The 64,949-nt window shown below is 36.2% G+C and overlaps 5 protein-coding genes and 4 long non-coding RNA genes across 33 annotated transcripts in view; 5 read left to right on the forward strand and 4 right to left on the reverse strand.

Moving 5' to 3' along the window:
* The first annotated feature begins 10,571 nt into the window (after positions 1-10,571).
* LOC110688589 lies at positions 10,572-12,386 on the forward strand. The gene is made up of 3 exons (XM_021865356.1): positions 10,572-10,886; positions 10,996-11,139; positions 11,235-12,386. Exons 1-3 carry the CDS (start codon positions 10,572-10,574, stop codon positions 12,384-12,386), a joined length of 1,611 nt encoding a protein of 536 aa, XP_021721048.1.
* A 1,932-nt stretch (positions 12,387-14,318) lies between these two features.
* Positions 14,319-18,983, forward strand: LOC110688309 (AT-rich interactive domain-containing protein 2-like). Of its 2 annotated transcripts, XM_021865046.1 has the most exons (3): positions 14,319-14,819; positions 17,634-17,767; positions 17,921-18,983. In XM_021865046.1, exon 3 carries the CDS (start codon positions 17,943-17,945, stop codon positions 18,657-18,659), a length of 717 nt encoding a protein of 238 aa, XP_021720738.1. In that variant the 5' UTR covers positions 14,319-14,819; positions 17,634-17,767; positions 17,921-17,942; the 3' UTR covers positions 18,660-18,983. The 2 variants fall into 2 exon arrangements, with proteins under 2 accessions (XP_021720738.1, XP_021720737.1); XM_021865045.1 differs by having other exon boundaries at positions 14,320-14,833; positions 17,634-18,983.
* A 1,358-nt stretch (positions 18,984-20,341) lies between these two features.
* LOC110688310 (UPF0503 protein At3g09070, chloroplastic-like) lies at positions 20,342-22,518 on the reverse strand. The gene has a single exon (XM_021865047.1). It carries the CDS (start codon positions 22,303-22,305, stop codon positions 20,476-20,478), a length of 1,830 nt encoding a protein of 609 aa, XP_021720739.1. The 5' UTR covers positions 22,306-22,518; the 3' UTR covers positions 20,342-20,475.
* Positions 22,519-23,297: 779 nt separating this feature from the next.
* LOC110688311 (acyl-coenzyme A thioesterase 13-like) lies at positions 23,298-25,280 on the forward strand. Its single transcript, XM_021865049.1, has 3 exons — positions 23,298-23,584; positions 23,920-24,060; positions 24,935-25,280. Exons 1-3 carry the CDS (start codon positions 23,393-23,395, stop codon positions 25,076-25,078), a joined length of 477 nt encoding a protein of 158 aa, XP_021720741.1. The 5' UTR covers positions 23,298-23,392; the 3' UTR covers positions 25,079-25,280.
* A 310-nt stretch (positions 25,281-25,590) lies between these two features.
* Positions 25,591-28,675, reverse strand: LOC110688312. The gene is made up of 3 exons (XM_021865050.1): positions 28,505-28,675; positions 26,786-27,949; positions 25,591-26,601 (listed from the first exon to the last, which is right to left on the reverse strand). Exons 2-3 carry the CDS (start codon positions 27,925-27,927, stop codon positions 25,767-25,769), a joined length of 1,977 nt encoding a protein of 658 aa, XP_021720742.1. The 5' UTR covers positions 27,928-27,949; positions 28,505-28,675; the 3' UTR covers positions 25,591-25,766.
* A 12,577-nt stretch (positions 28,676-41,252) lies between these two features.
* Positions 41,253-45,301, reverse strand: LOC110688313. The gene is made up of 3 exons (XR_002504546.1): positions 43,711-45,301; positions 42,330-42,444; positions 41,253-42,208 (listed from the first exon to the last, which is right to left on the reverse strand). It is a non-coding gene; the product is annotated as an uncharacterized LOC110688313 (long non-coding RNA).
* Positions 45,302-46,255: 954 nt separating this feature from the next.
* LOC110688314 lies at positions 46,256-56,033 on the forward strand. Of its 17 annotated transcripts, none has more exons than XR_002504564.1 (12): positions 46,256-46,539; positions 46,732-46,861; positions 46,945-47,057; positions 47,467-47,699; positions 50,098-50,234; positions 50,362-50,448; positions 50,971-51,075; positions 51,918-52,369; positions 53,700-53,857; positions 53,944-54,139; positions 54,901-55,018; positions 55,386-56,033. It is a non-coding gene; the product is annotated as an uncharacterized LOC110688314 (long non-coding RNA). The 17 variants fall into 17 exon arrangements; XR_002504550.1 differs by having other exon boundaries at positions 46,257-46,539; positions 46,945-47,061; positions 54,835-55,018; XR_002504549.1 differs by having other exon boundaries at positions 46,257-46,539; positions 51,915-52,369; positions 54,835-55,018.
* Positions 56,034-58,859: 2,826 nt separating this feature from the next.
* LOC110687636 lies at positions 58,860-60,443 on the forward strand. Its single transcript, XR_002504458.1, has 2 exons — positions 58,860-59,254; positions 60,219-60,443. It is a non-coding gene; the product is annotated as an uncharacterized LOC110687636 (long non-coding RNA).
* Positions 60,444-64,275: 3,832 nt separating this feature from the next.
* The window catches only part of LOC110688316, an 8,147-nt gene continuing 7,473 nt past the window's right edge, over positions 64,276-64,949 (reverse strand). For 7 of the 8 annotated variants that reach the window (XR_002504568.1, XR_002504567.1, XR_002504566.1 and 4 more), the window contains one exon: positions 64,276-64,949. This exon is cut by the window's right edge and continues 323 nt beyond it. This is a non-coding gene — a long non-coding RNA (uncharacterized LOC110688316). The other variant, XR_002504569.1, reaches the window with a different exon arrangement.

The following is a 64,949-nucleotide window of genomic DNA, read 5'->3' on the forward strand; positions in this document are numbered from 1 at the left end:
CTCCCTTAGATTCGGGAGTTCTCTGATCCACCTCCATCTCAGGAGGTGGCGGAGGGGTCTTTTGAGGTGATTGGGGTGGTGGCCGGGGAACCCTCGGCGATCCATTGCCTTCCTCGGGTTCCCTTATTGCAACGCCGATGGTCATCGGCCTCCTCTGAAAGTCATGAGGGCCGATGATGGCCATCCTTCGGCGCCTTTTCAGAAGGGGCTGCTCGTCCATATCTGAGTCTGAGGACTCTCCTTGTATTTGATCTTCGGGACGAGCAGGAGCTTTCCCTTCTCTGTGTCTGTTACTCTCTTCAGACTGTAACAGACAGGGGGGAAGGAAGAATGTGAGTAAAAAAAAAAAAAAAAAAGAAGAAAAGAAAAAAGAAAAAGTTAAGTCTGAAAGCTCACCGAGGTCTTCAGCAAAGCCTCGTCTTCTTCAGCTGCTCTAGCTGCAGCTTCTGCTTCAGCAGCTCTGGAGGACCCTTCTCCTCCTTCGCAAGCTTCGAGAACCCGTGCAACCTCTTCGGCTGTGCGGGCAGCTTCAGCTTCTTCGTCCAGCAGCTGAAACCAGGGGTCTCTCTTCTTCCACCAAGGCTTCTGCCTCTGATACAGAGCAACAGCCTCAATTTGGAAGTGGGAAGAGTCTAGATGAACTTCCCTATTCCTCGGCTCAGTGATAGACGGGGCCCGTTCAGTTACAACTCGTTCTCGGTTGACACCAAGACGAGCGTAGTTAATGCCAACGTTGGTCTCGTCCCGCTCTGAAAAAAGGAAAGGGGAAAGGTTAGCTCAGATAGGTTGGCACAGCATAAAAAAGCGAAGCGAGAGAAGAAAAATAGATAGTTAAAAAGCCTCGGCCCCAGCCGAAGAAGCTTACCATCCTTAAACTTTCGGCTGAGGCCAACAGCTGCTAGCATGTTCTCTTGGAAAACGTAATGCGTATCGGGGAGCCAAGTCTCCGGGATATGCTGCATTCGGCCACTGCCCCCCCGGTTCGGCAGCTTGCCGAAGATATGTTGCTGATCCAGGTTCGGATCCGCCCCGTTATCTGCGGGGGGACCTAGACTTCCCATTTCGGGATCAGGCTCAGCGAGGTACCGGGGAGCGCTGAAGACGCAAGGGTGGCCCGGATCTGTGGGTGCCCTAACCCAAATCCATTGACCTCTCCAGTCCTTGTCTGAAGAGTCGTTTGGCCACATGGTTAGGTATTGGGGCCGGGACTCAATCCGGTACCACCCAGAACCATGGCTTCCGTGCCCACTTTGAATATTTGGCACTAGCCGATGGAGCTTTTTGAAGCAGTGCAGGTTCGGCACGTACTTGAAGAACTTGCAGACCCATAAGTATGTCATCACCCTTCGGATGCTGGTGGGAGTTAACTGACATAGAGAGATGTTGTAATGGATCAGCAAGTCTCGGACGAATACGTCCAAAGGGAACCTCAGCCCGTACTGAAGCTGTCTTATGTACACCCCCACATACCCCGGGGGTGGACGATGGATTCTATCGGATGCCGAGGGCATTCGGCACCAATACCCATCAGCTTCAAAAATTCCGTAATGCAACTCAATTTGCTCGGCAAATCGATATTGATCGGCATTCTCCACCCACCATGGGTAGGGGCGGTTCTTTATCATGGCCGAAGCAACTTCGGCATTCTCCCATTCTGAAAACCCGGGGAGGATATCCCAAAGGACAGCGGGAACTTCATCATCCCGTCCAGAAGCGCTCGGCTCCTCCGTTCTCTGAGGAGGAGCCGAGGAAAGGGGAGTCGCCCTAATCCCTTCAGCAGGATCAGACTCTGGCCTTTGTCCATTCCAGGTCCCAATCCTGTTCCTAGGATCGGGAATCGGCCTTGCTCTTCTTGGAGCACGGGCTCTACCTCTAACTCCTCTTGCCATTGATTATTTCGAAGAAAAAAGTCGAAAGAAAAGGGGAAGGAGTTCGAATTCGAAGAAAAATAAACTGAAATCAAAGGAATTTACCTTAATCTGAAGCGAAAGTTGCCGATTTACGAGTTCGTAGTGGCAAGTCTCAGTTTCTAAGCTTAATGCTCGGGGAATTTGCGAAGTTTTGATGCGGGTTCTTGGTTTCTCTCTCGAGAATTCTGGGTTTGTGTTGGTGAATAAGTGAGGAGAGATGACGCGCCTCTGTTTATATCTCCAGGTACGGGATACGAGGAGTCTGCGTTTTAATTTCTCTTAAGTACTCCACTAAGTAACCGTTAAACACATGATCTTGTGATTAAACTGCCCATTATCCGTCCAACTTCCACAATCATTAATCGTTGTTATCTCATTAATTACGGTTTAAATTCAAATTTTTGGATTAATTAAATCATTTACTTCCCTCCTTTTCTGAATTAAATCAAACCCGACCCGTCATCCTTCCAAATCGGGTCTGGGGGGCAAGTTGTTTGGGTCCAATTTAGTCCAATTGGGCCTAAGCACTAAATGATCCAATTAAAAGCCCAAGGTCAAGGTTCAACTCTCCAATTGTGCTAAAGTCAAAGGTCAACCCACAAAGCAAGCCAATTGGGCTAAGGCCCAACCTCTCCATGTATGATGAGGTATAAAAGCCATCATATTGATACATTCAAGAGGGGGATTCGGATTCATTCATAGATTCATATGTTCATTCATATATTCTGAGATATTCCAAAAAAGCCTCAAGCAACAAACTCTCTTGCATAGTGTCTTCTTCTTACACATTGTACTGACTTTAGCATCGGAGGGACCTTCCTCGGCAACACCCCCGAGGCTAGTTTACGTGTGTTTACTGTGCAGGAAATCTTCGGCCCAACATAACTTGGACCGAATCCAGCCTTCTCCATTTCAGCGGACCTTCGGCAAGGTCCCATTGTTTTCACCCGAAACAGAGGGAATGGTGGCTGGCTGGCTGCCATTAATGGAGGTAGAGGGGGAGGGGTTGTTAAAGGGAAGGGGGAAATACAAAATAAAAAAAATTAATTTTCTGTTTTTTTCTTTTTTTAAAATAAAAAATTTGGTTCAGTCAAAAAAAAAAAAAAAAATAAACATGGCGACACGTATCTAGCAACCTACAATAGAAGGTTGTTGACTTTGGTTGACCGGTTTGGGTATAAAGAATGATAACCCAACTTAAAATTGGGATTATTGAGGAATAATCCAAAGTTGGGATTAATAAAAACAAATTGGTGAGAGTTGGGATTAAAAAACAGTATTAATCCTTAACTATATCAATGTATCACAAAATTCACGAATGTTTCGCTTTTGAACGATTTTTTCCCCATAGATAGACGTAATGGTGTAGGACTAATCAATAACATGTTCATTGTACTCTACACATCCAGATAAACCATACACAGGGTAAATCATCTACACCTGATTTTAAATGAGGCACTGGAGAAAAGCCTTGGGTCAAAGTATCAATGTTGTAAGCTTGGGATAGCTTTGAAAATTTCTTTTAATACTTCACATGATGAAATGCTATTTATTTTTCTTTCATCGAGCCAAATGAATTAGCTATATGGATTTTCCATCACCTCATCTGAATCCCCTTCTTCTTAATTACTTTAAAGATATAAGTAAAATTCAACAACGTGTTTAATAATAAAACTAGTGTGTGATAAGGGCGTTGCACTAGGTTGTTACTTTGAAATATAACGTTAATAAAATAGAAAATTAAAGAGAATAATCCTCCATTGTCTTGGAATTGTTCAGGCTATTTTGATTTATTCATTTTTTGTAGACTACATAATTATTCTTTATCTTTTTTTGTATTTAACTAAAGATAATTGAATTTATGTGTAAATAAAGTACATACCTTACAATTGGCTAAGATGGAAAGAAATGTTATCTTACATCTATGAGTACTAATGCAGAACTACGTGGCATATAAACAATTGTAGGAACGCTTTTTAATAGATAAGTATAGACGTCACATTATCATGTTGGATTTGATATATTCAAATAACGTGTTTTTCACTCATAATCTAACTGTAACGTATGGATTATATACTTTTCATGTACTCCCTCCGTGTTTTTTTTTTCTTCTCTTTTTTTTTTAAAAATAAAAAACTCACTTTTCAGTTTATGTCTTTTTTTTTTTTTTTTAACTTCTATTCACTATTATCCCTTCAATCTCACAATAATTACACCTTTTATATTATTTCTCTTACTTTATTTACCTTTTTCTAATACAAACCAACATTTTTACATTCTTTTTCTTACTTTATCTTATACTCACTCACATGATTTAACAATTTCTTAAATTGCATATTTTATAGAAAGTGAGCAGAACATAAAATAACATGTGGTACTTATTTAACTAACATACCTTTAATTTGACCAACACAATGTTTAATAAGATAAATAATTGTACTGAGTTCATATTTTATTTTATAATAATGGAATAGTTAGTGGTTAGTGGGTAAAAAGTGATGTGAGAAAAATAATAAATTACTAGTTCCATACCATTTAGTGTAAAAAACTAAAGCGTTCCAATTAAGGCTATGTTCACTACTTCCGATTTGATATGAACTTTTCCAATTTAATTTGATATAAATTCCATATTTGACTAAACTTTAAACTTATATCTACACTAACGAGATGGTGCAATTAGCTTTGTATTAATGTATACTTTTCAAATAAGTTAATGATAAATAAAAGAATATGATTTGATTTTATTTAATCTGATAAAATCATTTGTGAAATAAGCATATATTTGATTGAATAAGCTGGATTAAACATAAATAAAGACGATTTTATAAGAAAAGTACATCAACAAAATAAGGGCGAATGGAGTAAGTACACACACGTAGCAAGAGGAACTTTTGAAGAGCATATACAATCGGAGTTATTTATTTACGAATTATTTATTCTCACATGCTTGTGCCTCAAATCACACAAGCCAAATAAAAACATTATACATTACTCTCCCCGTCTCGTAAATTTTGCCCCACATACCAAAAATTGATGTTCCAAAAGACTGCTTCATACCTCATTTGATAGTTTTCCCACTTGCTATTCCACTAACAATGCCACTCACTTTTTTTTATTTTTTTTTTTATTTTTTTTTTATCTTTCTCCTCATCAACAATTGTGCCTATCCATGTGCACATATATGCTTTGTTTCATTTAAAAAAGGTAAAGTTAAGGGTTTTGTACAATCTTTTAAAGATAAAAAGATAATTTCTATTGTTTAAAAAATAAGTGATGTGTCAACTCAAAACTTTGATCAATAATTATATATTCAAATTGACCAATAATATATATGTCAAACCGCCATAGCTAACGGCTAATATAATGGCCAAACCAGGTTTATACTTTAATTTAAATTGTTTATGCCGATAGTCTCTTTGTTTGTGAGTAAGTGTAATTATTTGACTTTTGCACTATCACATAGTAACTTTGATTTGTTGTTTTAGATATATAAAAACCAAATGTTATTGTGTGAACTTCCTCCGTATTTGTTTAAGTGAAACTGTTAGGAAATAGATGAGGATCGATTGAATTAAGTTATGTGTTTGATATGCGCGGAACATAGACAACAATATATAAAACATAAATTTGAGAAATAAAGTAGAAAAATAGATGAGATGAACACACAGATATACGTGGGTCGGTCAACAAGACCTAAGTCCACAGGGTAAGGGATAATATGTTTCTTATTAGCTTTCGTGGAGGACAAACAAGAGAGATAACAAAAAAGGGAGATACAACAACACTCTCCATCTCACAAAATCTCTTAAAAGTGGAGTTACATATTGACTTTAATTGGCTAGGCTAATTAATCAATATTTAGCATTTCCAATTGTCCACCCAACGACTTCTTATATGACATAAAGAAACCCTAAAGAAACCCTAAATTATTCCCTAAGGGATACTCAAATGGTTGTCAAAGAAAAGATATAATTTTAGGAAATATCTCATAAATTATCCTAGAAGAACAAAACTACCGAGCAATAGCTCGGCAGCTAGCTCAAGCCTACCGCAATTCTTCATAGGGCCGAGCTATAGCTCACTCGCCTAGAGCTATAGCTCGCCCGCCTCGTCGCAAATTTCCAGCTTCGTCAGGTTTTCGTAAAATAGCCATAACTTTCTCGTCTTATTGGAATTGGGAATATGACCTATTGTTGGAAAGTTCTTGAAACAAGCTATCACCTCCAACTTGAATCATCTCAAGATCACTTCTGGATTGAGAGATATGTGCGTTTGAAGTTGACCCTTTGCCACTATACTAGATTTCAAGTCATATTTAACAGAAACGTTTTGACTCCTTGCATTATTCACCTGATCCATTTTGACTAACGCTTGTGATATATACATAAGAAAAAATATAGTCTTGTGAGTACTTGTTGGAATTGTCTCAATGAATAGATTATTAATATTCAATTGTTATAATTTTTACTTATTGATTATTAAAGATATTGTTGGTAAAAGTTTTTCATTGGCTTACGTGCAAGAGAAATGTTTCACTTTAAAAAATACGGAGATAGTACAAATTTAAAAATATACATGGTCAAAATTCTGTGTTGACATCTATGGTAGTCAAATTGGGAAAACGATTTTGGCACACCATATGTTGATTTTGGTCCACCCTATGTGAGAGCACAGTTTTTTTATGGTTTTCTCACATGGAGGTGTACCAAACTACCAATATCAGTTAAGGGTGTGCCAAAATCAATTTCCGTCAAATTGATGCACTTACTTAGATACAATGGAAGTATTTGTTTATTCAAAAATAATTAGACCAAACCATAGCGAGCAAATTTTATATTTTGTTTGGGGAAATTTTGTTAATTGCTACCTCAAAAACAGAGGCTTTGTGAATTACTACCCCTAAAAAATTTTTTTTTAATTACTACCCCTAATTCACCTAAATAGGACCGATTACTACCCAATTGCACTTTCCGGTGACTTAACTCACCTTATGACGTCATTACTCCGATTTAACCACAATTCACACTAACTCTAATCTAATTAACCTAAGGATATTTTTAATTTTAACATCTGACAAAAACCCGAAAGTGGGTTTTAACACCCCAAAAAAAAATATGTATTTTAACACCAGACAAATGTTACAAAAATGGTTTTTACTACCACTTAACGGTCTCCGTCCAAAAATTCCGTTAAGTGGGGTCCACAGTGACACGTGTCACCATTTTACTTGTTTTCAAAAAATAAAAAGAAAAAAAAAGAAAAAATTTAAAAAAAATAAAAAGAAAAAAAAGTTTTTTTTTTACTCAAACAACAAGCAGGCAACCACCAATGGTGGCCCTTCTCCCCAGCCAACTCCCGAACCACCCCCTCCCAGCCCCCCGCCACCGGGTTTCGCCCCTGAACCAGCCCTAACACCGGAAATCGGCGTACCCTCGCTTCCCAAAAAACCAAAACCGGTTCCTCCTCCCTTCCCGCAGCCTAGAAATCGGGAACCGCCACCAACGTTGAATCATTCCCCCACCTTCGAAATCGGTCCCGACAACTACGGTTTTGGAGCTAGGTTGGGGTGGGTTTCGGGATCCGGTGAAGTTTGGGTGTTCGAAGGTGAGGTTGGGTATCGGGTTAGTGGTTAGGTGGGGTTGGCCGTTTCTGATTCAGGGGTGGTGGGGTTGGCTGTTTCCACAACATTCCTTCCCCAAAAACAGCGACGAATATGGCCATTAATGGCTGAAATCGGCTAGTTTTAGGGCTGAGTGGCCTTAACTGGTCGATTTCGGCCATCAATGGCTAAATTCGTGCCCGTTCTTGAAGCAACAACCATAAAATCAGAGCACATTGAAAATCAGAGCAAATCGAAATTCGTGGCTGGTGATGGCGGTGGTGGGGCTAGGGTGGTTTAGGGATGCGGGAAAAGGGTGGAGATGGGTTTAGGTCGGTCGGTGAGGGAGGGGGAGCTGGTGCGCCGGTAGTTGCGTCGGCGACTGTGGGTTATGGTGAAGAAGAAGGTGGCAGTGGTGGGGCTAGGGTGGCTGGGTAGTTTTAAGTTTTTTTTTTTTTTTTTTTTGGCCAATAAAAAAGCGACATGTGGCTCATGACCCCATTTAACGGATTCCTAAATGGAATCAATTAAGTGGTGGTAAAAACCATTTTTATAGTTTTTGTCTGGTGTTAAAATACATTTTTTTGGGGGTGTTAAAAACCATTTTCGGGTTTTTGTCAGGTGTTAAAATCAAAAATATCCTTAACCTAACTAACCCAAAAAAAAAAAATACCCCAACCAATCTTACCCCACATTAATTACCTTACCTAAAAATCAGGAAAAAAAAAAAGAAGTAAATTCCCTCATCTCTCTCTCTCTCTCTCTCTCTCTCTCTCTCTCTCTCTATATCTCCCGTACTCTTCTTCTCCCCTAACCAAACCCATCTAAAACCCATAATTGATGTTTGTGTTCGCAATAATGCAATTGCATGCTTAAAATTTTCCCTAATTAATAAAGTTACTTGCCTGTAAACAACATTCGTCGTGTATTGAGCCAAAAATGGGGAAGAACAAAGGAATTGGCATTGGAGGAGAAACGAGAAAGGCCCCTGTAATAGTTGGTTCCAAGTAAGTAAATTTATTGTCTTTATGCGCTTAACACTATTTAAATCGTTTTGCATAATTGAAATTGATGAGTAATTGGAATGCGTGCTTAAACCTAGGTTTGAATTGATCTTCAATTGTATAATAGATGTAGTTTTTGTTTATGGTGGTACTGTGAAATTACTTGTTTGAAGCAATAGATAGTTAAAATGGATTCCTTCTTATAACTTGTTGAATGCTTTTAAAATTGTACAGGATTGTTCAGAAAAAAATTCCACCTTATATTGGTATTCGAATGTTTTATGGGGGAATTTTAAGACCAGTAAGAGTGTGGTGTTTTGTAGTGGGGGTGAAATGTTGTTAGAGGGTCAGGTGTCTACAAGGACCATGAGCATTGGGTCTTTAAATAGGCTTGTAGTAGATAGGTTCAAAGTCAAATTTGGGGAGTACAAAATTTGGTACAGAAAATTTGGCAAGTGTTTGAACACTGGGAGAAAGGTGTTGCTTGACCAGTGGGACATTGATAATCTGTTGAAAGGTGTTGGGCAATTAGATGTAATTATTACTTTGTATGTTGTGTTTGAGTGTGATGAATGGAAAAAGTTGAATGTGGGCCCATATAAAGTAATTCAATAATGGTAGGTGGTGCACAAAAGGATGATGTTTGCATTGAAAAACCAGCTCAAAAGATACCCTCACCTCAGAAAAACCCTTCCTCAAAACACCCTCCTCTACTAATAGCTAAAATAGAAAGGGGTACCACTTCTTCAAACCCTCACCCAAACCCTTCTATAAAGCCTACCTCTTCTCAATCCCACCAGTTCACAAGATCTAAACTACCTGTGAGGGGAAAAACATCCCAAAAAACACCAATTGCATCTCCTGTCAAAACATATGCACTTAGATCTAGCCAAGAAGCTCAGGTCATTAGTGAGAGTGAGTTTAGGAGGTACATAGACAACTTGAAGACAAAGAATGATGTTGTGGCTGCAGAGAATAAAGGGAGTAAGAAGAAGGAGGATGTGGCTGTAGAGAAGACAGGAAGTAAGAAAAAGGTATCCAGAAAGAGGAAGGAGGTGGCTAACTCTGTTCTAGAACCTAGGTCAACAGGTAAGAGAGTTTGGCTGGATGGGGAAGAAGATAATGAAAGTGGTAAGGATGGGGATGAGTTAGAGGAGGCAGAAGATGTGTTTTAGAATGGAGATGAATTAAGAGAACAGTTTGAGGATAAAGATGAGTTTAACTATGAACTTAATGTCCTTCCATATTTAGATGACTATGATTTTGATGACAAGGAAGAAGAAGATTTGTTTGCTGATGGTTTGGGGGCAAATATTCTACACACTGTAGTAAGCAGCATTGGAGGAGTTACTTTGCCTGCTAGAGAAGTGAAGGAAGTCCCTAGTAGAGTCACTAGGTCTCAAGCTAGGCTACAAGTTGACTTGGCAGAACAGTCAAACTTAGGTGAGGAAATTGATTATGATTCTGAAGAGCCAGGAAGCATAGATGGGTCAGATGAGGAGGCTGACAGGACACAAATTAAACATTCAACCCAGAAGTTAATTTTGAGCATCCAATTAAGCTCACACCTAAGTTAAGGTTTCCTTCAGTGAATGTGTTTAGAAAAGCACTGAGACAACATGCAATAGAGAACAAATATGACTACTACTTGCTGCACAATGGGAAGAAGAAGGTGACTGCTTATTGCAAAGATAGATGTGCTTGCCTATGGGACCCAAAAAGGTCTAAGAGAAACTATTCTTGTCTTTAGCCTTTGTGCAAGTTCAAGGTTATTGCAAGAACACTGAAGCTAGAAGAAACAATGTTCATTAGGGCAATGAAGTTGAAGCACACATGTAGGGCTGCAGAAAAGAACAGAAAAGTGACCTCAGAGTACTTGGCAGAGAAGTACTTGGAAGATTGGAGGTCTGATCCAGAGTGGTTTGGTCAAAGGGTTTTGAGAGATACAGGTGTTTATTGTGGTTATTACAAGTTATGGTTTGCAAGAGCAAGAGCAAAGATGATGTTGTATGGAGATAGGTCAGAGCAATACAAAGGGTGTGGGATTATGCATATGCTATGAAGAAGTACAATGAGGGTAGCAGTGCTTTCTGCATGTGTGAGAACATAGAGAGACCCCTTCCCATTTTCCAGAGGATGTTTATATCACTAAAGCCAGGGATGGATGGCTTCAAGGCAGGGTGTAGGCCTCTTATTGGGTTAGATGGTTGCCATCTAACAGGTCCATATCCAGGGATCTGTCTTGTGGCAATGGCAAGTGATGGGAATAACAACATTTATCCCCTAGCTTGGGGTGTTAGACACTTGGTCATGGTTATTGGACCTGTTAGCTTCAGCATTGGGAATAGTGGATGGACATGGATACACTTTCATGTCAGATAGACAAAAAGTGAGTTTGCTCTCTCTAGTGACTTTGCTTTGATTCATTTTGATTAAGTTTTGGGAATGGGACATATAACTAACTGTGTGGAATGTTTTGCAGGGACTGTTAGAAGCTTTCCAAAATGTTGTACCCAAGGCTGGAATCAGATTCTGTTGGAGGCACATATGGTCAAATTTCAAGCTGAAGTGGAATGGTTTGGCTTACAAGGAGTTGTTGTGGAAAGCAGCAAAGGCTACAACTGTGGTATGCACCTCATTTTCCTAAATGTATGCTTAAAGCCAGTGTTTGTTGTTGTAATTAGATTAGCTTTGGTTGTTTGGTTTATTGTGATTGTGCAGTTAGAATTCAATGAGCATATGCAAAAATTGAAAACCATGTCTGAGAAAGCATATGAATACATGTCTGTTATCCCCTCCCATTGCTGGAATAGGCATGCATTTTCTTCTACCCCTAAATCAAAAATGCTTTTGAATAACACGTGTGAGAGCTTTAACAATGTCTTAAAACAAGCAAGAGACAAACCAATTTTAACACACGTGGAATGGATGAGAAGATATGTTATGCAAAGAAATTGTCAGAAATTGTCAGAAAAGTTAGAATTCAATGAGCATATGCAAAAATTGAAAACCATGTCTGAGAAAGCATATGAATACATGTCTGTTATCCCCTCCCATTGCTGGAATAGGCATGCATTTTCTTCTACCCCTAAATCAAAAATGCTTTTGAATAACACGTGTGAGAGCTTTAACAATGTCTTAAAACAAGCAAGAGACAAACCAATTTTAACACACGTGGAATGGATGAGAAGATATGTTATGCAAAGAAATTGTCAGAAAAGGGAGGGAGCTCAAAAAATGCAATGGAGGTTCATGCCTTATGTTAATAAACAATTTGATTGGGCTGAGAGAACTAGGAAGTACAAAATACTGACTGGGATTACAGAAGTGTTGTTTGAGGTTGAAAACAATGGAGATAGGCATCTAGTTGATTTGAATGCATGGAAATGCAGTTGCTATTCTTGGCAGTTGATAGGGATACCATGCCATTATGCATATGCTTGTATTTTGTACATGAGAGGGGATCCAGATGAGGATTATGTGGATGCAGCTTATTCAAGGGACAAGTACCTAGCTGCCTATACCGCTGTATTGATGCCTATGCCAGGGCTTAAGCAATGGGAAAAGACTTCTTTCCCTGAGCCACTTCCACCCCCATTTAAGGTCATGCCAAGCAGGCCATCAAAGAAGAAAAGGAAGAAGGAAGTTGGAGAGGATGCTGAGAGGGCTGCTGACCTTGCAAAGAAGGCTGCAAGAATGGGTGGGAAGCCATACAAGTGTTCCAATTGCATGCAATATGGACATAACATCAAGAGATGCAAGAACCCAACCCTTGAAACCTCATCTAAACCCAAGAATAAGGGCGGGAAACCATTCTCTGATGACCCATGGATGGTGCATAGCAGAGCAATGAGGGTTGCAGAAGGAAAATAGGTCTAAAAACAAGGTACTTGTATTTCTCTTTTGGTGTTTTTGGCATCCCTTACAAAATTTTCTTTCTTAATTTGGTGGTGGATTGTGCAGGGTATAACCAGCAGGAAACATAAGCTAAGGTTGGAGAGAGCTCATCCCAAGCATCAACTGTCAGAAGAGCAGGGCAGTCATAGCAGCTTAGTAGTCCAACTGATGAAATGAGAGAGTAGTTGTTTGTTTAGGTTCAAAGTACAACTGTTATGTAATGTGTTTGGTGTAAGACTTCAACATTTAGGTAGTTTAAGTCCTATTTTGTAGTACAATTATGGCATGCATGCCTATTTTGCCAAGTTATGTTCTATTTTGACTATTTATGTTGGTCTTGGCAATTATAGTCAAGCTTTTGTTATTGTGTATGCTGACTTTGCTTATCAAAATGAATGTATTTACTTTGCTTCTCCTGTTTTGAGCTTGATTGATTTGGTTCAATTACCTTGATTTGCAAACAATAATATGAAAGTCAAATTCAAACCATCTTATTGATAAAGTTAAAGCACTTCCAAGTTACACTACACATAACAACCAAATACTACTATCTTACAATTTCACTACCAAAATCCAACCTATTCATACATTGCATTAAACCCCCCTAAACCAAAACAAACCAACTACAACAACATCAATGAGACCTATAGCCCAGTTGCTTAGTTTGACATCTCCATAGTTGTGCTTCATCTTCAACATCACATACTTAGTCTTAATTTTCCTAGATTCCTGATTCAATGATGCCAATTGCTTCTTCATAATCTCATTCTCTTCTCTCAGTTCCTGTCTTTCTTCCAAAAGCCTTAGTATGGTGTCCCTTTGCCATTGAGTCATTTCTTCATCATGCCAGTAAAAATTATTGCAACCCCTTGTGTTTGTTTCTGCATCAAAATCTGGTAGGCAACAAATCGTCTTCCCGGATTCTCTTTTGTCTAAGAGGTCATGATTGAAGTAGGTAATCCACACCTACAAAGCCTTCTATTGGCTCGAGCAATTTGCAAACTCATCTGCAACCAAAAACAAATGCTAAATTAGGTTTGAATTGAAGGATTTATGTTGCTTAATTGTTCAATTATGAAATTACAGTAAACCCTAAAAATTAGACAACTTTACACTAACATTGAAGCAAATTAATGAATTATCTCTTAAGATGTCTTCCTCTGGCAAGCTAAACTGTGCGATGTGACAGAAAATTGAAGATTTGGAGATTTGCAATGGATAAGATGAGAGGATTTGAGTTGGATATGGTGAAAGAGCTGTTATAGGGGTTGAATTGGGGATACTGATTTATATAGAAGAATTAGTTGCGGTAATTTTTTGTTTAATGTTTATTGTGTTAATTTGGGTTAGTTAGGTTAATTAGATTGGAGTTAGTGTGAACTGTGGTTAAATCGGAGTAATGACGTCATAAGGTGAGTTAAGTCATTGGAAAGTGCAATTGGGTAGTAATCGGTCCTATTTAGGTGAATTAGGGGTAGTAATGAAGAACTTTTTTTAGGGGTAGTAATTCACAAAGCCTCTGTTTTTGAGGTAGTAATTAACAAAAATTCCTTTATTTGGACTTATTTATGGTTAGATATCTTTAGTTTCGCAGTTTAAAAAACTACAAAAATTTCATATTTGAAATTGTATATTAATACGAATATAATGACATCTCATTTGATCATTTTTCATCATATGAATTAGTGCACAAATAATGTCAAAATCTGGTCAAATTAAAATACCACATAATTCAATAAAATTAGCTCAGATCTTTATATCCGATCAGGTGATTTGAACCTAGCCTTAATCTGTAGAAAAATTATATAGGAGAACTTATTTTGAAATAGAGAGAGTATAAGGTACAATCGCTTTTGTAGTACAAATTTTCCACACATAGCACACAATATTGACTGTGGTTATACTATACTCTCTCCAAATCTTTTCTATGGTTACATATTTACTTGAATATTATATAGTGGTTAAAGTTGTGCACCTGATACCGTAAAAGTCAAACTGTAACCATAAAAAAGAAACAGATACGGTAGAGTATTATACACGGAATATACTAAGTATATTATAAATAAATGCATTGACAAACGTGAAAATTAAAGTATTACAATTCTAAAAATAAACCCAACAAATAGTTGAGAAACATTAAAAGTAAAAAAGAAAAAAAGACAATTTAGAAAAAAAAAAACCAAGGAAAGAATGAGTTCTTTCTCCTACCTTTCCCCTCCCCAACCTTCTTAGGTTGCCGCCGCCACCACCACCACCTCCTCCGCCGCCACCACCACCGTCATCTCCGCCGCAACACCCCCTTCCTTTTCTTTTCAATCAAAAAATTTTCTCTTTCTTCCATCTTTGTTTGATCCAGTGAGGCAAATCCGACGAAAATTGGAGCTCCGTTTTAGTGAGGAAGAAAGCAAGGTTTGTTTTCACAGGTTTTTTTTTTTTCTCTTCTCTATGAATTTGAACTGGGTTTTTCATTTTTTCCATTTTTAAATCATTAATGGGGTGGCTTAGATTTGACCCGGAAAGATTAGTTTATTGTACTAATTTAAATCATTTTATCTGATTTGGGAATTTTTTTTGGGGTTCTGACGGTGTGGGAATCTTGGGTGGATTCAATTCAATTGATTGCGGGTTCGTCGGAAGCGGGATGCTATTTCTTAGATTTACTTTTTTTTGCAAATATTTTTCTCTTCGATTTTTTTTTTTTTTTTTTGGGTTATTTTAGTTTTTTCAATTAGTAATGTGAACCAATTTACATGTATTTTTTGCCTACATTCATGCCTCAGAATAAAATGGAAACTAGAATTTATCAATTAGTTCATTTTCGGGTACTAAAACCCTCGAGAATTGTTATTGGGTAGCTGCAGAAATTTAGTGCAAAGTAAATGTTACATTTAAGTTCATTTTTAGATCCTTAAAATGTCTAAGAATTGTTATTGGGTAGTTCAAGAAATAAAATGTAAAGAAAATTAACAATGTAGTTCATATGTGTGATGGTTCTATTCCAATTACTACGCATTAGCATGCTAGGGAAGAGTTGTTAATTCGGAACATTCGCACAGCTTCCGAGATTTGTTGTCAAGAACCCATCTAAATGATGTGATGGACTTGGATTTACTGGTAGAATGTGGCTAACAAATTGGCGATAAGGTTATGTAAATTAAATAATATTGCTATGTATGCTTTAATATACCTTTTTTTTTTCCATGGTTCTAATTGGTTTTTGAATCGAATAAGTGTATAGCATTGCTATTATTTGCTTCAACTTCATAAGAATAAGAGGACTTGTTTATGACCATTATGAGAAGTTCTGATAAAATATGCTTTCATGTTTTGGAATTGCCCAAGGAAGGGGTATAATAAATGTCACAAATATAGTTAAATAGGTAGGCTTGGCTGGTTCTATGTTCTTGTCTTTCTCTACATGTTTAGATGTGTAATTGCTTATGTTCTTTGTATGTAGTGCTCTTTTCCTATTTTTTTCCCCTCTATGTACCTTGTTTGCTAGTTGAGGGAGCCGGGGAGGAAGTACAGGCTACTGCATAACTTTTTCTCATGTGGATTCCAATTGCTGTCTTAGTATCATGCACAGAATGTTTAGTTGAGATTAATCAGAAGTGGAGGTTTCTGTGTTACATGAAATTGGTGATAACATGCGGCCTTTATACAAGATTAATCTACTCTAATGCATATAGCGTATATATGCAAGATGTTAGTCAAAACAGATCGTCCTCAACAACGTCATTACCATACCCCACTTGCAGCATTGAGTAATTGTGTTTATGTCATGTTCATAGATGAAGCTTGCTAAGTGTATTCAAGATAGTTTTTGATGTGGTATTTACTCACAAATGAAGTCATTTAGTAGACAGGTATCAATTGTTGAAGGGAGTTATTGTGGAAAAGCTATTTTATGTAGGTACGAAGTGCAGTTTTACGGAAAAAATCGATGATGTTTATGCAAAACCCACCATGTTTTATGTTAGAACGATGTGGCGAATCTTGTTGGGTCCTTTTTTAAAAAAATAATTTTCCGTTTTCTTATAGCTTTGCTTTCAAATGTGAAATTTTCATATTGGTTAACATGAATTTTGTGTTGGCAAGTGCAAAAATTGTCATATACAGTAAGAATATAAATGGAGTATAACCTTGACATCTCATATAGATGGAAGTAAAATCCTCAACTAACTTGTTAGATAATGTACTTTTGGAATCTCATAAATATGTAAAGGTACTTGTATGCATGTATTATTATTATTATTTTTTTCCAATAATGGGAAGAAGTGTAGTCACATAAATCTACAAGAAACACATAAGGTATTGTTTATGAAATAGTGTGAGAAGGATGGGAAATTGGTTCAACTTGTTGCGTACTTTGGTCTGGTGGTGGATCTATTTGTACATTAGGGATACATGTAATGCGATTGGAGTGGTAAAATAGTATTGTGGTATTTTGCCTTAGTGGGCTGTGACAAATAGCTATATGTGCTTAGCTGAGATAGTTGATCTTGTTTCTTAGATTATACTCGGATGGATTTTTTCTTTACTTAATGCATTGCTGATAAAATGATGTAAGAGTGAGAATATATAGTTCCTGCGATGTTATTTGAAACAGCAAATATGCTGTTCTGTCCTTCTATGGGAACCAAGTGGTGATAGAGCTGTTTAAAGTGGTGTACCTCTAATTCATGGCTGTCTGAGTAGTATTGTCAATATTGTGTGAAAAGGGGCCCTTTGGGTCCTTGTTCCCCTTGTTGCATTAAGTGTGTAGGATGATTTCCTCGTCAGCTAGCTCATCAATTGTACTCGATAACAGAACAGCTGTGCTCTTTTCACCTTAAAAAAAAGTTTCAGTGGATATTAGTTCAAAAAGGCTCCGATAAGCTGCAATTATTTCTGATGAGGGCTTCCCTAGTTCAATTCACTAATAATTTCAAGTAAGTTCTGATAAGTTTAGAGAAAGGTCTTTAGGTGAATTAAAGGAAGTCAAATTAAAATGGTATACCAGAATGGTCTCTCCTGGATGGAGGGTATATGGAAACAAAAATTTCTCTGCTTCTGCAGGGGTAAGCTGTATATTTTTTCGTATCCGACCCTTGCATAATTGGATTCTTGTTTGCTGGTGGTTTTATTGTAGTGGCATATGAAAGTTTGACTACTTTGTTGCTTTAGCTACTATTCGATCACTTTTGTTTAATGTGCTAAATCAATTCTTCTTTTCATTAATAGGTTATTGGACTGGTTGGATCAGCTGATTCTAAGGAGTTAGTTAAGGACTGGTTAATTTGGACTACAGCTGAAGGCTTTGAGCAGCATATTGTGCGGAATCAGAAATATTCTCCAGCATTACAGATTTGAATCTGGTACTTTTTAGTTGAACTCAACAAGATTTTCCATTTGATTTGACAACATGCACATGTACAGACATCTTGATTCTTGTGAATATTGGGAACCAGCAAGTTACTCCAACTTACTAAATATTAATCATCTGGGTATCAATGTTTAAATATAACTAGGCTGCAGTTTGATACATTCGCCATGCACAAGCCAAAGAAAAGAAATCTGCAATCACCTCAGAAGTCAGCGGACTGGTTAGAATATATTAATGATTGCCTGCCTGCACTAGTAATACCTGTTGGTCCTCGATTTCAAGCTGATGTGCCAGAATGGACAAGTGCTTCTAATCATATGCACGAAAATGGTGATTTAGATACTTCAAGGTGGTTAGGTACCAGAATTTGGGCCTTTCAAAATGACAGTACTGATTCAGGAGGTAAAATAGGAAAGGGAAGGCCTGATTCCTGCTCTTGTTCTTCTCCTGGTTCTTCACAGTGTGCAAAACAACATATTTCGGAAGCAAGAGCAAGGTTGCAATCTGACCTGGGCCCTGCATTTAAGAGTTGGAAATTTGACGAGATGGGTGAAGATGTTGGCAAGTCCTGGACATCAAAACAGAAAAAGAAGTTCGATAGCCTTGTCTGTGCAAATCCATTGTCACAGGGTAAGAGTTTTCTGCAGCCAGCTGAATCATCCTTCCCATCTAAGACCAGGAAAGATATTGTCAGTTATTATCTGAATGTATATGTTCCTAAGCGCATTAGCATGATAACTCGGTTGGGATATAAATTGCTTGATAGTGATGATGATGAGGTGGAGGAAGCTCCAAATACCAAGAGCTCTCAGAAAAGACCGCGACCCAATAGTGATGATAGTACAAAACTTGCCAAGTCCCACTACTTGACTGGGAGAAGATGACACACTGGAACCGGTATCTTACTGAACAACTCTTTTCAGGTTTCCTTTTAGTTCAGACTTCAGAGGATTCCCCTTTTTTGGGTTTTTGCCTGTAATGGTTGCACATTACAGTGCAAAAGTAGCAAAATTTAGGCCTGAACTTTGTGATTATACACCCTAACGGGGATTTTCTTGCGGCAAACTTGACTCAATGTTGAGAAGGCTGTGTGTATCTAGGAAAGTCAAGCTGCACAGTTTTGTGACACTATTTTTTTCTGCTCATATTGTGCTTTAGATGAGAAGGTAATAGAAACATTCCTTGTTCGAATGCAAATTTATCGTCTACCACCTGGTCTCACCCCCTTTTTCCCCCCTTTTAAAGGAAAACTTCTCTTGTGCGGAAGTAATAGTAATATTGAGAGCATGTTTAGTAAGAGTGATATTTTGGTTGGAAACGGATTTATCATTACAGAGTGTTTGGTTAGATAGTTTGAGTAACAATTACCATTACCTAAGGGGTAATAGTTTCCACCTATTTATTATTTTTTAAAAACTTAAGGTAATAATTACCCTTACTTTCCGCTGACAAAAAGAGAGGGAGTTAGGTTTAAGTAATTTATCTACATGGTTAAATCCAACAAATGGAAAAGTAGTTAGATTATTCCTTTTCCCCCTCTTATTTGCTTCTTTTTCATTTTGTTTTCAATGTTTATATCAAACACCCCCTGATAGTGTTCTTGACCTTAATGTGATCAGTAAATCCGGACGACTGGACAGAGGTAGTTATAAGGAATTATTCCGCATTGTACAGGGAAAGATGAAGTGAATCTAGTGCTATACTGGCTATGTTAAAGCTCAAACTAGTATCGCTTCCGTGCCAAAAAATTTGCTTACTTTGTAACTGTTTTGGAATTAGAGGTCTTTCAGCTTTGAATAGGATGAGACACATCAAGGGTTAAGGAAATAACCCAAGAACAACGTGAGGGTTGCCCAGCAACTTCATAATCGAAAAATCTTAGCTCGCATATCACAAATGTTACAAACATCATACAGTAGGAATGGTAAAAACTAAAAGGGGGGAACAGACATTTTTGTATTTGACAGTTTATTAAACTAAGTGAACGCTTGTTTTGTTTTTCTCGGACTCGATGAAAGACTTTGATTTACCCATGTCATATGCCACGAAAGTGCACTCCTCCTGTCATCTCACTTCACAAAATAAAACCTCATACTCCCTCCCATCCCATTAGATTTGCCCATTTAACCTTTTTTTTTTTGCGATTTTTTTGTGTCAGATAGAGCGATCTTAGTGAGATTAAGAGAGTAAGAAAAATGAGTAGCCTCTGAAAATACATTTTTTTTGCTAGCTAAACTGATAGACCAAATCACCAAGAATGTCATCCACAATCATTTACTACGAACATACCAAGAAATATGTAGTCAGTAGTTCAGTACTCAGCAGCCTGCCTGAGTAAAAGAAACCTCACTTAATAAACTGTTTTTGCAAACCTCAGTCCCAAAATTATGAAATAACCAACATAACACAATGCATATTACAATTACTCCGTTTGAACAATGAAAGCGTCACCAAACATCATTACACCAATTGAGATCATACACAAAAGCAAAGCATATAATCATATAAGAACAATCGTTAGCATAATTGAGATCATGATCATGTTATTTAAAAATGCATCAAAGTGTTCTAAAAGGTAAAATTACAAATAAGTTTTATAGTAGAAGCAACATGAAACAAGGTTACAAGTGTCTTTACAGAATGCCCTGAAACTGAAAGCTCATATCAACATATACTGCTCTATTGTTTCAGTAATCAGTATTACAACCTTAATACACTTCTAGCCAAAGATTTTGAGTTCTTCAATCTACTTTTTCCTAACCTATTTCTCCTACGGCTCCTCAATGGCGTCAAATAAAATCGTAACAAGCCATTATCGAGGGGGTGATTAGGTGAGTTAGTGTACCTAGCGCTTCGATTCCTCTGTAAAACAACAGGTTCCTGCCTACTCCTAACAATGGCCTTTGATTCATTCCTACTCGTTACTCCACCAACTGAACCAACTATCGTGGAAGAGCCTCTAGAGCTCGATGTGCTATGGCTTCGTGTAAGTTTCCTTCCACTGATGTCTGCAGAATCAGCATCAGGACTCTGAAAATGTTCTCTATCGCCTTCTTCATTTCCAAATTTGTCTCCCTTCCTTCGATTTAGCAAGCCCCAAATACTCCACAACTTGCTCCATTGGCGGCATTTCTTGAACCCCTTGCCATTACTGCTGCTAGAGACGGATGCAAGGTCTTTAGAAGCCGTCTCAAAGCTCTCCGAGCTATTATCATCCCTTAGGGAATTCGAATTCAACCTCCACTCATTCAAATCTTTCTCAGTTATAAGCAACTTAGTCCCATTGAAGATCCCAATAGCAGCAGGTGAAACCCTGGCATTCGATATTCCCTTAGCTTCAACATCCTCAATCACCCCCATATCCCTCCTTACTGAACTCATAGATCGATCAAACCCATTCCTCCACCTCTCCCTATCACTCCCACTCTCCACCTTCGTCTTCCCTTCACTCAATACTCGATTATCAAACCCGTAAACTGTAGCCATAGCATTCTCAATAACCGAAACCATCGGGGCATTTCCATTCGCATTACCACGAGACAATGCTGGTCTCCCACCTAGCATATTCCCGTCCCAAGACGCCCTCGGAGCATCAAACTCACTCCTCCCAACCTCATCAATCGACATTCTACCACAATCGACCGATGCCCGCCCTAAATCAATAGAAAACCTAGGGTCTGTATCACAAGACCTCCTTCCAAACCCACCACAATCAATCGAAGCTCTACCTAAATCAATTGAACCTCGAGGATCGGTATCGCAAGACCGCCTTCCGAACCCATAATCACCAACCTCTGATTGAGTATCCCTCAACCTTCTCCCTCTCAAATTCTCAAGCTTCATCTCCCCCAAACCAACACCGCCATTGTTGCTTGTTCTTCCATTACAATCACTATTCTCTCTCTTCTGCTTCTTCCCCCATTTTCGAAACTTCTTACTGAATACAGAAGCAGCAATCCAGAAACTACCAGCAATTTCCTTAAAATCCTTCTTATTACTACTATTTTTAACTTGCAATTCAAGATCTATAAACTCTTTCATAGTCCTATTAGCTTCCTCAAATTCATCTTCTACATTTCTAAAATTAGAAACCCTAGGTTTAACATCTACTTCACCTTCAACTACTTCAATCTCTTCCTCCTCGGGAACAGGACAAGTACCTTTACTCAAAAACCCTAAATTCCTCGATTGAACTGAAACGACGTCGTCCTCTTCATCGTTATCATCATCAATATCAAACAAAGACGACAACGATTTCCGACCACGAACATCGCAAGATCTCCGGCGAGGCTCCATTCCGACGACAACATCACAGTTCTTCGCCGAGAAAGTCTTGCACCGCCGCAACTCCGGCAAAACTCCGGCGGAAGCAGCAGAAGAAGTTGAAGCTTCACCACAAGCAGAAGATGGGTTGAGGAGAGAGAGTCGCTCCCGAAGACATGGCGCACAAAGACCAGTAGTAAGAAGATTAGGGTGACGATGACATGGAGTGAGGCGGCGAGGTTTAGGGTTTGGCGGTGGTTGCGCCATTGTTGAAGGTAGAAGAAGTTTACGCCATTTTTGAGGAGAGAGAAAATGGTGTTCTTTGCTTTGAGAAAGGGGAAATCTAAGTTACAGCTTTCACTTGGTTAGTGGTTTTGGTTTCATTGGATTCGTAAATTTTTAATTTTTTTTAAAATTTTAAATTTTGATTTTTTGAGATTATTTTTGCTCTAGTCGTTTCTTTGTGTGTGTCTTGTTTTTCTGTGGAATTTCTGACCATCTCGTGCTGTCTGTAGGGATTTATTATTTGTTTATTTATTTGCATCAACAAAAAAAAAAAAAAAAAATGATTTGTTTAATTATTAGTTGTGGGAAATGCAAATAATAATGTTATTTGTTGTGCTTGATTTTGGGTTTCTAGGGTGTAGGGTTGTCTAGATTAGCATCATCAAATGATCCTATGCACGAATGGTTTTTAGGCACTAATGAGTGTAATGAGGACAATTCTTCTAAAGTGTGGTCTTAATAATGTGTATTAAATCTACTAATCATAGCACACTATTGTTTTATGACAATTGATTTGTGTTGTCTAATACTCCGTATTGATTTGACTATTGAGATTTGAGCTATTCAGAACACGATTGTTAGGATTAAATGGTTAATTTAACCCGAGTTTTTATCAAATTTGAAATTGAACCGACTTGAAAATTGATTGGTATAAGACTCGTACTAGATATATATTAGACCCAAAGAAAAGTTGTTAAAAAAAAAGTTAATATTAGATGGCTCATTAGCACGACACAACTTTACAGCTAGTATGTGGGTCAGACCATGAGCTTCATTTATGAAAGATCAGCACGAGCCTGACACAACACAATTGTTTCTTGACTCATTCTAAACACGACCTAGTTGAACACAAGATACACCAGAAGGTCTTGAACGGCATGTACCTAACAACCACAACCCCCATTTTTACTATCTAGTATCTACTAGTCTAGATTAATTAAATAAAACCCATTTAACCATCTTTTTATCATTCGTTACTTGTTACTCTGTTAGCTAATACAAGTAATGGGTTAAAGACTTAAGTGGTTACAAATTACTTTGTAACCAGTACAAACTGTACAAAGCAACTATGGAGAAAGCGAAAGGAACAATTGAAGCGAGTAAGGAAGAATCAGAAATTGTATCTAAACTTGATGTCCATCCTCATCGTCCTCACCTCGATTTCAGCTTCTATGAAGATTTCACCTTACGCGGTATCAGTGTTGACCGAGTTGAGCCCCAACTCGTCGTCTGTTCATTCAAGGTTCCCCCTAGACTCACTGTAAGTTTCATTAAAACTCCATTTCTTTCTTGTACAAATCAATTCAACTGATAATTTCATTTATATGGGTATTTCAATTTACTTTCTGGGTTTTATCTATTTGTTTTTATAATCTTGGAGCGACTTTGATTGGAAAAAAAACCCCAAATTTATAATTGTAGTTTGAATTTCACCTGATATGTCAGAAATTCTATGTAATTCATATATTAGAGCAACTTAATACATCAAAGAAGTCTCAATCTTTACAATTTATGAGATTCAATGCTGAAATGTTGTAACAAGAAAGAAGCTAAAAATTGATAAGTAATACATAGTTTGATTCCTTAATGGTCCAGGATAGAAATGGAAATTTAGCATCCGGCGCAATTGCGAACCTTGTTGATGAGCTTGGTGCTGTGGTTATTTACAGAGAAGGACTTCCAATGAATGTATCTGTCACCATGTCTATCTCCTATGTGTCAACTGCCAATGTTGATGTATGTGTAACTTCAATTCTTGAACTTCTTGTTATTGTTTATCATGCTGATCATACTTTGGTTTGTTGTATGAGTGACTTGTGATGGTTTGCTTCATTATGAATGTTAACATGAGCTATATTGGCTCGGGCAAATGCTGGTGAAATCAAGCAGTGCCAGATCAAATTGGGCAGCCAAAGATTGGTTTGTTCATTTAGTTTTATGGTGTGCCACACAAATAAGGCTTGTGTCATTTGACTCTTTGTGCTCGTTGCTGTTGTTGCTTATCGTGATTTGCTCTGGTTTTAGAGAATATTAAGCAACTCAAAGGGCTGTATTAAGGTAGGGGGGGGGGGAGACTGGAATTTTCAAATCGAACTTTTGCATTTGGTTGGTATTGCATCTGCAAAATGTTTGTTTGTATCAGTTGTGTGGTTGCTGGTGTGGTAGCATTGGTTAAGTGAATTTATGACATGATGTTCTGCTTTCTATGCTAACGATGATTTGGGTTGCTGGTTGTATATTAATAGATTGATATGATTATATGAGAAATAATCTACTCATATTGTGAGACAGATATGAATCAAATAGGCAAAAGTTAGCACTCATAAAGTTCAACATATGCATTGTTCAGGCATTGTTTTAAGGATGGTAACGAGTCTTTATTGCCTGGAATCTTGATAAGTGAATGTTCTTTGTAAAGCCTTTTAAGTGGATGTTTTTCTTTAATTTATGTTACCATTCATTACCACCTAAAAGTATAAGATACATAAGATAGACAATCAGTGTAAAAGTATGATTCATTACTAGGAGTTAGCACATCAGAATTTCCTATAGAATAGACAATCAGTGTAAAGCATGATTCAGTAGCAACTAACACTCGTATATTTCATAGGATGAGCTAGAAGTTACCTCAAGGCTTTTGGGACGGAAGGGGTTTGTTTTTGGAACTACTGTCGTGCTCAAGAATAAAGCTACCGGGGAGACTATTGCTGAGGGTCGACATACTCTATTTAGCAAACATGCTAGCAAAATTTGATCTGAACAATGTATACCGATTCATGGAAACAAAGTTTGATATGGAAATAGCCTCTATGAAGAGTTGGAGGCTCTTGGAAGATAAAGTTGTCATGTTAAGTATTGAATTGGCAAATGTGTAGAATATAACGTATTTTTGTAAATTGAATCTCTTTTGTTTCTTCTACTTGATAACGAAATAATATTTCATTAATCTTGTCCTATGTTGGATACAACAAGAAACTTTTATTTCTCATTTGAGTGTATTTTTTTCACCTAATTAACACATATCTAAACTTATTAGACCTTATTTTATTTAAATATTATTTTTTTACGAAATTAGAAAAAAATAAGGTAAATAAAACAAGGCCTTATTTTATGTAGGCATATTCCCGTGATCATATAAAGAATGATCAAAGAACTCAAACCCGTAGAGTGTCTCTTTATAAGAAGCCAATGAACATCTGTTGTTATTTGACTAATTCGGCCAAATTCATTCATATAATCAGATTTGGTTTTGCACATTTTGAAAACTAAAACAAACTTCGTATGTTATCTGTTATAGAAGTAATCTTGTCAAATTAGTAATAAAACAACAATTATACAGAATTAAGCAAAGAGTCAAAATAAACCTAAGAAACTTGGAGCAAAAAATTAAATAAAACATTGATATATATTAATGTTTAAGATATCATAAAAAAGGCCATAATTCAACTCCACTCAACTTCCACTACTAATAAATGACGGACTTGTGGCTTTTGCCCTTCGATTTTCTTGGCACATACCATAGTTGAACCTTCAGGATCAAATTTTAGCTCACCTCTGATTGTCTCTTCAATTTTACCTCCACCCTGAACATGTAATTTCACATCCAAAATCAGTTTAGTACTAGATTGTACAGCGACTAAATCTTTTGACAACGGTATGTCAATTGCATAATAATCAGAATCCGGTGATCTACGACCACACGACTCCACAACTTCCGACTTCTCCTTTCTAAACAACATGCTCCGATAGAATTTCCTCTCGTAGTTTGTAGAACACCTGTACTCGCTATACCTAGCATAAATACTCCCGTAAACTTGAAATGGAGAATTTAAAGACAGTAGTCTAACACGAACTCTTGCAGATACTGCTTCATGGAAGATCACATAATGCACACAAGCAAAACCATGTTCACCTGTAACAACAGAGCATATGCGCTTGTCATACCACCTATGTGTTTTATGAATATGCCACTTCATACACCCGTTACTGATTTCACGCCCTCCTACATCCTTCAGGTCAAGATGCATAGCAAAGTAACCATTGTCGGCCTCATAACAATTACAAGGCTTTAGCAACGATATAGGCTTATAGGGAAACACTACTTCAGGTTTCACCTCCTCTCTCTCGAAGATAAGATAACCTTTAAACTCATTTTCAAAGCTGATTGTTTCATACTTGATTGTTCCAAAGACACTCAAAGTACATCCAGGACTAAAAGAACCAACATAAACAGAGAAAACCTCAACAAGTTCTCGAGAAAATTGTTTTGGCCAGAACCTGAAAATTCAAGAATAGTTCCCAAGGCAATTATTATTCATCTCAAACAATCACAATCTATATTGATACAGTACAAGATAACAAAGAACATTAAGAACACACACAACTCAATAAAAATAAAATAAAAATGCATGACATAACTCAAACCGGTGATCTTTTAAATAAATCATGTAAAGTATCATACCTCTTTTGTTGAGATTCCTCAATGGTACTAATTCCCCGAACCAAAAGGTTTTCTTCATCACTATCCGAGGACCCATAATCATCTTCATATAATATTTTATAAGTATCATAGCTTATCAACTCACCAATAAACTCATCTTCATCCTGAAGGCAACGATATGGATGGATAAAAAACACTCCCAAACAGATGCACCAATTTTCCACCATAAATTTCTTACAACATGGACCATTATCTGCTTCAGGTTTGCATTCCAAAGTGTCATTACCAGTGACAATTCGTTCACCATTAACTACCAAGTCTGGTTTGATTCGAAGTAATGAATAAGCTGGCACAGCGACCACAGGCAGCATAGTGTCATCATTATTCACGGTCAAAGACATGGATATATCACAGAGAACGCGTGAAAGTTCCCTCTTACCCTCCACCTGAGTGCTGGCAGAAATGCTACCACTCACAGTCACAACTTCATCAGTTTTATCATTTTCAATACCACTTCCATTCCTATAAACTCCAAGAGTCGTTAGAGCAAAGAGTGCACAGCGGAATACAGTATAGTTCAAAGTGACAATCCCGTACCCTTTACCTTTACTATTATAAATTACTGATTGTTCTTTGTCATAAACAACCTTACGCCGGAAATCCAACAAATACTCTGCATCGACAATGGTGACATTCCGAGTCTTGTCTTTTAGATACAACTTTAACCAAAAATATTTTGGTACCCATCGAGGTTGGTAGCCTTGGAATTTAGGAAGGATTGCAAGGCCCTTGTCCATCATACAGACAGTCACTGGATGACGATGTTTTTGTTTGAAGAGAAAAAACTCTTTACCATAATCATTAGTCAATTTTATATGACCATAAATTTCAAAATCATTAAGATCATCCCCCCGTGTTGTATCCCTTTGTATAATAACAGAGAAAAACTCAATTATATTTAGTGCTTTAATATCGGAGCTAGTAGGCACATATTTTTGAACATCTGATAGCTTCGAACTCTTCTCAGTCTCAACATGCCTGATCAAAGAGGGACTAACACTAACACATTCTTTTTTAGCAACTTCTACTTCTTCCGGAGTATTACGAATTAATTCGAGCATATCTCCGGAAAAATAGTCTTCCCAGTTAGATTCTGTGTCCATATTGTGGAGTAATCTATTCAGCCTGCAAACACCACGACATAAACTGACTAGTGACTACCATGTATAATCATTTTTTAGATGATAAAACTAAAAAATGAATAATCGTATATATACAAGATGAGTCAAATAATCAGGGATTGTGAAAATATGATAGAGGTTTCAATTTCAATTTTATGTAGGAGAGTTGTACGATTAGGTCTAGGCCCGTCCCTAACCAACACTCAATCACCATATTAGGCTCCGAAAATCACATTCGCTTAACATAATCAATCGTATAAACTTCCATAACTTGACTAATCTAAATTAATAGTTAAATTGTTTCAAAAAAAAAAAAAAATTGTTAAATAATCCAAACCCAGGCTCCAAAAATCACATAAAACTCTTCTCGCATGAAAATATCAATAAAATTACTCGTATCATCTTTCGCAACTTCGGTAATTATAACTATTAGTTCAAAATTCCACCATATAAGAACCCTAAATCAATTATAACCTTAGAAGAACCCTAAATCGACTATAACCTTAGAAGAATCCTAGATTGTGAAATTTAAAGTCAACGATTAAAAATAACATCTTACCACAGAAGCCGCTTCAATGGAGGAGAGAAAGAGGGGCCGCTTCAATGGAGGAGAGAAAGCTCAGGAGCCGCTTCAATGAAAGAACTCGGGAAACGCTTCGCTTCAATGAAAGAGTCTAATGCTCCAAAGGGGTAAAAAGTAATACGGGGTATAATTAGATCTAAATAAATTAATAAAATATCAACGATTACAAGTCTTACAACTTATCCAGCAAATCAGAACTAGGTAACTAAGACTAGGGATGGGCCGGATGGCAGTGGATCTGACCCTGACCCGGATCCGTGAATTTATATTCGTTTTTTACAGGTATTGGTCTTTAAATTTTGGATTCGGGTCGGACCCGGGTACTATTAAAAAATGGATTTGGATTCAGGTCCAACCCTCAGACCCCGGACCTAGATCCATTTACCCATTTTTTAATTTTCCTATAAAAAAAACTAATATTGTTTGTTTCTTTATTAAAAATGTTAGATGATGTTTTCTTAAAAAAAAAATGGTTGATGATGTTAGTAGTGATGAAGATTAGCTCTTTCAAAAGATGGATTTTGGATGCTCATATTGGACACATCATCGTTGTTTTTTCGCTCGCTCATTTGTAACATCGTACTTTTTTCATTGTTTATAATTTTTATTTCAAAAGACAAGTGTATAAGTAGGTTGCTTTGTATTTTTAGATTAGTTGTATAACTTTAATTTAGGTTGAACTTAATAAACCCCCGACGGAAGAACATTACATTTTTTGTAAAAAATTAGGCAAACCCGGATCCGGTGGACCCGTCGGATCTGGTGGACCCGTCGGATTGGTCTAGGTCTCTATTTTTCAGACCCGACGGACCCGGGTCGGATCTGGATCCAAGCTAGAAAAACGGATCTGGATCCGAGTCCATCCGAATTTGGTCCAAATGACCCGTTGCCATCCCTAAACTAGGTTAGTCTCACGGTTTAATATTAAAAAAAAAAAATTACTTGTATAAATATTTTAAGCAAAACATAATAAATGGTGATCACTATTATTAGATTAATTGAGCTAAAATGAAGGACATGATGCAAAATATTCCAATTACCAAGGATAATAACTATTTTTAATAAAAATCTTTTAACCATAGTTAATTAATTATTTATTTTAGTAATAAAATAGTTTTATAAATAATTTTTTTAAAGAAAAACCAACCCCTTCCCTCACCAATCCAGCCACCACTTGACCCCCCCTTCCCCTGGCCGGCGGCGCGTCGAGCTCCCCACCTCCGCTGATTCTTCAACCCCACATCTTCATTCAACGATCACTATTCCCCTAACCCTAGAAACCACTACTCTCTTCAATTCGTTCTCGTCACCGAAAAAGGATTCCTTCCAACGGTAATCGACAACCTAAAGTTGATCCTCTGTCTTCTTCGTTCTCCATGGTTTCGTTCCCGGCGAAGAATTAAAGGCCAGATTGTTGTTCGCGCTCTCGTTCCCGACGAATTTGGTTGGAAAAGCGTGGCAGAGGATGAACTCAGATTGTTGCTGATCAAGATGTGATTTCCGGTTTGGTGAAGAGCGATTTGAGGTAGTTTCCTAGATTTTGATGCCGACAACATCGCTGGTGGCTGGGGCTGACTTATGGGTTTCGTTGATGGCGAGTTGCGTTGGATTTGAGGGTTTTTCTAGCGGTGGATTTGAGGAGAGAAATGGGTTTTGTTTTTCTAGGGAGTTGGGTGGGGCATCGAGGTGGGGACGGGGTTGCCGGCGGGGATTGGTAAAGATGGGCGTCGCCGGCGGGTGATATGTTCATTTTATATAGTATTTTACCCCATCCCTTGGTCATATTAGTATTTTTGGCTCTTTAGAGCCACTCTTATTACTAATATGTGTTTTCTAGTATTTTCGTAGATTTGGTATTGTTTTATAGGATATCGTAGATTTGGAGCGTTTTCCGTGACTTATTTGAGCCACTACGAGCATTGGAGTAGGATCACATTCATATGACCACATTCCGAAGCCCAAGGCCGCGTTGGAGCAATCAAACCGATGATTAAGGGCTCGGCGAAGAAGAAGAGACCGAGGCAATGGACCGAGTCTTAAAGACCTAAAGAGGAAATGCGAATTGGGCCAAGAAAATAGCCCAATCGAAGAAGTCCACATATGCCCGAGTGCTCGCCCGACCGGGAAGGCCCTCGCCTTGAGGCGCGCCCGACCGGGCGAGGCAGATGGAAAGAAGCAGCTCTTCGCCCGAAGGCGAGCCCGGCCGGGCGAACCTCTGCCCGACCGGGCGCGTGTTTCTGAGGAGATTAGCGCGACTTTTACTTTGTTTTAATTAGGATTTTCTAGCCTAAGTATAAGTATGCTTTTGTTAAGAGAGTTTTGGGATGTCTTTCATTAGTTTTAGTTTTTTTAGTTTTAGGCTTTTAGTTAATACTCTTGTTTTCTCTCTCTACACATTGGGTTTTATGCAATTCTTTATTTCCGTTTATTTTGGTAACGATTTCTTTCCCTTTTTATTTTCAGTAATTTAATTACTTTGATTTATTATGCTTTGTTCAATTGCTTTGATTAGTTTAGTTTTAATTATGCACGAGTCTAGGATTTTGGGGATCCTAAATAATATGAAGGGGTAATTTATTATTGTTGATTGTCAATGCTTGATTTATTTCCTATTGATTAATTTAATGTTATGCAATTAGATTAGCGCTGGTTTAATTGTATGAGTTATGCAATATTGATTTGAGATTCGAGAGATGATTATTGATGTTTAGGCTTAGTTTCAATAGGCAGGTTAATTTATAAATGGTTAAGTCAAGATTCGAGAGGTGCGATTTAATACCGGTAGATTAATTCTGTGATTGTAATACGTAGCGAAAGCCCTTTATGATCCGATTAATTGATGCATTGATAATTGATTGTTGTGTTTTACCCTGTAATTTTATTTATTAGTGAACCTATACCCTAGGCTTTGATTTATTGATTTCTATCCCCCTAGTTTAATTTGCTTTAGTTTATCTATTTTCCTTAGTTTAATTCTCTTAAAAACAAATTGGTTACTTGATAATTTAGATTATATTAATTAATTAGGAATAGAAAGACTTGTTTCTCTGTGGATTCGACGCTACTTCCCTATTTCTTCTAGTTTGAGGACTTAGGTAATTCTTTTGATTGGTGATACGACTTTAGCCTGTCAAAATTTGGCGCCGTTGCCAGGGAAACGGTTTTATTATTATTCCTAATTATTTCTGTAGTCTAGATTATTTTCTTTAGTCTCAGAGGACGCAAGTTCTTTGGGATAGTTTCTCATATTTATCTGTTTAGTTCTGTGTTTATGCCCAAGAGTTCTAGATCAGGTTACATTCCATTCAATCCTGAAATCGAACGTTCTTTTCATAGACAGAAGAACCTTTTTAGACAGGTACGAGTTACTTCCGAAGGTAATACACCTTTGGAACCCCCATCTGATTCTAGTGACACAGAAGTTCCTTCAGAACCAGAATCAGAGATAACGACTCAACCAACTCGCAAGCTCAGCGATTATTCGCAGCCGTCCCTAAAAGATTTTCCACACCTTGTTCCCACACCAAATCTCGAGGGGGTACAATTCGAGATTAAACCCCAGTTTATTGCTATGATCGAAAGGAAGCAATTCAGCGGAGCTAAGGGTGAAGGTCCAAATCTTCACATCTTGGATTTTTGCCAATATTGCAACACTATTAGACAAGCTGGGGTCACGCAAGACCAAATCAGGGAGATTCTTTTTCCCTTTTCTTTATGTGGTAAAGCTAAATTGTGGTATAATGGATTGAATAGAATTGCACTTGGTATTACTGACTGGAAAACTCTTGCTTTGAATTTCTATAATAAATACTACCCTGCAGAGAGGACAGCTTTGTTAAGGAGTTCGATCCAAAAATTTTCCCAAGAAGCAGATGAATCTTTATATGAAGCTTGGGAAAGATTTAAGGATTTGGAGAGAGAATGCCCCCATCATGGGCTAGCACAGTGGCAGATAATGCAAGCTTTCTACAACGGGCTTGGATATAATTCAAGAATGATTTTGGACTCTGTAGCTAACGGAAGATTTATGAATTTGGATGTGAATATAGCGAGCAATGTTGTTTAAGAGATGGCTATTCACCTATTCATAATTCCCAATATGGGAATCCCAGAGGATTTGCAAATAAGGGAAAACACCAAGTCGATTCTATATCCTTTTTGCAAGCACAATTGACTGCTATTAGCCAAAAACTAGATAGTATTAATAATTCTAATTCATCTCTCGTTGCTAATGTTTCTGCTATTGGTACTAACTCTGCAATAATCTGTGAAAATTGTGGTCTTGTAGGTCATTAGGCGCAAGAATGTACTAGTGCGCTTGAGAAGATTAATACTTTTCAGACCTATAAGCAAACTAGTCCATACTCTAACACCTACAATGCAGGGTTGAAAAATAACCAAAATATGTCGAAACAATGGTACAAATGTGCTTAATCCCCCCACCACAGGTACAACAACCATAGCAGAGGTACTACCAATCTCCACATCAGAGACCGCAACAGATTGTTACTCCCCCTTCAGATTCTGGCTTGTCAGAAATTAAAACGATGTTAGTTAATATGCAAAAACAGATGCAGATTAGAGATGCGCAAATTGACTTGATCCTAGCACATAATAAAATCATGGATAATCAAATTGCGCAACTTTCCTCTACTCTGCAAACTCGTAAGCAGGGAGCCCTACCATCGCAGTCAGTACAACCTACAGATCACGTGAATGCAATTACTCTGAGAAGTGGTTCAAAATACGATGGGCCTTCTATGCCCAAAGATGATGAACCTACCATTACAAAAATTGCTAATCCTGATTTTGTTTTCCCAAATAGTGTTGTTACTAGCCCTGCAGGGCTCCATGGTAAAACTAACATTTCTGATGATACATTGCAAGGTATAACTTCAAAGAAAGTTACAACTCAAGACAAGAGTGGAGATGTACATAAACCAGTTATCAAACTACCATTCCCTAATAGACATCTTAAGAGTAAGCTAGATAAGTAGTTTGGTAAGTTTCTGGAGGTTGTCAAGAATTTGCAGGTAACGGTTCCTTTCACAGAATTAATTACTCAAGTTCCTGCATACTCTAAATTTATGAAAGAAATTTTGACCAGAAAAAGATCTATTAGTGAGGTTGAGACAATTTCTTATACTGCAGAAAGTAGTGCTACTGAAAAACAGAATGGAGAAATGGGAGACGGAAAATATGGAACAATAAAATTGGGTTCGAATCCAGCCTCTTAAAAGATGGAGGGGAGCAGGAAAAGGGGGAAATTTTGTCATTACTTTTTAACCGTAGGCATCTTGTCAGGAAGTTGGTGGGCTCATCATGAATTAGGTCGGGGTGGCTGGTATACTACCATAATGAAACTGCCTTTTCTTTTTTTTTTTTACGTACGTATCCCCATTAGTTAATATACAAAATTGGAAAAGAATTCCGGGTCATTCAGATTTCAGGTTCGGGTTCGGGATATAGATGGAATCGAGAGGGAAGAAAGAGTCCGGTTTCAGAGGCTTGATAACCGGCTTCGCGGGCCCATTTTGGTCCACACATGGCTAAGATCCTGGTGCGGTGGCGTATCGTTTATTACAAAATAAATCTCCACCTAAACTAAAAGATCCGGGTAGTTTTTCTATTCCATGTCATATTGGTAATCTGATGATTGATAAAGCTTTATGCGATTGGGTGCTAGTGTAAGTGTTATGCTATTATCCGTGAGCTCTAAATTAAATATGGGTAAATTAAAAGCTACCAATATTACTCTGCAAATGGCCAATCGTTCTGTTAAATACCCTTTAGGTGTTTTAGAGGATGTTCCTGTTAGAGTAGGTAAATTTTATATACCTTTGATTTTAGTTATTCTTGATATGGAGGAAGAATTGCATATTCCGATTATTTTGGGTAGACCATTCCTTCATACTACAGGGGCAATAACAGATGTGAAAAGTGGTAAACTTACATTATGTGTAGGGGATGATAATATTACTTTTAATCTAAATAATGTCCCTAAAAGCCCCATGTTAGAGGAAAATCGCTTTAGTATTGGTGTGATTGATGTAAATAATTTTTCTAATAAGCCCTAAGCTCTCGTTAAAGATCCCTTGGAGGCGGTATTTTGTGTTGCATCTTCCACAGGAAAAACTAGTACATGGAAAAATGAAGTGGATGCTATAGAAAGAACTCTAAATTGTGTAGGGCTTGGGTTTGAAGATGAACAAGTGGAGAAAAATGAGCAAATTGAAAAAAATCGGACTCATAATGCTGTAGCGCGCCCGACCGGGCAAGATGGCTCTCGCTGGGCGCGAGAGGAAGTTTGTATGCGACCACAAATCGCCCTACCGGGCGAGACTTGCCCGATCGGGCGCGGAAGAAAAGAGGATTTTGGCCTACATATCGCCCTACCGAGCGAACATGCGCCCGACCGGGCGCGAGAATAAAGATCGAAAAAGGAGTTAATTTCGCCCGCCCGGGCGAATGGCACCCGACCGGGCGCGAGAGCCGGACAACAAAACTGGCCAACTTCAAGACGTCATATCTTTTGCGCTTCTCAAAAAAATTTTGCGTGTGACCTATCGTTGGAAAGTTCTTCAAGTCTACTTTCCAATGCAGTTAGAATCACTGCATTGTCATTTGTATAAAAAAAGTTATGAGCGAAATAGTGAACCTGACTCGTTTTTGCCTCTTTTCCTACTAACACTTTGTTTCCTTTTTGTCCAGAATTGTACCAAAGTGATGAATTGTGATGCTTGGGATGGTGGTGGCTACGAGTTTGATGACAAGGGGTAGTCACTTGGGTTACTAACTTCTCTTTAAGCCAATGAGGACATTGTCTGATTTAGCTTGGGGGGAATTTCTTGTATATATAGGCATTCTTTCTTTCCCTTTTCTTTTTATTTTCTTTGGTGTTCTTAGTTTAGATTTATTTGCTTTCATAGTATAGATTTTATTGCCTTCTAGGGTAGATTGTATTGCTTTAAAAAAAAGTACAAAAATACGTTCCAATGAATGATAAATCATGCTTCCCTGTGCCCCATACATGAAAATTGTTATGATTCTTGGTATATGATGATGAGTATTATGGATAGGTTAGCCATGATTTGATGTTTGATTGCTTGGATGCCCTAACATGAGTCAATTTTGTCCAACTATTTGTGGATTTGGTGCTTGGCTAGTTGATTTGGTTAGAATTGTGTGTTAGTTCCTGGTATGTCAATGAAGTTGAGTATTGGTTTGCAACTTTGAGTAATGTTTGTATTACTCATTATTATGCACATTGAGGAGGACGAAGACATTTGTTCTTTTAGGTGGCCTTCAGATGTTTTTAGATACATTTATTCCCTTAGCTTCTTGCTACCCATGTTGTTGCCTTGACTTTTTATTGTTTATTAGCCACATTACAAGCCGATTTTGCCTATTGGTTACTAGTCCCAAGCCTGTCTTGGGGGAGCTATTATTGAGTGATGAGGCGAGGGAGTTTGTAGTGTGCTTGTTATTTGCACAATTTGGGTGGTGTTGAGAAGTTGTTTGTTCTTGATTGTGGTTTATTTTGATGATTGTTGAAAGATTATTTCTCTTGAAAAAAATAAAGCATGATGTTGAAAAAAAGAGCAAAAAAAGAAAAAAAATTGTTTAATGTTCAAATGTTCTAGGAGAAGGTTGTTCAAAACAACAAGAATTTTTGAGTTTCAATGAAAAAAATAGAAAATCAAGTGTTAAAGAGTTCCAAAGTTTGTTTGATTCGCTCAAGTTCTTAATTATTATAATTTTTATGAGCGAGATTGTAAGAGTTGGGAATTGTTGATATTATTGGTTGTTTGGTGAATATTTGGTTGAGTTGAGTTGTGTTGGAGATGATTGGTCATTATTTAATTTTGACCTTAGTTTTATTTACTATGATTTGGCTCCCTTAAGCATGGCTTTACTCTCACATTTTCCCAAATTTATCCTACCTTTTACCCTATCCTTACATTACAAGGTTTGAAGACCATCCGACCTTTGTGCATAGAGTTGTATGGATGTGAAAGTAGTTGTTTGTCAATGCAAAGAATGATTTGATATATTTCGAATCGATTACTAGGTTGAGTGCTTGTTTTCTTAAACACACGAATGTTGTGAGTTTGGGAGGGCATTGTTCACATTAAAGGGTTGGATGGAGAGCGTTCGGATACATCTTATATCCGCCACATAAAAAAGTGAAGAGTGCGTGAGCACTAGTCTTGAATTCCATATACACTTGTGGTTTGCTCTACTTGACAATTGTTAGGGAGGATGAGTAGTTGGATGGATTTGATTGGTTGACTTTGATGCATATTTGTTGGATTTGCCTTGAATTGGTTATGCTTGGTTTTAATTGATTTTTGGGGTGAAGTATGCTTTGTTTGTCGATGAGCTCTTTGCTTCGGGACAAGCAAAGGTTTGGCTTGGGGGAGTTTGATATGTTCATTTTATATAGTGTTTTACCCCCATCCCTTGGTCATATTAGTATTTTTGGCTCTTTAGAGCCACTCTTATTACTAATATGTGCTTTCTAGTGTTTTCGTAGATTTGGTATTGTTTTATAGGATATTGCAGATTTATAGCGTTTTCCCTTACTTATTTGAGCCACTACGAGCATTGGAGTAGGATCACATTCATATGACCACATTCCGAAGCCCAAGGCCGCGTTGGAGCAATCAAACCGATGATTAAGGGCTCGGCGAAGAAGAAGAGACCGAGGCAATGGACCGAGTCTTAAAGACCTAAAGAGGAAATGCGAATTGGGCCAAGAAAATAGCCCAATCGAAGAAGTCCACATATGCCCGAGTGCTCGCCCGACCAGGGATATGGCTGGTGGCTGTGTGGGTTGGGAGGGGTAAGGCTGGTGGATGTGTGGTTGGACGAGGGGTTGGGGTTTTTTTAAAAATATATAATTTTTGTAATAATTAATTATTAAAAATTAAAAAATTAACCAAAAACCTCTAACTACAGTTAAAATTTTAATAAAAATTAATCATTAATGTTATAATTAACTTAATATAAGAAATTCAATGTTACCAACGATAATAAGAAATTTTACAATTTACCAAAGAGAAAAATGAAAAATTAAGTGTTACCAAAGAGAATTATCCTAAAATTTAAAAATGTTAGCATTTATTTTTGATTCATTGTAGAAAATTTGAAGAATTAATAAAGAGTGGGAAATCCAAAATTTACAATCACTAATAAAATGTAGGAGATTGTTTTTGTAAAAAATTTATGTAGGAAGAAAAAAAGAATTTGAAAGAGACCAACCGTCAATTATTTTTACTCCATAGGAATAGAATTGTGTATTTAGTTAATTTGTTCATAAAAGCCTTTAGAAAAATGTATAAATAATCAACAATTTCCAAACATTAGCTTTACCTTGAAAAAGAATTGAAAGAAAGAAAATCATCAAAAAGTGAGAAGCTAAACGACGCTTTTTTTTTTTTTTTTATTATTATTTTAGGTAACACCCACATTTAAACATGAATGAACAAACATACCTCACGTGTATTTCATGTTTTTCTTCCTAAGAACATCTTTATTCATGAACCAAAAAAAATTGTTCATGTTACTATTCAAAAAAAAAAAAAAATACTCTCTCTCATATACATCAACCAAACAAATAATTTCCAACATCCTCCTCTTAACAATGAACCAAAAAAATTGTTCACATTACTAATCACCTGCCCCACCTCAATTTATCTTTTACTAAAAATTAAAATACATACATAATTTACAATATATTAATCAGCAAAAGTGAATTTTTGTCAAACAAACAATTTTCACAAACAGTTTGGAAAACCAAACGATTCACAATTGTTCATGGAACTATTCACCATTCCCTCATTTTTTAAACATTATTTTATTCAAATAGTAACACAAATAATTTTAACTGTTCATTGTTAAGGATGCTCTTAGCCTCTAACTTAATTTAACATTCTCTCCTCCCAACAAACCACCACCGACCGAGGGCAAGGTCATCGGACACATCAACAGAGTTAAAGTCGTGGAGGGCAAATGCCTTATTTTTTCAAAACTCTAGGGGAGAAACGCCTATAATTTTTGAAAGTCCCTACGAGATTCGAAAATTTATGCGTTTCTCCCTAGAATTTTCTAGTTTTTTTTGCATTTTTTGTTTTTATCATAACTTTTGATCCCGAATTCGGATTAAACCAAATTATATATCATTGGAAACCTCTAGAAGCCTACTTTGTAACCCAATTGGAATAAGGTCAACATCATTTCTATATTTTAAGATTTTTGTCACTTAAAAGTACTTTCTATATTTTTATTGTAAATTTGTTTTGCCTTCGTTTTGTTGCATTTGCTGAAAATGTTGAAAGAAAGTGAATGCGTAAGGTCTAGCTTATTAAATTTATTTAGTTTAGTAGTTATGTTAAAAGTGGATGCATAGTTTAGGTATGTGAGTTGTGAACTACTTGAAAACGAAAGGATTACAACTATGGTTTTGTTATCCTAAACATTAGTTAAGGTAAACGAAAATAAGATAAGCAAAAATAAGTTAAATTTAGCAAAAAAAAATTAAGTTGAAATAAGTAGATGAGAACAAAGCTTAAGTGAGTTGTTATGCCGTGAGGGAGTTTGTGTCATTGAGTGAGAAATGATGAAAAAGCAGAAGAATTTCATGTCAATGGGAGGGTTAGAGCTCTCCGTGGGTCAATGAAGGCCTAATTAGAGAGAGACAAAGCAAATGTAAAGAGCAATTTTTGTATGGTTGTATGATAACTTTCTAGAGCTTCTGATCAATTATTGAGATTTGCTATCTTGTTATGTAGAGATTACATCATTTTTAGCAAGGTATAACATTTTTTCTAGGAAATTTGATTCTAATAATCCAATCTTTGTCCGGTCTTTTTTTATTAATCCGAGACCTTTCGATTATTCCACAATAATCCAAGTTTTGGGGGGTGTTCTATTCTATTAGGCCAATGTGACCTGCTACCTGTTCTTTTCTTTTTTTTCTTTCATTTTCAATTTTTTTAATTCATTTTTAATATTTTAACTTAAAAAAACAAAAATAAAAAAACTGATTATCAGTTCTTCCCTTCCCCATTGATCCCGATAGTATGTATCCACATCCGGCAATCCCTTCCATTTCCGGCCACCCCCCACTACAACAAATTATGCTTTTTATAGCGGTTAAAAATGCTTTTTATAGTGGTTTTTGGACCGCTATTAATCGCTCCGCTGTAAAAGCTAATGTACGCTTTTTACAGCGGTTTATATAACCGCTATAACATGTGCTTTCAAGATTCCGCGCAAATTCCCAATTACAGCATGTTAAAACCGCTATAAAAGTTGTGCTGTTAATTCCATTGCCGCCAAAATTCATTAAAAAAAACATTTAATAGTGATATTTTGAAATCACTATTAAAATTAAATTTAATAGTAATAACGATATTTTTTTCTATCATAACCTAATACATGTTTCATAAAACTTCAATAATTGTATAATAAATATTATAAAAAAGAATGATAATTTTGTATTAATATTGGAAAAATGGAAATTAATAATCCCACCTTTTGGTGGTCTTCTCTAAATAGTCCCACCTTTAACTAATCTCAAAATAATCCACATTTACACCTTATCTTCTTAAAATGGTCCTTTTTACCGGTTACTTATTAAATAGGTTAAAATCACCTATTTTCCTTTTTTTTTTCAATAAGGCCCTTCTACCACCATTACCACAACCACCATCACCAACAACACCAAGACTCCAAGGGCTCACCAACCAAGCAACCACCACCAGCAAAGCCATCTCCTTCTTCGCCACTTGCCAGCCATCAAAACCCACTTTGGAATCTCACAAGTTCTTGACCCAAACTGAAAACCCGATTGTCCCTGCCACTTAAACCCACCACCAGGACCACCCAAAGTCCCAAACAACCTACGCTACCTACCATACTGAATCACTGATCACGCCTTTGTCCCACTCGAAAACAATCTACCCAACATCTAGAAACCAGACCGTACCCAACCCGAAAACCCACCCCAACACCCAAAATCCAACCCTCCCTCCACCACCAAAATCTACCTCACACTAAAAACCCACAACATAAAAACCCCACCCAACTCACTCTATAACCCGTCCCACCGATGCAGACAGGCTGGTGGTGCAGGGGTGTTTGTTAATTATGACGAGAGTGGTGAAAGAGAGGAGAAAGAAAGGGTGCAGACGCTAAGGACGGTGGTTTTGAGTAGGCAGGGGTAATAGGATGGGGGAGGTATGAGAGAGAAAGCTTTTCTAATAATTAGAATTAAAATTAAGTTAACCTATTAAACCGGTTAACAACCCATGAGGACCATTTTGAGCGGATGAAGTTCAAAGGTGGGATTATTTTGAGATTAGTTAAAGATGGGATTGTTTAAAGAAGACCACTAAAAAGCGGGATTATTAGTTTTCAATTTTCCATTAATATTTAAGATCTAATAAAGAGTTTTTCAAGGTCATAATAAAACAAACTATTAAAAAAATGTGTTCTAAGAAAAAGAAGGTAAATCAAAATACGCCAAAGTACATAAATTTGTTGATTCCTTCAACCTAGCTAATTTGTTGGACTACATAGCGCACCCACTAAGTTCTCACTTCATCAATTTGAATTTGATCATAACTTGAGAACTGACAATTTGAAAAGTACAACAAAATAGCAATAAAAGAATATTAGATAGCAATATGCACATAAAAAAAAAGTAGATACATTTTTTTATGACGAGATATTAAGTAAATCATATATATCCACATATTATAACTTAGGTGGTAATTAAGGCAATATACAATTAGGACAGAAGTTTGTTACTTTAATAAACAAATACTATATTAACAAGTCGATAGCCTAGCATTTAAATCGAACCCAATGTATAAAAAAGCTCGAGGCGCGCTGAAGCGAGAAGGGTCATACAGCGCCTAGGTGTAGGCGCGCCTCAGTGCGCCTCTTTGAAGTGAGGCGCACTGTACACAAAAAAAGTTGGCAGAAAAGGTGCGCCTCACTTGCGCCTCAAGTGCGCCTTGTGCGCTTTGGGTGCGCTTCATGCGCCTAGGCTGCGCCTTACCAAAAACGTCTCGCCCAGACCAAATTAAGCGCTTACCCCATTTCGCCTTGCGCCTTAGGCGCGCATTTTCAAACACTGATCGAACCTTGCACACACAAAAATTAACACACAAGCGCCTGTCATACTGCCACATAGGTAACCAGATAGGCAACCAGTCAACATACTCTGCCAGCGGCAGCAGTGATAGCAGCAAAATGCAGTGACAGAAGCAAACCCCAAGTAGCAAAACGACATCATATAAGGCAAAAACAAGTACACCTTCGGAAGGAGGAGGCAAATTAGGAGAGTTAGGAGATCATAAAGACACAACCGAGAAATTCAGCTCTACATGTTATATACAGTTTATAAGAAAATTTCATTCCTTATTTGTAGCAGTTAACTTGATTATTGTACTAGTCACTATAGTGACCATGCTCACTAATACACAAGCATAAAGCTAGCTCACTTTCAATAATAAGATAATCACATGAACACAAATTAAACCAAGAGGCATACCTCACTTTCTGATCTTTAGCTAGAATAATCTTTTAATGGTGACAAATCCAATAAGATCATTACTTTGAGCACCAGGTCTACTACAATCAACATTGTGGAAGTACTCAGGCTCATACCTTAAAGAATCAAAATCAGGTGATATATTGCAGAAAACTTACTTAAGTTAGCTAAGCATAAATAAAAAAAAAAAAGGATAATTAAATAACAACAAAGGTAAGTAAAGAGATGATAATCCACCTGATGGGAAAGAGATCAGCATGAAATTATTGAAGAATTCCTAAATCAAAGAGTCTAATTGGTCGGCATGCAATAAATGGATGGTGGCTTTCAAATATCTCATAGTTCAAAATATCTGGATTAGGTAAGAAGAAGAAATACGCAAGCTAAATTAGTTCGAAATTCATAGAAATTACTTTAAGTAGCCATGTACTATTTCACATTTGCACATCAAACTAAGACAATTCTCACAAATTATAAAATCACAAAGGATAGACACAATCCATTTGTTGAATGGAAACACATAATGATGCTATCTTTGAATATCCCTATGTTCATACAATCCACAAAATTTGATGGTATCATTGATTCATAGATGATACTTGCCTATGCGGAGTATTTAACTACTTTGATTTACCTATCAAAGACTTTTCGTACTTTGCTTTACCTACTGCACCTTTCAAAACCTACTAAGGGAAGGTTGTAATAACCAAACTCAAGGCAACAATTGCATCAAGCTGAAATTTTGCAATTTTTATATATTAAATCCCTTCGGACCAACTGAAGTACAATCTTCTGTTCGGAGACAATCGATTAAGTACCTATGAGTGCAATCAGTTGTGCTCAAGTGTGGGTTTGCTTGTATCATGTTTTCCATTAAAGCCTAGTTTCTTTCGTTTCTTCATTCAAAATATTAGGTCCTGAAACTTTGTTGTTCAACATTAATCTCTTTGTAATTTATAGCCCTTCCCCCTTCCCCTGCTTGCATGCAGTACACTACCCCTCTTTCTAACAACATGCTGCATCACGTAGCCCCTCTCCCTACACAATGCACCACTACCCTCCCTTTCCCTAAATTTATTTCAGTTAATTTATTCTTCAATATGAGTTTAATAATAGTAGCAACAAATTCAGGAGTAAATTGTTTGAATAAGTTATATGATGTGATGACAATGCAAGAAAATCATTATATCATGAAGGCAGAATACCACAACATGTAGCCCACTAACTAATCCATCGCTTAAAACGCATTAACAAATAATCACTCAACTAAATTTATCTTTACAAAAAAATTGCTTTTTTTTTCTGGTAAAACTCCTAAAAACTCAATCAACCATAGAAACCTAGAAATTTATATCATATCAAAAATATAGAGAACCAAATATCAACTAATCAATTAATCAATTTTGGGGGAAATTCATCCATTTGACCAAAACTATAGACGCTGCTTATAGTTTCAACCTAAAAATTCATAAACCGATCAAAATCATTGGCGATTTCAGACTAGAAATCCAATTAAACATGTATAATGAAGATTATGAGTATCAATTAAATTAAACACCACAGTTTCACTAATTAAAAGCATGAATATCAAAATTCAACTTATGAGTGGAAAACAAACCTAAAATTGAAGATGAATGTGCAGTTTATTGTAGCCCGTAAATCTTGAATATCAGTTGAATTGTATTGAAATCGGGAAATCGAGTGTGGGAAAGCTCAATCGAATTTCATGCGAGGGTTTTGAGAATGAAGATGAGAGCAGAAATTTTTGGTAAGGGGACGAATTGAATAGTGGCGATTTAGCTTTTAAGTTTTTAATAACTCATGTTTTAACAGCGGTCTATATTAAAACGCTATAATAACAATACATATAATAAATAACCGCTATTATAAGGTGAGTATCATATCTTTTATAGCATAACCCCCCAAACCGCTTTAATAAAAATGCTATAAAAAGCTAATTCTGTACTAGTGCCCTCCCCCTGACCTCCCTATGGCCAACCTCTCCCGGCCCCCTTCCCCTCTTTTTCTGGGTGTCGCGTCATCTTTCTTCGTGAGCGCACTCCATAACCACACCTTCTGGGTCTTCAAATTGAAGATGCTCTTTACCAAATTGCTGCAATTAAAGGCCGGAATTGTTGCAATTAGTGGCGAATTGATTTTGTAGGTGGCGAATTGGTATACTTTATGGTGTTGTTGGTTGGCGAAGCTGGCGCTGCGGCTGCAGGCCTGCAGCTGGGGGTGCTGCGGTGTTAGGGTGTTGTTTGGAACTGTAGAAGATGCGGGTAGTAGGGTCTGTGGGTTTGTGATGATGTTGCGGGAGAAGTGGTGTGGCTGGTTGTTGTTGTTGCGGGAGGCTGGTTGTTGTTGTTGCGGGAGTTATTGTTGTTGTTGCAGGCTCGCGTTGCGGCAGGAAGAAAGTTACGTGAGATGGTGGTGTGGTGCGGCTCGGTGGTTATTGCGGTTGGTGGCTAGTAGGGTGGGGTTCCTTGCTGCCGAAGGTGGAGGTGTGGTGGGCAGAGCTCTGGCCGGAAATGGGAGCCATTAATGGAGGTGTGGAAGGGAGGAAGAAGATGAAGAGGAAAGGAAATTTTTTATTTTATTAATTTTTTTTTTTAAAATTTTAATTTTTTTTTTAAAAAATCAAATATATTTTTTGGACAAATGAAAATGCAACACATGACAGATGACTTATTATTGTAGATTAGAGACCTGCTTGGCCTAATAGAATAGAACACCCAAAACTTGGATTACTATGAAATAATCAAAAGGTCGGATTAATAAAGTAAGACTGCCTAAAGCTTGGATTATTAGAATCAAATTTTCCTTTTTTCTATTAGGAGATTAGCTTGTAAGAGGCGGGTGAGCATGCATTGATGCATATCTGATTATCTGTACAGAGCTTGTACATGATTCGTAATGGGATGATGTGGTGATGATTGTTTTCTTCGCATGTTTTATTTTGTTGTAATTTGTGTTTTTCTAATGAGTGCATTGGCCCATGCTCTGTAATTTAACTCATTTCTAATTGCGGTATTATGGATAATACAAGTAAGTCTCGTTTTTTGTTTTAACAACTCCAATATTTTCAAGTAGCAGATGTCAAGCAAGATTATGAAACCGGTGATACAACGATGGTGACTTTTAAGGTTGACTTTGATAAAGATGACAGTCAAGAATCTGCTATATTGATTGATATATGAGCATATATAATAAACATTACCAACTTCTTGATCTGGATTAACCGACCAAATTTATTAGGGTTTATAAGTTGTGGATTATGCATGATTTCACTCATTCAGAGCATTAATATGAATCAACCAACCAAATTAATCCCACGGGATCTTTCCTTTATTGGTTCGTAAACGTATTAGGGCTTAGTAGGTACTAGGTAGTATAGGGTTATTAGGAGTAGACACCCAAATGCCCTAATAAGGAGAGGTGAGAAGGTTCTATGGAAATATTGTAGTCCTCTATTTTAAACGAATTTGAGCTTCAATTTACATTATCTTGGGTTTTCATTTCATTTCTAGGGTTTATTTTATTGATCAATGGTCGGTATGAATTCTTATTTTACAATCCTAATATGAATCAATCCAATCAAGTGTATCTTAACCAAACTCAATTTTATCTACTCATTGCCTATAAACAGTATGATATGTTGTCTTTAAATCTTATACTACATACTTGTACATTCTACCACTCAAAAAGTTTATTGACTATTTCACCCTTTACTTAACTGCTGATTTACTTCTCCTTGCACGCGATCCAACCTTTTTGCCCCTTCTGACCTACTGATGTTGCTTATGCTTACACCTTAAACTCCTAAAGGGTGTTTGTTTAGGGGGATAAAAATGGTGGGATAAAGATAAAAGATGAGGACAAAAGAAAGTAGTATTTGTTTGGAGGGATGAGGATTACAGGAGTAGGAGATAGGGATAAAAGCACCCATTTATCCCTCTATTTTTATAACTAAGGGGTGGTATAAGGGGAAGGGAGAAGAGTACCAAATTACCCTTAATGAAATTAAAAGGGTAAAAAGAAAGAATAGAAATTTGTAAAGGTATTTTTTATAATTTTATTACTTATCCCTAATTTATTTCCCATATTTATCAAATATGGGATAAGAATTATTTACCTTCTCCCGCCTACAAATCCCTATCTTTATCCTCCCTCTTTATCCCTATCCCTCAAATTGCTCCACTTTCCCTTTCATTTTGTTCTCTCACTCTCTGCTGATGTCCTCCTATTTCATTTTCTCTCTCTTCAGATTCTCCTATTTTCCAACTTTATTTTGCTCAATTTCTATACATATCAATGCTTTTCTTATCAATTTTTTTTTTTGGTGTAGGAATTGAGCTTAAAGTTTGCATCTTGGATGGAGTGGTTGTGGTTATCTACTGGTGCTCTTTCTAAATTGTGCTCGATCTTCTCGATCATCTCTGGCAAGGTTTTTTTACGTTTTTGTAGTAGATCATTTCTAGGGTTCTTTGTTCAATTAGCTGAGTGAGGTGGATTTATATATATTTTTGGATTTATGATTTGGATTTATATCGAGTAGTTTAACTGGACATAATTGTGGATTGGGTAAATTTTGAGTTTCATCATTTGAAATTTGGATTTTGTAAATTGATTTCTGTAGTTAATTTAGATATTGAACAAGAGAGCGGTTGAGGCTTCAGATGAGCAGCGTCTAATGCCTGACATCAGGACTGGAGACATTGTGCAAATCAAATTGTTTGGTTTAGTAGTGGATGTGGTTCCTCTATTTTGTACGAATACTAAATTGTTCAATTATTTGAGCATAAGATTACTTTGTGTCAATGTGTCTCATCTTTTACATGCTCAATTGCAGGCTGATGTTGATGGTAATGGAACATCATCACAGCCGCAATGCATATGAATGGAATGGAGGAGGAGTGGAGGATCATCTGTACAAGGGCTTTGAATATTTTGACCAAGACAAGAGTGGGTAGCTTGCTCATGGCTTTTAAATATGTTGTCTGCTTTCGAAACATTTTCAACAGCTTTGTATCCTGACTCCTGATTAATGAACACTGCTTGCTTTGATTCTCACCATTGATTTCATGGAAGAACTAGAGCAAGCCTGGAACAAGTATAACATGGGTGATGAGAAAACAATGCAGGAGATAATTGCTCAAGTTGACGCATATAGTTCATCTTCTTGTCTCTGTCTCCTAATTTACCATTTAGTAGATGATCGTAAAGCATAATCCTGCTAGCTGCTGTCTCATTATTCTTCAGCATAGCTTTTGTCAATTTGATAGTTGTGTTCTCATTCATATCGAAGAGACTCGAAGCATATTACTGGCAGAATTATAACTGGACTAAATTACAATTCTTCTCTCCTGTGCAGGATGTTAGAATTAACTATGAGGAATTCGTAGCTATGATGAAGAAAGGCAACCCTGATTTGTCTTAAACAGACGGAGGAGATGATTCATAGGACAGTAACTTTATGAAGACTATCGTGTAAATCTTTTCTACACCAGCCTGGATCGATTGCAGGGATTTTGTCAATATCCGATGCCTTGAAATAGAGTGGATCAAAAAGAAAGACACGCTCAAAGAACGTGCTCAGTCTGTAAGGTTTTGTATCTATACCCTCTTTGTCATTTATATCATTGGAACATTTGGTAGTTTTTTTTTTTGTTTTTTTGGTTTTGCATCTATTTGTTCAAAGTAACATGTTCAGTTTGCAATAGCTTAACCTATGTTTTTCTTGCTTGTATATCAAAGTATGTTGTATGTTCTATCTACTTCCTTTGTTAAATGTTATTTGCAACAAAAGCGGAAGCTAAGCAGTGGCGGAGCCAGGATTTGTAATCCGGGGGGACAATTTTTAGATGTTTAATAATCGACAATAATTATAAGAAAAAAGAAATTGATCACATAAATTGTTTAATATATATATTTGAAATCGCTTATGAGATATGACAATTATTTTTATATGGTGAAAGAGGAGTTGTTAAAAAATTAATTGCATATTAAGAAATTTATTAACCAAATTTTTTTTTTTATGCTGGTAAACCCCAATTTTAAGGTATGTAATCCTTAATAATCGATAAATATGATTTATCAAATGATAAGCATTTACACAAATTGATAGTAGATGTAAAGGGATTTGGGTTACATTTTAAAAAAAAAAATAATAATAAATAAATAAACTTTCTTTGACTAAAAATAAAATTGGAAACTTAGTTCCAAACAAGCTATAAAAAAAATAGAATTTAGGCACACATAATTAGAGAGATAAAAAAATACGGAGACATGTGTTCATTACAAATAGTTTAATAACACATTAGTAATCACTATCAACAAGGCGATACTTGATTAAACAGTTAAATGAGAGTAATTAGAGGTTTGAAGACTTATAATACTTTGTATATATAAATTACATACTATATAATGAAATTTAAAAACCAGTAAAAAAAAAAATGGCAAAATCCAAAAACAAGAAAAAGAAGTTAAATAGGAGCACTTTGTCTAAACTATAAAATGAAATAAAAATAAAGTCCAAAAATAGCAAAAAGAAACAAAAAAAATGATCGGGTAAAGAATCGAACCTAGGATCAAAGAGAAATACAAGCTTTACTCAAGCCCATCAACCACCAGACCAAATGTTGTCTTTGTTATATAAGGTATACATGTAAGGTATTTATTCTTATTTACAGCATTTATTTAAGCTAACATAAATTAAATTTTTTTTTGGAAAAATGGGGGACAACCGTCCCCCCTTGTTCCTACATGGCTCCGCCCCTGAAGCTAAGCATTATTTGCAACATTTCTACATTTTTCCATTTTTAGTAAATTTCTTTTAATTAAAATTACAAAACACCTTTACATAAAACTTAACAAACTCAATTACATACTTAAAACATAATTAATTAAAACTAATCTAATCTAATTAACTCATCTTATCTTTATGAAATCATCATATTAATCCGCATTCTTTTCTTCATCTTCTCCATTATCTTTCTCTCTGTTTCTTCATTACCAAATTTCTTCATCTTCTTCCTCTTCTCCATTATCTTTTTCTGTCCTCCTTCAAACCCTATTCTCATAAATTGAAGAAGAAGAAGACCACCCTTTAGTTGCTTCAATTCCTTTCGTGGGGGTGGGTTTGATTCCAAATGTGATGGTTCGTGTTCTGGGTTGTGGGTTTTGGGTTCAAGTTCAAGTTCTTGGATTCGTGGGTTTGATTGTGGGTTCGTGGGTCCTTTAAGTGTGGGTTGTGGTCCGTGGGTTTGTGAGCTTAGTTGTGGGTTCATGGTTTCGTGGGTTCATGGGTTCATGGTTTCGTGGGTTCATGGGTTCTAGGTTTTGGGTTCGTGGGTTCAGGGAGGGTGGGTGGTCCTGGGTGGTGTGGTTGGTGCCATGGTGGTGCTGGGTGATTCAGTATAATTGTGGTTTAATTATTTTTTGGTTGGATTAATTTTCAAGGATATGCCCTAATTTTTCAATAATCATGCATAAGAACTTTTGTCTAGGAGTCCGCGGCTCCGCGCGGACCCATTTGTTGCAAATAACAAGCTATATGAATTCAAATCTGAGTCACCAAATTCATGTTTAAGCTATTTCATTAGATGTTCAAGAGTTCTAAAATGAAGTATGATGAAGAAATTAAGTATAATCATCTTGCCTGCATTGATTTCTTATGTATGCATGTGGAGGTTTTTTTTTTTTTTTTTTCCTGATTTTGAGTTCTCATATTATTATCATATACATTAAAGTATGTATTTTCTGATCTTTGATGCAAGCTATCTGATTATTTGTTGATGGGTATGGGTTTAGTGAAATTTTCGTTTTTTAAATGGGAATATGATGTTAGGTTTCATTTTTTGTTATTGAATTGATTGAAATAAATTATATTTGTTGATTAAATTTATTGTTGAAATGAACTGATTTATATTGATTTTAATGATAAAATTATTTTTATTGAATTTACAATAATTAAAATTGATAATGTCTGAATGATTTATTTCAGAATTGAAAAGAGGAAAGAGCCTTAGCCAAGTAGGGGAGAAGTTTTTTTTTTTTCCCTGCATTTTTAAATGTAGTCTGCTGGGCTAGCTTGACAAGCTAAAGTGGGAGAAAAACCATCTCTCGAAAGGGGAATCATCAGTAATTTCCAGCTTTTAATCAAGCAGACTCCTTGTTGCTTTATTCTTGCATTTCATCTCTAAAATCAGTCCAAAGCCATGTTAACTCATATCACATGCTTACATTATTATCGTCTGACACATTTCAGGCTAAGAGAATGGATATTGTGTGGGGAGAAACAGCTGGAGAGCATGGCTGGCTTTGGTTGCTTTGCTATATACTATTCAATTTGCAGGTAGTTGGGATTATATTTTCTGCTTTAGGAAGATCTTTTAAATTATAAATTGCTATAGGGCTATTGATTGCTGCATATTGTCTTTAGGTCCATTAGGATAAGGAATTAAAATTACATTAAAAAATAGAGAGTAAAAGCTTATTATCCCATTTGGAGTTACATTCTTAGAAATCTATACACGATTACATGCTTAGGCTTGCACTTCGCATAAATTAATGTGTGATCAGGTTTAGGAGGGTTTTTTCTTTTCTGGCCAGGGGTGATCTTGAAGAGGAGCTAGGGAGGGGAAGATAGTGGAACAATTAGTCAGTATCTAATAATGAATTTAAATTTCCTTAAAAAATAGAGAATAATCTATTTCCCATTTGGGGTTTACATTCTTACTCCCTCCGTCCCTTTAATAGATGTCTATTTCTAGCATTTATTACTCACATAATAAAGAGAAGTAGGCATCCAATTAAGGGACGGAGGGAGTAGTAATCTATACAGTAATACACGACTACATGTTTAATGTGTGATCAGGTTTTGGAGGTTATTTTCTTTTCTGGCTGAGGGGTGATCGTGAAGAGGAGCTAGGGATGGGAAGATAGCGGAACAATTAGTCAGTATCTAATAACTGTCACAAGTGTATGACATCAAGAATTCAAGCTTTACTTATTATTCTTGATTTAATGATTACCATACTGTTCTTTTCATTTTGTTGCTATAGATGCGTGTGTGGTTCTTATTTGCTGCAGAAGCTTGCAACAATATTTGTGTGATTTAACATGATTATAGCTTGGCTGATATCACATTATATTAAATTACTATACTTAGACTCTTGGTTCAGCTAGCTAGCTATGGTAGAATCAGTTGATCAGTTTACCTGTTACTGTTTCTTGTATCCTTCCATTAAACCTTTTATCTGGTTAAATTACGCTATCAAAAATAGTGCAATCTTCATTGTAATTTGACAATTCATCTTTTATCATTGATCACTTTGAAAGACCATGTTTATAACTAAGCAGTGCCAGCCTATGTTACATGGACTCGGGTACCCATGTCCAACACAGGTATGTATCCAAGCGTCCGAATCGGCTATTTTGTGAAAAAAAAAAAAATCCATGGTTTTGAACCAAAAGTAAAGTGTCCAAGTGTCATACCCATGTCCGAGTGTCGAGGGTCCGACATGGGTAGTTGAGGTGAAATGAAGAGTCCATGTAACATAGGTGCCAGCAGAACCTGGATTAAATTCAGTACTAATATATGTTGTTCATATGCTCTATTGATATGAAAATGAACCAAAGAATCCCTATTGTACTTTTGATTTAGCAACTTAGAGGTTTTTTCCCGCAACACCTGGATTAGATTTAGTACTAATATATGTTGTTCATATACTCTGTTGATATGAAAAGGAACCAAAGAATCGCTGTTGTACTATAAAGTTAGGCATATTACAACCTCTAAGATGTTTTCAAATGTAAAAGCAGGACTATTACAATGTTATGGCCGGAGAAGTGAAGTATGAAGGAATCTATGATAATGACCGCCCAACTCTCCGCCAGGTCGATCCAAGAGGTCCGTGGACAAGGATCAATTGCAATACACTGAGATCCTTAGGATGCGTGATCTTCCTTTCTCTGTAACCAGCGTAGACCTACTGAAATTCTTTGGGGATTTTAAGTTGGGCAGAGGATAAAATCCACGTAGAAAGCCAAACAAATGGGAAGGCTATTGTAGAGGCATATGTTAAATGTTTTTCAGGAATATAGGTATCGAAAAGCTCAAACTCCTCCCTCATTTCGATCACAAGATCGAAGATGGGCTTCCATGGCAGAAGCTCATGGGTCTTCTCTCAGTCTCTCTCCTCTACGTTCTTCTCCTCTTCTCTCAATTTCATACCTTTTACCCTCATGGTGTTGCTCCTCGAGATTTCCAACTGGTAATTTTTTTCTAAACTATATTTGGTTCTTCGTTTCATCTTCCTATATTTGATTCTTGTTTATTGGATGTAATTTTTGTGGGTTTGCTAATTTGATCGGTTTGATTTGGGGATTTAGGGTTATCATTGAAAAAAAAAAAAAAAAAAAAAAAAAAAAAAAAAAAAAAAAACTGATATTGAATTCTTATATTTTTTTTTTTACATGAAACCACTAAATCTTGTGGTATCTCAACTCTCACTATTCCCCTTCCAGCCACCCTGTGCGGCAACTAATAGAAACTATGAGCCATCCATCGATGACGACCAATGCCTGATGGAAAAATCCACCACTCATCTTTCTAAACTAAATTATTTTATGTTGGATTTTATTCTTTTAGTCTTGACAATAATGTCTCATATTACTCGATTCTTTTGCATTCTCAATTTTGTGATGCAATTCAATAATTTTTTTTTTATTGATTCTTTTACTCAAATTTATGAATTAAGGGAAAATGGAGTAACTCACTTGCTGGGAAATGGAAATTTGAGTAAAAAGTCACACTTTGTTTCTATTTCTTTCTATAATTAAAAAATCAAGAGAAATAATTGATGAATAAGAATGAAGTTAGGAGTCATGGGATAGCACTAAAGATAATTAATGTGCTCATTCTAAAGAAAACCGCCATTAAGAATCCGCCTGTAAAAGACAAGGCGATAATCTTGAAAAGTATTTTTTGCCAAATTTACACTATATGATTTGGTCTATCTCAATGTGTATGGATTATGTTGTAATTATTGAGGCAATCAAATATTTGACAATATCTGGAGATTTTAATGTTAGTGGATGGGAGCTTGTTAATTGTATCAGAAGAGAGGAAAAATATCTAGAGAGAGAAAATGAAGGAAGGAAATTGTGTTTGTTATTTCTGAATAAATGATATTATTACAGGAGGAAGCTATTTATAACTCAACTACCAACTTACTGCTAGCTTACAAAATGGATGCTGACTCAGCAATCCTGATAACTAATTCTGTTACAAGAGATTCTTTAGTGCTAGCTGGTGTAGTATAACTATCCTGCACCGCACCTATGCTGCTATAATCAACAGAGCTTGATCTCGAGCTCGGTCACACTCCTAATGTCAATGATAGTAGATAATTGGGAGGGGGAGATTATGAAAGAAATTTTGCGATTGTTGCACTTTGTTTTTTAAATGTCAGTCAGTTATCTAGAAAATTTGATTTGTTGCTAACCTTAATTGGTATAGATAGAAGAATCTATTTTTAATGTATTTGAGCACTTTTCTTATCCTCTCCTTTTCCATTTGGATGATTTTGGATTATATTTCAGGGGTTCACAAATGGCTACTAAGCTAGAAAACAATGCTATTCCAAACTCTACATTTTCCTCTCGATCTCCCTTTTGGTCAAGTTCATGCATCTGTTGATTCTGAAATTGATCCAAACTCTTACTTGCTTGAGAAGTTCAAGCTTTATGAAACTCAAGCGGTACTAAATTTATCACTTTTGATTATTTCAATTCACTTAAGCCCTGATATTTAATTGATGAATGTTTTTCAATTTAATTTGTGCAGAGGTTTTATCTTATCGGAATACGGAAGTGCTCCAAATATTGAAAATTGACCGATGCGAGCCATCAGAATTGAACATCAGTGAAGATCTAGTGGTAATATTCACCACAGGAGGTGAAGAACCTGTTGCAGCAAATTGCAGAGGGGCATCAGGCTTCTGAAGGGTTGAATTTTGTTGCTTATTCCAAGACAGTTTGAGGTAAATTTAATGCCTTGGTGTGTTTAAATTCTCATGCTACATCTTTGGAACTTTGTTACTTTTGAGACTTGGTTAAGATATTGGTTCGATGTTCTGAAAAATTAGTCCCATATTGGTTTCCCCGCCTGATTTGTGATGATAATATAGTAGTTTTACAGTTTCTTTTGCTTTCCTGATTGAGGTATGTGGTGATTTATTAAGGAAGAATTTGAGTGTAAGATTTATTTAGATTTAAAAGGTGTAAGATCAATTGGTTTCTCCGCGTGATTTGTGACGAGTGTTTTGCAATGTGATTTTTGTTTCTGTCCATTACTTTGATTTATTAATTGTTTATTTTTTGTCCTATTAGCTCCAATCTTTTTTAGTTACTCTTATTATCTTAACCTTTTTTTTTTTTGTTTATGTTAAAACCTTTCTTTATATGATAGTTTAAATATATTGTGAGGGCCGTTAATTCTCACATTAATGTATCATTATGTGTTTTTGTTGATTTGATGAGGATTTATATGAAAAGATTAGGTGTTGTGTTGGAATTTAAATAGGACCTCCCTACATACATGCACCCTGACAAATACTACGTATCTTGGAGGGATGAGTGGTTTATGGTTTAACCAGAGAAAGGGTTTGTGACCAGTACACTCACTGCATTAATCTTTGCTGGATCACATGCTGATTTTAATAATGTTCTATCGCAGAAACTATGTTGTCCAGTACAGTTTGTCTCTCAGTCTAAAGGGAACTATGTGCATCTCTGCATGCAGAAATTCAGCAGCCATGTGGTTGAAACTTCGAGCATTTTTCAACCAGTGTACGAGGATAGTCACCAATTCAAGGTCTGCTTCTAATAACATCCAAGAGTTTACAGGGTTAGTCACCAAGGTCTGCTTCTTGTAAACGCTTCTTAACTAGTTGTTTTCATGTCCTGTTATGCTCATCTATGAAGTAGAATAATTATCATGCTTGATTGGTGAATGGAAATTTCAGGATTTTGGAACCCAAATAGTAATATGTGATTATACGTTGATAAGAATATCAATGAATTTAAAGATGGTGAACTGTTATATTTAACTGAGGATTGCAATAGAAAAACTATGAAATGGAGATGAGTAGGGGTGATAGTTATTATTTGTTTTAGTGTGCTGGCTAACTTTTTTGCCTATGAAAGTATTCATTTACAATTCTTTGTTGTCCTTCTCTGAAATGATGAAATTGCAGTATTCTCATCCTCTTAAGTGTGGGTGTGCAGCGCACTGGGCTAGGGATTGCCCGTCGAGTGGTGGTGGAAGGTATCCTTCACAATCTGAATTTGGTAGATTTGGTCTGCAGGGAGATCGTGATTATGACTGCTGGGGGGTGCTATGGCAGTAGAGATTGTTTGGAGAACAGAAATGGGTATCCGCCTGCTAGTGATCATTCTGGAAGCGATAGATATATGGATCGATGCCCCTTAAATATGGCCGGGATAGAGATATGGAGGCGTTAAGAGGTGGTGATAAGTATGCTGCTAGTGGACGAACTCCCTATGACAGAGAAAGCTTTAGATACCAGGCTCACCCTTATGATGCTCTGGGAGAAGCAAACAGAGTTGATATCGCTGTTGGTTTTGCTCCTCTAATGTTGTGCAAACTGTTGTTTTCTAAGTAGATGCAGAAATGTTGGATATCGTCTCCTTTGCGTGTTCGTATTCTGTCCAGACAAGTAGTGTGCCCAGAAAAAATTTAAGAGTATGGATAACTGTGGTGACCTTATTAGTTGACCTGTAGGAGTATTTATTGGGAGGAAATTATTTGAATATATGGACTATTATACTCCGTATGTATGTTTTAGTTGAATGTAAGGATGGACAAGATGCACATAGATCAATTTGATTTCTTTTGACGGGCATTGATTATTAGAGCTTATTGAGGAAGCACTTAGGATTATCTTATTAATTTATTTATTTATAATTATTTATTTTTTTATTTTTTATCTTTTCGGTGTAAGCAATTAATTACTACTTGCAAGGATCTTCACATTGTAATGAAAAAAAAAAAAATGCTTAAACAATTTACTCCCATGGATTGGTACTATTTTTCTCTTAGATTCAACACATAATAATCAGTCGTTCATTCTTTGTTACCCCGTACATAACAGCCCCAAATGTTTCCAGAACATCATCGTTATCTCTGTATTAGTATTGCCCTACCTTTTTTTTTTTTTTTTTTTTGACGGGAAATGGTACCAGAAATTATTAAGCAGCAGGAGGGCTAAAGTCAGCCATTACAAGCTCCATAAGAGCACTTGGAATGTCTTCCATCCAAACCATAAGCTCCTCATAGTTACAACTTAAAGAGGCTAAACTATGAGCAACCCGATTCCCCTCCCTCTTGACAAAAGAAAAAGAAACAGAAACACATGAAAAGGAAAGTTGTAAAATGTCTAAAACAATCGAACCAAACTCCAAGGGACTAGCATCAGACTTGACCAAGAAGTGGTAAAGTTTTAAGGCATAGCTTGTTTAAGCACATTTCTACGCAGCCACAAGCCCCATATAATGCTCCAAAAAATACTCCACCATTGAGTATCTTTATGCCTATACCTCACCGCAGCACACCACCTTCTAAATTTGGGAATGAGAGGGGGGTTGTCTTCCGGGGTGGGGGAAGGGAAGGGGAGCAGTCTCGGGGTTAGCTTGTTTACCGGTGGGGGAAGGCAGGGGGTGGGGCGTGGTTTATTTTTATTTTTTTATTTTGGACCAATCACGTGTTGACACGTGTTTATTCAGGGTATAAATCGATAAATGTAGGATTATTAAAATGAAATTTTCCATATTTTGTGCTTTTTTTTAAAAAAAAATAATCTATCCCCGGGCTTCAAATCAAGCAATCAATTGTGAGTCTATGCGTTCCTAGCCATAATTTGTAACACCCTGTTTTTAAGAATCACTATTTCATGTGCATTTCAACCTATTAAACCTAATTTCTAATTTAAATTTCAATTTCTAAATTGAAATTTTAGATAATTAATATAATCATTATTTTGACTAATGGGTCATCCCAAGCTTTTGAAACCCTAATTATAATGCTTTGACAAAACAATTGAAAGTTATTATTTAAAAGGTTTTATATTTGAGTTTCAATCATTTCAATTATATTTGACTTGTTTGTGTTGATTTTAGGCTTAATGGGTGATTCCTTGAGCAACTTAAGCGTCAATTCGGTAAGTGTTACACTTAAATTATGGGCGTGTTCGGCAAAATGTAGCTGTAGAGGTAGCTGTTAGCTGTCAATTCAACTAGCTGTTAGCTGTGAAAAATAAATAATTAAGTATGAGTGTTTGGTAAACTAGCTGTTGATTAGCTATTAGCTGCAAAATTATAAAAATATAGAAGAAAATTTATAATTCGTACCTAGTGTTTCTCAAAAGCTAATAATATTAACTTTTCACAAAAGCTACTCCAATTACTAAATTCTACTTCCACCACTACATTGCCAAACACTAATATTTTTTTTACTTAGTAATGGTTTAAATAAGTCAAACCACTAAAAGATACCTAAAAGCTACTCAAAAGCAAGTGCCGAACACGCCCTATATGTAATTTTGATATTATTTAATTTATTAAAATTGATATGGGTCATCATATCATGGGTGATTCCTTGACTAAAGTGCCATTTTGATAGGTATGAAATGATTTTAAGGTTTATTTTAAGACGTTTTACGTTCAACCGTATCAATATCGATAAATAAAGTTGTATTGGGTGATTTCGTTAACTCGTTTAACAAATTGGTATTGTTTATAAGCCATTCTTTAATTCTTATATTTATAAAAACTCATTATAATGTCCTTTTATTAATTAGGTCATTATAAATGAATAAAATTATTAGTTTCACATTTCGCTTTTATGTAGCTTTTCTGTAAATATGAACTTTAAATATATTTTTGTATCGTGATTTAATTCATTTAAATTATTAGGTTAATTTGTAAATTACCACCTAAAAATGTACCTGTTTTTTAAATAACCACCCGTTTAATTTTTTATTTTAAATTACCACCCCTTAAATTAAATAATCACTCAGATTACCACCCATTTCAAAATTCCGGTTGATTTTCCGTCTGTGGGCCCCACCTAACGGCTATTTTGACCATTTTGACTGATTTCGCCCCCCGACTTTTTCTCTCTCCATCTTTTCTCTCTTCTTCCTACCTTCTTTAACCTTCAATCCTTCTGTTTCAAGTTCACTTCCAAATCTACCTTCTTCAACCTTCTTAATTTTTTCGAAATTGAAGTAGGAACCCTAATTTCATAAAACCCCCAATTCAATTAAAATAGGAACCCTAATTTAAGAAAACCCTCAATTCAATTGAAGCATGAACCCTTATTCGAAACATTGAAATTTCCAAATCAACCAAATTATTATTTGCATTATTATTGATATGATTATTTAGATATCAATAATATAATTTATAATATCGTTTTAAAACGCATTTTAAATCGCCTTATGACACTTCTCCTCCCTAGTCTAGTTTCGGGCCTATTAGTTGATTAGACCTTCTAAGAGGTGTTACGGGCCTATCTTAGGCGTGTAGTTAAGTTGTACATTAAGGCCTAATAAGGTAAGCTTAACAATCCATCGCATCCAATTGAAGCCCAAAAGGAAAGCCTTGAACCTATGTATTATGAGGCTTGTTCGTGAGCTTCATTTGAGCCCATTTTAGGCTGATTTACACAGCAGCTTTAAGGGATTAGTGGCTGATCAATTTGCCCTAAGTAACCTCCTCTAATCAATGGTAATAACACCTAGTTATGGCTGCCCAACTCCTCCTCTTCCCCTTCCCTTTTTACGTACAAAACAAGGCTAGCTTTCATCAGTTTTCTTCACCAAAAAAACGCTGCACTACTCTCTTCATCTTTTTCGTGGGTTTCAAAGGCAAATCAAGGGGGAAATTAAAGCCTAATTTGCTGCTTAAATCTACTCCAATTCGTGCCCAAATTCCTCCTCTTCGAAGTGTCAAAACCGAAGAACTTTGAGGGCTTTTAAGGGGCTGCTTGGACGTGCCATGAGCATGGGTTTGGGGGCTGATTTCATAAATTTTCTCTCCTCTTTCTAGTCTATATTTTGGTCACGCTTCAAGAGGTAATTAGCTTGGGTTGGAACTAGAGGGTTTTGGGGTTGGATTGATGGGTAGAAGCATGATTAGGGTAGGTTATATTTGTGATTTTCGTTGCCCTTCTTGCTGCAGAATTTTGCATGGTTTAATGCCCAATTTGATGAGTTTTATTCATGTTTTCATGCTCATATGTAATGAATATCACAACCTAGTTGTTGTGTGGTGTTCTTGTGATGATTTCATTAGATTTAAACATGGTTGTAGGGGTTTAATGGACTGGTTATATTTGCTGAACGTTTTGCATGTTTTAAAGGAAATTTCTTGTTATTTAATCATTATTATGCCTTACTTGACTTAGTATGGGTTAATTAGGTATAAGTTCTATGTGTTAAACTTTGATTTTGGGCATGTTTCGGACTTGTTTTGGGCGGGGGAAAGTGAAATCCACGAATGGAATTACAGCATGTTAAGCATGAGTTTAAGGTCTTAGATCTGATTATTTTGATTGATTTGCTTGCCCAAAATAAATTATTATCATGTTAGGCTATCACCAAATTAATTTGGCATGAATCCAACCAAGTTGCTGCCTTCCATTGTGAAATGTGTGTGATTAGAGAGTTTTTAAGATGTGTTTTGCCTAATTTCTAAGCTCAAATGCATGATTAACATGACCTATTGTGGTTTTAGAGTGTGTACAATAATGAGCTAAGCTTACTTTCATGTTTAAGGTGGGTTTTGGGTGATTTGGTGTGATTGGTGCAAACCAAACAGCCGCTAAGTGTTTTAATATTGATTTTCAGTTTTAAGTTGATTATAAATTATTTCACAGTTTGTATCGTTAGATGGTTTTAAGTAATATCATTTGAGTTTTCAAGTTGTTTGTGTTGTGGTTTCTTTTTATTAATTTAAGTCTGAAAGCTTCTATTTCTAATTTGAGGAGGAACTGCTAGTTGCTCTCCACTGATTGTGGAACGTCGTTGTAATTTGCAGGTTTTATTTATTTATTTGAACATTGTGACGATGGGTTGGGAATTGAGAGTTTAAGACCCAACTTTTTGGGCTTGCATGCTTTTGTTGTTAGTTGATTGTTAAGTGCTTTGAATTTGGTTTTAGTTTGATTTCAGTTTGGCCGATAAGGGTTGTTCTGCCCTTGGTTTTTGAATGTAATTGATTTGCCTAAGTTTATGTTCATTTGTTATTTTCCTTTTCACCGTATAGTTTGCTCTTTAGGTTAAACAACTTATTAATTTAGATGTTTGAATGACTTAAACTTAACCTTTAGACCTAGGTTAAGCTTGACTTTGTCAATCGAAGTTAAGTAGCCTCTCTCGTTCAGGTGTGATTCCACTAACGCTTTCAGTTCTAAAAGAACGGGGTGTTACATTATTAGTTTGCCAATTAAATTGGTCAATTAATTTAATAAATAAATTTATTTAAATTTAATCATCCAGCAAAAAACCGGGTAGTAAAATTTTTTGGCTCGAGACAAGGTCTGATACTCATCTAGAAATCTAATACTAATTTCGAAAGCATAAAACGAATTACTCCATAATAATAATAATGATAATAATAAATAAATAAAAAAACTCAATATATAATTTTGTTCTTCGTGGCATAAAGTTCATTTTATTCTATAATAATCCAAATAATTTGTTTCCTCAAAAATAAAAATCCAAATAATCTAAAGTTAGAATTATAAATTTAAAACCAATTTTTGTCTCTCATTAATTTTATGAATGTCATACAATTGGAGCTGAGATATAAATATAAGAAGTAAAGCAAACTGTAGTAATGCAATGAGATGGAAGCCGTGATGCAACAACATAGGCCAACAGCAGCTGCTGGGACTATCAGACCCTGAACAATGCCAAATCATGAAATCCAGTGCTTGTTCCAAATGCAAACAAATGGTAAGGGCAAAAGATCATAGAGAATTTAACAGCATATATAGATAAGCTACCTATTGAGCTTATACACCAGGAAGGACTAATGGTTAACTTCAAAGTTTAAGACACAAAAAGATAATCCTTGATTCTCTTCACATTCTCATTTAGTAATCCCTAGTTTCATTCTCTTCACATTCTCATTTAGTAATCCCTAGTTTCAAGGTCATGCATAAAATGTAGCCGACTCCTCTTCTTCAGCATAGACTGGAGACCTGAGTTCAACAAAATTAACATTTTTCAAAAGTACACTTCTTCAAATCTTCAATTAAATATGTCTAGCAAAAATAAAAATAAAAATACCGTCAGTCAAACGATCTCAAAACCCTCATTTCATCCTCCTTCACTTCATATCTCTCACCTACAAAAAACCAAGATACCATATTATATTACCAAAATACTGTATTATATACTAACATTAATTACAGCAAGATTATATATAGATTTTTACCTGTATATGAATAAATAACAGAACAATCCTGCTTCTCGAGTATGATATTGCTGTTGCTGGCAATGTACTGAGCTAATCTATCATCGGGCTCTACCAAAATACGGTAGAGACACCTCCAGACATCCGGAGAACCCCTCTCGTTTTCCAACCACCTATCTAATATCTTTTCACGCTCAAGAGTTGATCTGTGCCCGCTGCGTTTCTTCAATCGTATATTTCCTTTGTATTCCTCTGGAAAAAATAAATAATAGTTCTTAATAAAAAAATAACAATAAATAAAAACAAAAATAATTGCTTATAATTCATCAGGACATAACAAAAGATTCATTCAAACCAATTTTTACGCACAAAAGAAGAGCAGCATATATTACATTAGGAGGTTTAAAACCTCAAAATAGACATAGTAGTTCTTAGACAAGAACTAAGAGGATAAAGCAAACACATTACAGCACCAAGTTAAAACCAAAAGCAGAATATGTAGTGGATACATAATGTTTTCTGAACATGAGGAGCAGGAATCAAGCATTATGAGACCTTGTGATTATGGATGCATACTTCCAATCTGAGCTAACCCAAGGCAGAGCATTTCCCTTTGTTTTAAGATGAAGGGGAGTAACCTTCCGATTTCTTTTGAGAAGAGAAGCAAGAAACACAATAACCAATAGCTAGAAAGTGAATTCTACTGTGCCAAGCAGTAACCAATAGCTAGAAGCTAAGCTAATGCAGCCCCTACTGCCTTGAAATTAATAGCCAGTTTACCACCTCCTTTAACTAACCTCTTTGGGGAGGAGCCCAGGCCCATGATTGAAGATCAGAATCAGAGGTTATATGAGAAAGCATCAGACGCAGATTTCCATCTAAGAGAACCAGTGTGAATGTGGACATACAGAACAAATGCAAATTATCAAGATAACCTCTTTCTCAAGATAACGTCCGATAATTGTAATTACAGCACAGGGGAATTCAAAATCTTCATAGTTTAACAACAATGTACCTCCCGCGCTGCAAACACGAACTAAATGATTAATGGAATCCCGGTAACGACCCCGATATGGACCAAATCCATAATTACATGATCCTCATTCCTAATCTGAGAAAAGCTTAAATTGATTGTTTTTTTCATTTTACCGAACAACAGTCGAGAGTAGAGGAGTAGAAGAATGCAAAAATCAAAACTTTAGCAAATGCGAGGACAAACCTGAAATTTCTGAAGCAAAAACAAACCTACCTTCAAACGACCAGTTGAAACTGAGCTTGTTAATGGAAAATGAATTTCACTCTTACAGTAATTTTCCAAAATTCTTACAGTGATCTTCCAATTTGATTGGGCAGGAGAGATCTATTAACCCTATTAGGAGCATCTCATCCCAAATTAAGTTTAAGCCCAAGTTAAAAGCCCAAAAATTTGGACCCATTCCAAATATCAATATTTCATGCTCTTATACTCCTACTTCAAGGATTTTACTAAATTATATAGTGAACTACAACATTAATTTAACAATTATATATGAAGTATACTAAAAATATATAGTATATAGTATCCTAATATAGTGCTTATTTATGCTCATTTTTATAACAAAATTACTTAATGTAAAATACATACATTAAAATTGCAAATAATAATACAACCTTTAGCTCGTTCTTTTTTAATAACTAGGGAGGCTCTGCGCGCGCGTGCTAATTAGTGTCTTAGCTTAGTTGTTATCACTCAATTATCAATTATATAGGGACTATGTAGTTAGGCTATAACACTTTTAGTCATTACAAATATGTAACTATGGAAAAGGAGTGATGGAAAATAAAAAATGATTGCAGGTTTAATACATTGTGCCAAGATACAGATTTTGTATAATGAAGGACATTTATAATGTGGTTTATGTAAATAATTATGATGGACTATGTATTTTGGTATATTAACTTTAAGTTCTTGTAAATATGAACATATGAATGAGAAGTTATAATTAATTTTTAATGATTGAAGGTCTAAGAAGTCACTTCTAAAAAAAGCTTATTTTAAATCCGAAAATGCCCATAGAAGATTTTGATTTTATAGCTTGAAAATGTAATGGGAATACTATATTAGTAAGGGCCTGTTCTGTTCAGCTTAATTTCAATTCAGCCCCAATCAGTTCATTTCAGTTTATACAATTCATTTCAGCTCTATTCGGTTCATTTCAGTTCAGTCTCAATCAATTCAGTTGTTTTCAGTAAATCGAAACAAGCCCTAAGTCATCTTGAATGGTTGCATCTCTCACGCCTAATGTGTTATAGTGTTTGGTATTTTATTTTGGCGGTCCATATAAATAAGAAAGTATGTGTAATAGTGTGTACTTTTTTTTAAACTATATTTTTGGCCCTTTTGTTGATTCAAGTAATTTAATAATGAACTTAGAAAACTTATAATACAGTACAATGGACATTTAAAAATAATAAGGAATTAAATTGTGCAAAAATAAGTTTAATTAATCAAGGAAACCTATAATGAGCTTGAGGAACTCAAGTCTTTATAGGTTTCCTCAAGCTCATTATAGGTTTCCTTGATTAATCCTAAACTACTGCATTATAAACCCAAAATTGTTTTTGTAATATACCAAAATATACCAAAAAAAATGAATCAAGATAACATAGGACTGTAACGAAATGGAACATATTCTGACATTTTAAAATAGATCTTCTTTGATAGCAGATAAGGAAAGTGTCAAACAGATCTTTCCTCATGCACTACATTAGCTACAATTACAATTTCGTCATCGCCAGATTGGAATTTCGTCATCAAATGAAGTAAGTTCTTAATCTCTTTCTCTTTCCTTAAGCTCCTTGACCACCAAAGTCTTTATCCTGTTATAACTGATATCATGATCGTCGTAACTCAGATCAAATCCCATACTGCAGCCACCTTTCTCAATTACACTGCTTCCAACATTTGAGGTCATAATCATAAGAGTATTTTTAAAACTCACAGTTTTTCCCATGCTGTCGGTTAATGTTCCGTCTTCTAAAATTTGCAGCATCATGTTGAACTCATCGCCTCACAGCCTTAGTAAGCTGCCCAACCTCAGAATAACCAACATAACCTGCGGGTAAACCGATCAACTTAAAAACCGTGTCGTTCCATGAACTCACTCATATGAAGGCAGACCATGGCTTCTTCAGAACCAAAGTAGTAAGCAGCTAAAGCTTTTGCAAGTTCTGACTTTCCTACACAGTTGGAACGGAAAAGATGAAGCTGGCAATTGACAGTCAAGATCCTTTAGACCAACGCGAGAATGCTGAATTGCACGGCTGATAGCTTTGACAGCTTCGTCTTGACCTATTACACGACCATGG

This window comes from Chenopodium quinoa, unplaced genomic scaffold (assembly GCF_001683475.1).
Source record: "Chenopodium quinoa cultivar QQ74 unplaced genomic scaffold, ASM168347v1, whole genome shotgun sequence".
NCBI lineage: Eukaryota > Viridiplantae > Streptophyta > Magnoliopsida > Caryophyllales > Amaranthaceae > Chenopodium > Chenopodium quinoa.

Bases quoted from the DNA above. Each gene is read 5' to 3' on its own strand.
- LOC110688589 (XM_021865356.1), top strand. From the start codon at position 10,572: ATGAAGAAGTACAATGAGGGTAGCAGTGCTTTCTGCATGTGTGAGAAC. The intron at 10,887-10,995 runs GTCAGATAGACA...AATGTTTTGCAG, and splicing joins GGACATGGATACACTTTCAT to GGACTGTTAGAAGCTTTCCA. The intron at 11,140-11,234 runs GTATGCACCTCA...GTGATTGTGCAG, and splicing joins CAGCAAAGGCTACAACTGTG to TTAGAATTCAATGAGCATAT.
- LOC110688309 (XM_021865046.1), top strand. From the start codon at position 17,943: ATGCACAAGCCAAAGAAAAGAAATCTGCAATCACCTCAGAAGTCAGCG.
- LOC110688310 (XM_021865047.1), bottom strand. From the start codon at position 22,305: ATGGCGCAACCACCGCCAAACCCTAAACCTCGCCGCCTCACTCCATGT.
- LOC110688311 (XM_021865049.1), top strand. From the start codon at position 23,393: ATGGAGAAAGCGAAAGGAACAATTGAAGCGAGTAAGGAAGAATCAGAA. The intron at 23,585-23,919 runs GTAAGTTTCATT...TTAATGGTCCAG, and splicing joins AGGTTCCCCCTAGACTCACT to GATAGAAATGGAAATTTAGC. The intron at 24,061-24,934 runs GTATGTGTAACT...TATATTTCATAG, and splicing joins TGTCAACTGCCAATGTTGAT to GATGAGCTAGAAGTTACCTC.
- LOC110688312 (XM_021865050.1), bottom strand. From the start codon at position 27,927: ATGGACACAGAATCTAACTGGGAAGACTATTTTTCCGGAGATATGCTC. The intron at 26,602-26,785 runs GTATGATACTTT...TTGAATTTTCAG, and splicing joins GAGGAATCTCAACAAAAGAG to GTTCTGGCCAAAACAATTTT.